Here is a 72,089-nt window from a genome sequence, read left to right as displayed (position 1 = left end):
TTCCATTGCTAGCATTTGCTTCGATGGGACCCCCAACACTAAGATGGGGACTAATTATCTGGGAAGGCTTCTGTCCTTCCTGTTAAAATTCAACAACACGAAATTTCAGAAGGTGTTAGCACATTGACGAAACAACAAGAACCAACAAAACAAATTTAAGTAAACAATATTCACCTTTCCCCAAAGACCAGAAACTTTATCATACCAATAGTTCCCTGGTTTTAATTTCTTCGGCGGATTTGGGCAGGTTTGTAATAGAACCAGCTCCTCCGGACAAAGAGGCTGTCCATTCACACAAATATAGTCCGAAGGCAGCTGATTCGCCTCACAAAACTTTTCGGTTTTCATCACCTGTCTAACCTCCAAATCATTCAACAGCCGCTTGAGCATTCTAGAGCACTTCCCCAAGCTCCCTCTTTTCGACTCGTCAATAGGAAACCCAATGCAACTCACACATTTTCGACCTTCGGGCATCGACCCCATTGCTCTAAGCACACAACTACTACAATACTTAGCATCACAGACAATGCAAACCTCCTTCTCAGTAAACCTCGTCCCCTTCAAACATCTATAGCACGCCTTCTTCTTCCCTTTGCTCTGAGGCTCCCGCTTTGCCTGCACAACTTCAGCCTCGTCTTCATCAGCTCCATCGTCCGATTCAATGTCCCGAAAAGTCACCACCGGCGGCCGCAGTGCGTCATAATCCAAAGCCTTACTGGATGAAACCCGAGACGATGGATAGTCCAAGCTCAAAACGGACTCCGTGAACGCCCAATCCTGTTCCGGTTCGGGCCGGTTCGAATCGCTGTTGAAGTCCACACTCTCCTTCCCGCCACCAATCACATCGGAAAACTCACCCGACCTGTAATTCAACCCGTTCGAAAACTCCGATGCGCCGGAGCTACTCAATTCACCGGACAACGCACACCCAACCACACTCTCCTCACCCCTCTCCTCAAATCCAATCACCGACGTCGGCGAAACCGTCGATTCAGAACCTTCCAACTCCTTCGTGTAATCCTCGCTGCCCCGATCGAAAACGGAAGTCGGAGAGACCGTCGATTTAGACGCCTTGAGCTCTTTCGAGAAAGTTGCGGGCGCCATCACCGGCTGGACCACCGGCAGGGTCAGCTTCTCGGGCAGCGCAACCCCTCCGACCACAGCCGCCACCGGAATCCTATCGATGTTAATCGGAACCGCCCGCGGGAGATCGTAACTGATGGGAGGACCGTTGTACTCTATCGCGAACGAGTACTGGACCCCACTGTCGGCGTCGGAAGGCATTTCGTCGGCCGAATCGAGCTCGGAAATCTTAATTTGAGCGAGAGCAGCACAGAATCATCTGCAAATTCAGCACGGGATTATGAGATTGCAAGTTCAGAAGGCAATGGCTCGCTGAGGGGTTGATTGGAGGGGAGGCGAGTGGAAATAGTGGAACTGGATTGGGGAAAAGAATGGAGGAGGAGTGGAAATAGTGGAAATTGGAGGGTCAGTGGGTAGCGTTTGGGGAGAAGGAAAATGTAATGGGAAAGTGACTGGGTGGAGAAGCGAAGAAAAGTACAGCGAGCTGGTATTTTGGAATGGAATCTTTGTTGTTTTTTATTTATATTTTTTAGCTTTTCTATTTAAACGCCGTACTTTAAGGATTATTTTTTTAGGAAAACTAATGAAAAGAGCTTGAAAACTTTGAGTTTTAATGATAAGGACAAAATAAAGGGTGAAGTGAATAGTACCAGGATTGACTTTTTAGTGTAAAAATGTGATTTTTCGTTAAAGTGAACAGTACTGGGTGCTTTTTGTTAAAGTTCCCTATTTTTTTGTTATGTCCCTAAAACTTCATTTTGATTCACTCCATCTCTCCCTCACTTCCCTCCCCTAACCCGCTTGCCGGTATCCCTCGACGCCAAGTATTCTCTGGTTCAAGGTCTAAAATATCGATATTATTCCGATATTTTCATTGAAATTTTCATGTTTTTGAACTACCGATATTTTAGACCTTGATAGGAACTCTATGTGGTACTAAGTCACTCATGTATCTTACCATGCAATATATAAAGCGTAAAATATTATACTAATTCATTATATATAAATGATTATGGTGTGTTTAAACTTCTTTCATTAATTACTACATATTTTTTACACTCACAATGTTTGCCAACTCGCTATATAATCAACTTAAATCAGTTAAATCCATCATACAATGCATTTCCTTCCAATTTTTTTGTGATAAACTAATAGATAATTGACTAAATAAACATCCTACACAGTTTTAATAAAAATTTACAAGTTTTTTTTTACAATTTTCGTGGTTTTTATTCAATTTTTATCGATATCGATAATATCCCGATATTTCCATCTAAATTTCCGTATTTTTTTATTACCGATATTTCCAATATTATCGATATTTTAAACCTTGAGATCTAGCTAAGTAAGAGCATGTTACATACCTTTTAGTCTCACCTTCTATTTATGTGTCGCTGTGTTTCTATATATTTGCAGAGGTTGGTAAAGAAGATTGAAATTCGATGGCTATTTCTTGTTCAGCGGTTTCAATGACGAAATCTGGTTATGGAGTGCTTTTGGTTGCGGTTTGTTTTTTGTGCTGCGAAGTTTTGGTCGAATTGATGAATCTGCCATGCTGGTTGCTGGCAATACTTTCATCGTGGTGGCTACGGTGACGGGTGCTGCTTTGTCCACGTGGAGAATAGGAATTAGGGTTTTAGTTCATGTTCATTTACTTATTGGGCTGGAATTTTGTGTATTTTCTAATGTGTTTTGAGTTATTTTGTCTTCCTTTGAGTTGGCTTGTAATCTCTTTTCGAATGAATGAATGTTACTTTTTGACCAAAAACAATAATAAGAGATCTCTTGTCCCTAATCAAAACCTTAAGATAAGTTCATCTATCATTAGATTAATCCAAAGGCTCATGTTAAAAAGGACCTCATAGGTCTTCAAAATAAGGACCGTAGGTGAGCATATCGATTTTCATCAAAGTTGGTCCACTTTCCTTAGTGTCATCAACCTTGATCAAAATCAAGGTAGTGCTCCTAGAGGTATAAAGTTTTTATCTCAATAAGTGAATACATCAACCCTAGGATTAAAGATCTTCAAAGAAGTTTGTAAAATTTTTGTTTTTCACCCCCACACAATCCATGGCGGAACCACTCTTTAGATTATAACCCTAAAAATTTGCTCTTACGTCAAAAGGAAAGTGTGTGGCGGAGCAATTTTATGGTATACCTTGAATACCATCATCATCACGTGGTGTTACAATTCTATACAATATAACACATGTATTTGTTTTTTATTTAAAAAAAAATTAACATACTCCATATAAATATGACATATCAATCATGTTACTCATTCATATTATAATACGTGACAAATGTTCCAGTTGCACAAAAGATTATTGTGTGTAAGTAAATTTATCAATTTGTTTGGCCGCATAACAATACTCGTATTAGCGATGTAATCATTATTGTTAAAATGTAGAGAAAGTTTCAAAATATTACAATAATTTAAAAGATGAGGAGTTTCAAACCACTACGCATGTGTAGAAATTCAATCCTAACCACTAAAATATTGAAACACATGCAAGTAAGCAGTCGTTGTTGATTAATGTTCTTTCCTTGGATATCATAGGACTGCATATCCAATAACTAATGTTTAAAGTCTCTAATTAGTCAAATTTTACGGAATATATTGTCAAAATTTTGAAAACAACATGCTAAAAAGTCTGAAATTTGGCAACCATAAAGCCACTAAATTATTTTTTACATATAATTAACAACTTTTGTATCATGTTCAACTTCAACCTTTGTAGTTCAACCAACCAATCCTACCCCCACCTCTTCACCTAAACATATGCATAATCTCCCGTTACACCAATTAAAAAGTCGAATTAAGTATGTTTGATTAGATATATGTTTGCTAGATTCGTGGTTAAATGCGATGGTTCTATAGCAGTGCGGCTTCAATTCGTGACTGTAATGATTATGGATTTATTTCGGGTTTTAGTTGTTTTGTGTTATGTTGGCTCGAATATTGTTTATGCTAGGTTTTGTTGTTGTAGGTTTTTTAGCTGTTTGTGTAAGTCTTGGCTCCTTTAGGTGAGCTTTTTGAGGTTGTTACATTTGCAGTTATGTTAAAATTCGTCTCATTTACCCGTCTTGACTTACAGTTAAAACTATTTTTAATGATTTTGCTTTGAATTAAAAAAAAAAATTGTAATGACAACAGCTCTTTTGGTGAAAATATTTTTAAAACCAATCATTAATAAAAATTCAAGTGGATCATAAAGTAAAACACAAGAACGGTTACAAAGTCATCCTGCCCATCATGCAGAAATTACTATATGTTTTCATCCACTTGTATTCATCTTTGACTCTCTTATAAATCCGATAGTCCCCAAAACGACCAAAAATTAAGTTCAAAAGAGAGAATTCTTAATTGCATTCAAGAGTCAGGACACAGAGGTTCCTCACACCTAAAATATGCATCTTTACATTATTGAATACTACTAAATACAACAACAAAACCTTATTCTATTAAATGGGATTGGTTGTATGAATTCTAAGTCAAATTGTATATGGGCAAAATTATATATTATTCCTCTCTGAATGGAGTATATATAGGTTTACAAGGAGTCCTATACAAGTAAATCAATTATACAAGGAAACAAATAAAATCCCTAATATAGTGCTAATTAAATACAATTGCTATAATCAACACAAATCGCTACACTCCCCCTCAAGTTGGAGTGAAGATATCTCGCATGCCCAACTTGTGGAGCGAGTTGGAGAAAGCACTAACAGAGACAACCTTAGTGAGGACGTCGGCTAATTGTTCTTCAGACGATACAAAGGGAAAAGCAATAACTCCAGCATCTAACTTTTCCTTAATAAAATGGCGATCAACCTCCACATGTTTTGTACGGTCATGTTGCACAGGATTGCGAGCAATTTCAATTGCAGATTTATTGTCACAATGTAAAACCATGGCCTTCTTGGACTTGAATCCAATCCCATTCAATAATTTTCTCAACCAAAGTAACTCACATACCCCATGCGCCATTCCATGAAATTCAGCCTCTGCACTCGATTGAGCAACAACCTTCTATTTCTTACTTTTCCAGGTGACGAGATTACCACCAACAAAAGTAAAATAGCCGGAAGTAAAGTGTCGGTTCGTAATTAAACTAGCCCAATCTGCATCTGTGTATCTTTCAATATTCAAATTACCATTCTTGGAAAATAGTAACCCTTTACCAGGAGCTGATTTAAGATACCTGAGAATACGGACGACAGCATTCATATGAGTCTCACTAGGTAGATGCATAAACTGACTCACAACGCTTACACATAGGCTATATCTGGACGTGTATGAGACAAATAAATTAATTTTCCCACAAGTTGCTGATAACGCTCCTTATTAGTAAGAACCTGATCAGGATATAATCCCAATTTATGATTTTGTTCCATATGGGTGTCAATAGGTTTACAGTCTACCATACCGATTTCAGCTAATAGGTCCAAAACATACTTTCGTTGTAAGAGACATATACCGTGCTTGGATCGAGCGACTTTAATCCCAAGAAAATACTTCAACTCTCCCAACTCTTTCATTTCAAACTCAGAAGCAAGATATTGTTGTAAAGAACTAATCTCTTCATGATCATCACCTGTCACTATCATATCATCAACATATATGATCAATGTCGTCACTTTACCTTTCTTCCATTTCAAAAATAAGGTATGATCCGAGTGACTTTGCATGTAACCAAACCGTCTCATGGACGCAGTAAACCTCCCAAACCATACTCTAGGAGATTGCTTCAAGCCATATAAAGCTTTTCGCAACTTGCACACAACACCCTTATGAGAAGCAATAGAAGTGTCAGGGGGTAAATCCATATACACTTCTTCTTTGAGATCACCATGCAAAAAAGCATTGTTAACATCAAATTGCAACAAGGGCCAGTCCAAGTTAGCAGCAAGAGATATAAGGACACGAACCGTATTAAGCTTAGCAACTGGAGCAAAGGTCTCTTGGTAGTCCACTCCTTATGTTTGTGTATAACCCTTCGCTACTAATCGGGCTTTGTAGCGATCAATTGAACCATCTGCTTTATGCTTCAAAGTAAACACCCATCGACAACCAACCATCTTCTTTCCACTTGGCAAAGGCACCAAATCCCATGTGGAATTCTTGTTCAAAGCCTTCATCTCAATGTCCATGGCTTCCACCCATTTAGGGTCAGATAAGGCATCCTGCAACTTAGTCGGTACACATACGATAGATAATTGACATATATATGACTCATGTGACTTAGAAAGGCGATGAATTGACACATGATTATTAATGGGATATTTGGATTTTGTATGTATGTCAAGAGAATATTGGATTTTAGGTATGCCACAATTAACTCGTAGGGGCATCTCATAAGTAGATATGGGCACATTAGTATAAACTACCTCATTTGCATCACTTTCATCTTCACAAGTGGATTGAGACAATGGTAGGGCGGATGGGGGGTGGAATACTACTGCTTGGCACATCTTTATCAACATTTCCATGCACATCTTCACTATCAAGGCATATCACTTCTTCACTAGTGCATAACGACTGCCCATTAACATTTCCATGCACAATTTCACTATCAAGGCATATCACTTCTTCATTAGTGCATGGCAACTGCTCGATGGAAGAAGAGCAACGAGTCGGCTCGAGCAGACTCACAATATCACTATTTTCTATACTTGCTTATTCTCCTTGACTTAACACTTCACAAACCTTCTCCTCTAGAAGTGGAGAGATAGGAGAAGAGGAGGTAAAATACGGGACCTCTTCATGGAAGGTGACATCCATGGAAACATAAGTCTTTTGAGTAGGAGGATGATAACACTTGTAACCTTTTTGAGTATTCGAATACCCAATGAACACACATGGAGGAGCACATGGATCTAGCTTACTCTGTTGATGGGAATAAATATATACGTACACAACACATCCAAACACCTTGGGAGGAAGTTTGGAGATAGCAATAGGTGAGACATGTTCTTGTAAAACTTCAAAAGGAGTGCGGAAATCATGGACTTGGCTAGGAGTCCGATTGATCAAATAACACGTAGCTAAAACTGCATGTCCCCAAAGACAATTAAGAACTGACATTCCCAAGAGCAAAACATGAGCAACTTCAAGTAAATGACGATTCTTCCGCTCAGACACATCATTTTGTTGGGGTGTAAACGGAATAGTCGTCTGATGAATAATACATTGTTCACGAAAGAAACAACTCAAGGTAGTATTCACATATTCTCATCCATTATCAGACCGGAGCACTTTGACTTTTGTCTGAAACTGAGTAGATACCATTGTAATAAATTTGTGTACAATAGATGTCACATCACTTTTATTCTTCATCAGGAAAACCCAAGTTAAACGTGTGCAATCATCAATAAATGTGATAAACCAACGAAACCCATTTGAAGTAATCTTAGCAGGACCCTATACATCGGAATGTACTAAATCAAATGGTTGAATAACTTTATTATCACTTAAGGGAAAAACAATACGATGATTTTTGGCCAAAACACATGTTTCACACTTAAAACGAGTCTCATCATATGAACAACATAGTGAAGGAAATAAATGTCTAAGATATCCAAAAGAAGGGTGTCCCAAGCGACGATGCCATAACCACAACTGATTCTTGTCTTTGTCACTGCCCCTCTGAACTTTATTAGCAATACAACCACGAACTGTTTCTGTTGGTACAGTCAAGTAGTATAACCCCCTATTCGTTTACCACGTCCAATCGTCTCGTGAGTGTTGAGACCTTGAAAAATACACCATGTGGGATAGAAAGTAGCATAAGCATTAAGTGAGTCAAGTAATCGTCCCATAGATAATAAATTACAATTAATATTGGGTACCAATAATGCATGTGCCAAGGACAAGGTAGGAGTAAGTGTTATTGTGCCTTCTCCAGTAATTGGAGAAGCCATACCATTGACAGATGTGATAAATGGGTCATGAGTTTGACTAGACAACTCATCAAAAACCTTAGAATTATAAGTCACATGATCAGTAGCACCAATGCTAATTATCCATGTATTGGAATTGTTACCTGGTACAGAATTTGTCACACTCAAATTCATGGAAGGAGAAGACAGCTCAATCTCGCCCGAAGCCACAGTATGAGCAGCCTTAGGTCCGTACTTACGAGCTTTGTATTCAGGAAACCAGTCTGGAACACCATGGAGCTGAAAACACTTCTCTAACAGGTGGTCACCTCCACAATGATCACACTCACGAGAACCAGAAGGAACCTTCACTGCAGGAGAGCAGGAGACAACATATTTGGAGTTCGAAGACCTTCCAGAATGTGAACTCACAGTAGACGGTGGACGACCGCTAGTCGGGGAGGAGCCACTTGATTGATGTTGGGTCTTAACAGTCTTCAAAGTAGCAGCACCCCCGAGCATAGAGACTTGGCGGGTGCTTTCTTCCACGACCATAACATATGCCTCCAAGACAGAAGGCACCGGAGTCATAGCCAAGATACGGCTACGAACACCATCAAATTGAGGATCAAGCCCTCCAAGAAAATCATAAACCCTTTCAGATTCAATTTCTTTTTGTCGAAGAGCCACATCCTTAGGATTGGTATGTGGATTAGGGCGAAAATTGTCAATCTCCTCACAAATAACATGAAGTTTCTCATAAAACATAGCAACAGATTCACCACTTTGGATTGTAGTAACCGATTGTCTTCGAAGTTGAAACAAATGAGAACTATTTTGGGTGACTGTAAAAGTCTTTCTTGCAACCTCCCACACATCATACGCTGAAGTACAACGCTCAAAGAGACTTCTCACACTCTGAGTCATAGAGTTGAGAAGCCATATTTGCATCAAACAATTATCCTTCTCCCATTCGGAGAATTCCACATAATCAACATCCTTAGGAGTAGGTTTTTTTCCACTGATGAATCTCACCATATGTCATCCAGTTATCGTAAGAAAAGCATTACGAGACCAGAAGACATAGTTGGAGCCATCCAAATTTTCTTGTGCAATAGGAGCAGAGTAATCAAGGTAGGGTCGTTCATCCTTGGTACCGGATGAACCGGAGTTGAGTTTGACATCTTCATCACTAGCCATGGTTGTAGAACACACACAACAAATTACAGCGGAAACAAAAACTTTCACAGCAAGGTTAGGGTTTCTCACGGGTAAGGGTATTTTGGTTTTGGTGGGCACTCAAGGTCACCAGAATTTTAATTCTCTAATGCCAAGTCAAATTGTATATGGGCAAAATTATATATTATTCCTCTCTGAATGGAGTATATATACGTTTACAATGAGTCCTATACAAGTAAATCAATTATATAAGGAAACAAATAAAATCCCTAATATAGTGCCAATTAAACACAATTGATATAATCAACACAAATCGCTACATTCTAGAACGTTATTGTGCTCCGTTTTACGCCACGTCTTCTGTTAACTCCAAGTACCCCAGGTCTTTTCTTAGAGTCTTTTTCCAAGTCTTCCTAGGTCTTCCTTTATCTCTTTTTCCATGAGCCTTGGTCTCATAATCGCATCTTCTAATGAAAGCATTTGTAGGTTTTCGGTTTATATGTCCAAACCACTTTAACCGATTTTCTCTAATCTTATCTTTGATTGCAGCCACTCTTACCTTGGGTATTCTCATTCTTAATTATGTCCATTTTCGTGTGCTCACACATCCAGCGAAGCATTCTCATCTCCGCTACACTGATTTTTTCTACGTGTTGCTACTTCACTGCATAACATTTTGTGCCATAAAACATTGTTGGCCTTATTGTCGTCCTATAAAAATTTCACTAGAGCTTCAGTGGCCTACAACGGTCGCACAACATACTCAATGCACTCTTCCACTTCATCCATCGAGCTTGTATTCTATGGTTAAGATCTCTGTTCAATTCTCCATTCTTTTGCAAGATGCATCGAAGATAACCAAAGCGCTCCCTCTTTGGTACTTCCTAATTTTCAATCATCACTCCTATCTCATTTGGATCCCCATTCCTATAAACTTGCACACTATATACTTTGTCTTTGACTTACTTAGATGAGAACCTATATATTCCAACACTTCCCGCCAAAGATACATATGCTTATATGTATTTTTACAATTAACTTTTGGTGATGATGCACAGTTTAACACATTTAATTCGTTTTCTTTTTACCAAGGGGAAGCATATCCCAGAATTAAAGGTGCGAAGTCTCAATCATCATTATAAAGTAGACAGAAAAAAATTAAGTTGGTTACGTTTCTTCAAGCCATCTCTAAATACTCTGCTTGGTGCGTCCATGTTTTCCATGTACATAATATTTAGCGCAAAAAAGGTTCCTTCTTAATTTGTTAACATTTTCCCTAATTCTATCTCCTAATTCGTTGGCTTTCAAAGGTAGTCAGTAAAATACGAAAGTTGAGTCGTTTATGAAAACATGTTAATAACTCTAATTTGACTAGTACACCCCCTAAACAGAGTACAAGGTTGTTGAAGCTTGACTTGAATACATTTACTGTGCTCAACCTTGTTTGCAAAAACTTGACTGGCTAGGCTCACATGTGGGACAAGTAAAATTCGAGCTTTAAACTCAATATAGTATTATAATTTATTCATTTGAATGGAGGAAAGTTCGAGCTTAAAACTCAATGGAGCTTAATATTTCTAGCTACTTCTCATAAGTTGTCACACTACGATCCTGAGATATGTTTGGAATCGACTCGCGACGGAGGGACATTAGCGGTACAATATAAAATATGTAGAGTCACTGAGACTTATACATATAATATACATCAGAGCTTCAGCGGAATAACTTACAACAAAGGGTGGCATTCCTACTCTCGAGTGCACTGCCCACACAGCTACACCATCTGCAAACCTCTTCCCTAACCGCTACCCATTACTCTGCAAAATAACCCTACGTCGTGGGAATGGGTCACCGGGCAAAGAAAAACCTATGAAGCTCGTGTGAGTGACAATAATACAACATATGTGAAAATAAATAGCATCAAATAATTAAATGTCAAAATAATGCTACGTCCACACATGACACTTCTTTTATATACCGTATCAACCGTCAATGTGATCACCATCAATATTATTCCGTCATTCTCTTCGGATTGTGACTCACCACTCGCCTTTCTCATTTTCCGAATAATCTTAAGGGTCCAACCACCACATATATTATAATTTAACCACCATACGCCTCATTATACGTATATGAATGGTTAATCAATTTCGAATATCACCACAAGTCTGATAACATTCTTAGTTATCACACAACCTGATGTTGTGTAGGAATGACACAACATCAATAATACTATCACGTGTGAGATTGGTACCTTTTTCATTATTGCAATTCTTCGTTACGAGTAGGAATGAGTCACATCCGAATCCATTATCTTTTAGGCAACACCATCATGTAAACTATTTGATTCAATCATTTTCTAGATTGAGCCACACATGCTGTCAATCTCAACTTTCATATATGTAATAAACAATAATCTAGGGCTATAGAGAGACACAGTTCGTTTGAGGCCTACAATATGTAACAGATCAGGATGTGGTTCCCCATTACGGATTAACCAAGCAGAACCACTCATGAGAACATCATGTACCCCCAATTGCGGATTAACCAAGCAGAGTCACTCCTACGAATAATATAGGTAGTGACCACCCATCGCAGATTAACCAAGCATGATCACCCCTAAATATGTATGTATGGCCATACTAAAGTAATAAGGATCACCCATTGCGGATTAACCAAGCACGATCCCAAAGTATGGTCCCCCATTGCGAATTGACCAAGCAGGACCATCCATGTACCACTGCTACATGGTGTAGATTCCAATTTAATCCCACATTATCCTATGGACTGGGTTAGCGGTCCTCTACTAGCCCTCACATATCACAATCATATCAAGCATATATATATATATATATATATATATATTTTTTTTTTTTTTAATAGCATCATCAAGTAAACATAGCATAGTAACACACATTTCCATATAATCATTTGGAAATCCATGTCATATCCACAAAGTATATAATAAGGAATTTCATGGGTAATAACCATATCACATAATATTAATGTCACTCACCTGGATTATTTGCACTCCTAGATTCACCAACTCCACTTCCAAGGAACGTAATACAACACACAAATCCCACTTAGGAAACTTAATAAGACTGACACGTAAAATGAGGCCAAGTGCCACTTGCACGTAAATCGAGAAGCACATCAACTGGGAACGATACGTCATCGTGATGAGCCAACTAAGCTCCATCAAGACTCAACAACATTCTAAAAATAACAGGAAAACTAACGAAAAATCCAAAAAAAACTTCCCTTTTAATGAAAAGCCATTTTTAAAGGTATAGTGAATAGTACCAGGGGAAAGGTATAAATGTGGTATTTCGTTAAAAGTGAACAGTATCGGGAGTGTTTTGTTAAAACTCCCAAAAATAACGATACGCTAGAATAGGGTACATTGACTAAAAATCCAAACATCAATCAAAGGTCCTCTAAGGTCAACAACCTAGGTTATTCAATTCGGATGATCTGCCCATCGGATTTCTGATTCGTAAGTTCTTAAAGGTCCAACAACTAATAACTAGGGTGCCCACAAAATTGCATGACAATCCAACTATCGAACTGTCATCAATTACAAAAATCGTACGATGGTACAATTATTCGAAAAATTGAATAATCGAACCATCATATCGAATTTCAACGAACGAACTTTAGATATGGGCTCAGGACATCAAGAACATCTTGCTGACCAAAATCCATGAAACCAGATTCTCCCCCACGCATCGCCGCGCGTGGTTCTTTCCAGTGACCGGAAACCCATTTTTTTTATTAACTCCAAATTCTCCCAAAATTTACAGGAAGATAGAGCTCAACAAGAGGAACAAGTTTTATACCTTCCACGAAGTCCAAAAGTTGACGGGAGAGGGTCAATTTTGCCGATAACGTCGGCGGGTACCTAAAGCTTCCCGGCGTCGATTCGCCGCCTACAGTGGTCCAACGGGGTCAAGTCTGGTTAGGATTTACTCTTGGGATGATGGGCTACAAGTTCCAAGTGGTGGAATCGGCCATCGCTTTGCCGATTCATCGAAAAAAATGAAAAGGGTGGCCGGAGCAATATTGATTTTCGTCGGTTTTCATGGCGTGGCACCGCCACATGTGGTGGTTAATCAAGGTGGTTCTTGGGTGAGTTTTGTAGAGGGAATTAAAAGCTTCAAAATGGTGGTGGTGACTTTGAAAAATTCCACCGGAGTTGGCCGGAATCAGCATCGGAAAATAGGAGGTCTCGGGGGTCAATTGGGTTGCGACTTGGGTTTCTGGGTTTTGTATTTTTTGGCCTCTGAACCAGGTTTGCTGAAATGGAAACCTGCTAATTTAAGCAGTTAGGCTTTGGAAACTTACTACTCATAGTAAGTACATATGTCTAAAAGGTCTCATTACTTCCGAGACTCGTAACTTTTCCGTTCTAACTCGTACTTAAGATCCGTTTACGCCTACACGTTCATGGAATCAAACTCTACCTAAACAACTCAAAAGTTAACCGAAAAGATTGAGAAAACGAAAAATGACTAAAGTACCCCTCACTTCGTTTTTCTCAAAATTGGAGAATTAACATACTAGTTTCAATTAAAACTTTGAAATACGTAAAAAATAAAATAAATACTATTTTGGGGATAGGATATCACATAAATGCTTATCCTCACCCAGATAAAAGAATTTACTTTTATTCAGGTCTTAAGTTTGATTTCTTTTCTCTCAAAGTTGTAAAAAAAATGATAGAAGTTAAACAACAAATACACTAAATTAATTAACTACGCAAAGAAACTTTTCCCAAGCATATGTATCTAATTTGTGGTGAATATTGGCATTCCACATGCCTAAAAGCTTTAGCTTTACAAATTACATGATTCAAAATCCACCGAAACTTAGGCATGAATAATATTTGGATCAAGAAAATGGGAGAAGCATGCATGCATGCATAAAATCCCATCTATTAATCACACAACAAAATCAGATATTATATCAATCAAACCCTAAAATCTTCTTGAACCCATTTCCCCTCCACGAGAAGCAAAGCTAGGCGCCGAGCTCAACATCGGCACACAATACCCATCGGACGTGTAGTGCTTGTGCTTCTGGTTCGGCACCATAGGCAGCGCTTGTTCCGAAACCCTCCACATCTTCACCGACTTATCCAAGCTCCCACTATACACGATCCACCTCTTCTCATCGGATGTCAACTGATCGTGATTTCTCTCCACAGCCAAGCACTTCACTGGCCCCGTATGCCCTGACAGTACTGACAGGCAAATGTGGTCCTCGTCGGGGCCTAATCTCCACACGCAAATCCCCATGTCAGCGGAGCCACTGAATACTAAGCACCCGGCCGTGGCCAAGCACAGAACCGCAAGTTTGTGGCCTCTCAAAACACCACCGTGTTGGAGGTTCTTCTCCCGTTCCCAAAAGTTGACTAGCCCGTTGGATGAGCCACAATATATGATCGAGGCGTCTGTGTTCACAGCTATGGATGTGATTGCGTATTTCTGCTTTAAGAGCGTTTGTGAGAAGAAGTGCTTAGTACCTTTTCCTTGTAGCTCTTTCCGCCAAATCTTAACCATTCCATCTGCGGAAGCGGTGAAAACCAACCCATCAAATCCAACAACCAATGCATTCACGGCGTCGTCATGAGCGTTGATTGACTCCAAGCACTTGAAATCAGAAACCCTCCATACCTTAAACGTTTTATCCCACGACGCAGAGTAAAGCAACGTTTGATCTTCGCTCAAGCTCAAGCATGAGATGGAGTCAAAATGTTTGATCCATAGGACTTTGCTCTTGCCTCCCACTTCAACGTAATTACTCGGCTTCATGGAACACTTTATGTAATTCTTCGACATCGGTAAAGTTCCTATGCGCTTGTGGTTTGCATTCTTGTAGGACACCTTCCAAACCTTAATTTTCCCGTCTTGATGACCGGTGAAGATCTTCTCCCTTGCTATGATTATCGTTTTAACCAATCCACTGTTCGATTTGAACCCCGAATACTCTTTGTGCTGCTTCCAAATCCGAATGTTCTTACTATCCGAACCTGTGTACAACAAGTCTCCAGAGGTGGCCAGTGAGTATATGTGACCTTCCTCGGGCACCAACGTGCCTATGAGGACGTTGGGGGAGAAGTTTTCGTCAGCCGTATCTGAAGCATTATTATTATTGTCGTTGTTGATATTGTTGTTCGTATGAGAAGACCATGGCGACTTATTCAGAGGAGACAAAGCGGCCTTCTCCACCACCATCGAGTCTGGCTCGTAGCTTGGGGGTTCGAAAAACCCCGAGTTGTCGTGGTTCTCTTCGGAGAATGTGCGGTTGCCCCTGGACGAGCTTTTGATGGATTACATATAATCGTGAACAAATAAATGGAATAAAAGAGGGAAAACCAGGTGTTAAGGAAGCCGCAAGCTTTGAAAAGCAGCAACTGCAGGCTGGGAATTTTCCTGTTTTTATTTATTTTATTTACTTTTTAGTAAAAAATACAATAAAATTAGATTTTCCCTTGGCAGCCATTGTGGATGATGGGCTGGCCAATCATGTGGCGCCACGTCGAATATACACCAACAGAACGGAGAAAAAGGTAAAGCTGCAGGTTGGATTGTGACTTGGTCAATGGACCAAAATTGGTCGGCATGCTTCCTGCTTGGATGATGATTGTGGTAAAGAGATGGATAAAAATAGGAAGCACAAGAGACTTCATCAAATTATTACCCAAATTTTCTTTATATCTCTTATCTTATGTTATTATGTATGTATTAATTACTATTATCTTGTGTTACCATGTGTGTTTCTGGCTTCAATTAGCTAAGTGTCCAATAAAATCATGAGAGGGGAAAAACAAGAGACTTAATCAAATAAAATGAAGAATCTCATCGATCAGAAATACCATTGTATGATTACATGTACAAAACTTATGCTCGGGGGACAAAATTTTTCATCACCTTCCGATGAACTTGCAAAAGATAACGCTTCTTCGGCAAAGAAGCCTTACCATGAGACATCACGAAAAATGTTCTCATAGTCATTTTCCAAGTGAACAGACAACGAAACCACAACCAAAGCAAAAAAAGAACAACACAACACAAAACAAAACAAAACAAACTCTCTAGAGGTACAATTCCTCAACCGCAGCACACCTAACCAACATGAAAGATAAACTCACAAGGCAACTCTATTGGTCAAACTCAACACTGTCAAGACACACAAAATAGACATCATACCATCACTTGAAGACCTCGTAATGACAAACGACAAAATAAAAATGGCAATGAATCCCTCAAACCATTGCTACGACCCCATGAGAGAAATACCACACCACCATCTGATGATCTTGCATTGTTGAAAAAAAATCTTGTTATGAGTCACCTTCAACAAATGTCGAGTTCCCACATAATCCTTCCCAAAAGCACAAATGACAAAATGACAAACTCATATTTCAACAACAATTGTCGCTTTAAAATTCGAGTTGAGCAGTTTGTCATAACTGCTTAAAAAAGCTCTCTTCCTGAACAGGAGAGAGTGACCACAACCTCAACCATAAAGGCACTCCTTTATGTATAAAGATAAAACTTGCATTCTCCTCTTGGGGATGAGCTCATTTCCCACTTGCAAATCACGTGTATTCACACTAAATTTTGTACAATCGTAACTCTCAATTTCTTAATCTTCATTTGAAGATCATTTGATGTATTGGACGACTAAACGATTTCCTATTCGAGTGATTTTTTTTGTAAGGATTATCTTCAAATGAAGATTACGAGATTTAAAGTTCCGATTATAAAGATTTTACGAGTGGATGAATAAGATAAACGCTTTAGTATATTGATGCATGAAAGTTGATTGGCGGGACAAGGCCTTCATGACATGGATGGTGAAGAAATTTGGAGACTGGTTAAGGTGAATTGAAGTACTTAATACAATCACTTATTGACAATCAGAGAAATTGTTACTTTATTCAAAATAAAAAAATCAAATCAAATCAAATCGAAGAGAACAAATGCTTGTTTATTCTTTTATTCTATAAAACAAACAAAATAAATCATGAGCTTTAGATTGATTAAAAAAAAACTTAAGTATCTGAAGAATCCCCAAAAGGCAAAAGCCCAACCGACTATAAGAAAGCAGCTGTCCGATTTTAGTTTCCCGCCGATACGCTCGCACCCTTCGTCTACAATCTTCACTTCACCTTATCGCTCCAATACTTTTCCGTTTGTTTCTCGAGAAAATTCCCAACGGAAAATTCCGATTTCTCTAAACAGAAAAACAACGATTACCCCAATCTCCCACCGTTAGATAACCCAATCACAATGTTCCCGAGCACCGCAGCGCGACGGAGACTGGCTTCTGTGCTGCGGCCATGGCTCCGGGAGGAGCCCGACCTCGATCTCAAATTAGGGGTTATCAATTCCCACGCGGTCGCCAGGAACCTCCGGTTCGACACTGGGGCTCTCAACGAGCTCTTCGACGAATCGGCCGAGTTTTCCTTCTCAGAGGTCACTGTCGAACACTTGAGCGTTCGGTTCTCGAACTGGCTCGTCCCTGCCTTCTCAATCGAATTTCATGGCGTCAATGTGGAACTAGCAGCTCGGTAAGTCACTGCTTCTGCTTTTTCTGTGTTCAATTTTCCTCTTTGTTTAATTTCTTTGCATTATTTGGTTTTTGCAAGCTTGATTTTTTATTTATTTTTGGGTTTTTCTTTGATAGGGAGGAGAAAAATTTAAAGCGAAAACCGAGGGAGGAATATGCAGAAGATGTGAAGAAGAAGAAGCTTTCGGAGATAGATCCCGAGGTAGGCATTGTTGTTGCTAAATGCTAATGTTGAATTTCAAGTTTTTCGTTTGTTAATGTTCTCTCTTTTAGTTGGGTGAAAAGTACTTGTTTTGCTTACTTGATTGGTGATTCCCAAATGTCAAACCCCGGGAGTTTTTGCTTGATTTTCAGGGTAGTGCTTTACATGGTGTTTTTGAAAAGCTTGTGGCCACTTCTACTCCAACAAAAAGTTTTAAAGACACCCTTTGGAATCTCTTACTGAAACACTGTCAGCTTCGAGTGCACGATATCAATGTACAAGTTAAGGTTCCCATCTTAAATGATTCACTTGTTTGTGTGTTCGACGTAAGAGATATCAATGCAGATCCTCAGTATCTTGATCACAGGTGTCTTCTTCGAGGTCTATTTGGTGCACTCTTTCTACCTTTGAAAGAGAGCTCTTTTGTTATAGCAGGCAGTAGTTTTGAGGTGGGGTTCAAGAGAGAAAATCAGCTCAAAAACGTGTTGTTATTGACTGATTTGTGCACTTGCATTAGATTAAATAATTTTCAGCTCGTGGATGTAAATCTTCAATTTCCAGAATTACATTGTACATTTTCTCCGGATGACATTTATTGGTATTCAGCATTGGGTAAATTGTCATCCCAAGAATCTCGATCTGCTAGAAATGGTGTCCAACTATGGAAACTAGCTGCAAGAAGTATGGACAACTTGACTTCAGGTTCTAGGTGGTCGTTGCAAAAATTAGTTGGTCTTGTTTGTTTATGGCTACGTTATGCTAATGCTTACGAGCAGTTATTGTTAGCAATTGGATATTCTGATGATCACTCATTGAAGAGATCAGCTACTAGAATTTCTCAGGACAAGATGTTTTTGGCTTCTGTAAAGAACCAATGCAAGGTGATTTTTGATATAGAGAAACAGTTGCCGGCTGAAGCCATTGTACAGGCATGGAGAATCGCCCGTCATAGAGCAGCATCAAATGCTCAATCTACCAAAGATAGTTTAAAAAAATCCTCCATGATTACTCACTTCAACTTCCCTCTCAAGATCCTTCTGGTACTAGCCTGTACCTGGAGAGTTCTGTGCAAGATATTCCACTTTATCATACACTTGTTAACTTTTAGGAAAGTATTGGACAAAGAGCCAGACAATGCAAATTTGGATATTGTTTCTGGAGGTCTGTGTAAAGATTTTTGCTTCATCGTGATCTTTGGAAATGTTCTAATCACTATTTCTCATATAAATGAAGTTCAAATCTCAGTAAATAAACAATTAGAATCACATATTGGAATCTCTTGTTCAGATTTCCTATCATTTCGTCTTTCAGTTGATTCGCTGTTCTTAAAATATGTAGAAGACATGTGTGAACAGGCTGTACTTATATCATGTGGGCAGTTGAAGGTTAGATCCTCATCTCTTTCGAAAGCTTCTGTTAGAGAAATCATTTCAAATGTGGAAGAACATTGGAAGGAGAGAAATGATGATTTCAAGAATATTTTGTGGGGTGAGCCAGCACAAACTTTTCCCCTTTCAGAAACTTACGAAACTGCTTATGCTGATCATGCGGAAGGTGCTTGTGCCTCATTTTTGAAAACATTTCTTGGAGACATGTGGTTGAACTGGAAAAGATCCAGCAAAAAATTTGAAAAAAGTGAGATTCGGTACTTTGAAAACCCATTCCTTCTCTGTGAAATTAAAAACTGGACATATCCAGACCTCAAAAACTCGGAGTCTGGGTTTTCGAAGTTGTTTTTGACCATGGGAAAGTTGAATCTAGTTTTGGGATGTCCCTCCATACTATCAGTATCTCTGCTCTTAAAGCAAATGCAACATGCTCTATGCTGGACGGAGGACAATGGTCAGTCAGGGGTTCTGCCACATTCTCCAAGAGCTAGTAATGATAGCATTTGCACGCACTATGCTAATAGATTGGAAATGGCATTGCTTAAGACGCTTCCAGAGAAACATGTTCAACTAGGTATATTTGCAGCTGGTCCTCACATCCGTATGTCATTGGGAAAGAGTTTTGATGGTGGCAGCAAAGACATAAATCATCAAGTGAGTCAGGAGGATTTTCACCTTGCATTTGATGTGCACAGCATAGAGGCTGCAGTATGGCCAACCTCACAATTTGATCTGGCATCATTTGTTGCACCCTTAGGAGCTGATGATGTAGAAACAAAGTGCCTCAGGTTGGAGAAGCCTCTTGGAGTTGATAAATTTAAATCAGATAATGGAAAGTATCAATCTCAGGGGTCAGTTTCTCTTGGTTTTTATTTACACGTTGATGGTTTAGATGCTTACCTGATCGACTCAGCAGGAAAAAAACAAAGTGACATTTTAGTTCTGAAGCCAATGACCGTGTGGATGTCATCCTTAAGGTAGGATTTTCTTGCTATGTTTCACTCTATATCTGTTCTCCTGGAGGTTTGATAGCTTAATCTCATGTGCTTTTTTCTCCAATATTTCAGAGAGGTTAAAACGATGGTTGCCTTATAGAAATTTTCAACTTAGTTTTCATTCGATCTATGTTTTCTAAACCCTTCACCCTTCACAGAGAGAGTAAATTCCTATGGTCTTCGTGAACTTCATTTAGGCTTAATATTTTGCTCATTGTTTTTTAAGTGTATTCTTGTCACATTCTTTATTAGGATGACTTCATATTTTCAAGTGCATTGAGAATTTTATTGACTGAGTAAATCTTCATTTGAGTCTGTCCTCTTTTAGTATTCTTTTCACGTTTCCAATTTTTTTGGGAAATGAAAATGCTTTTTTTCTTCTTCTCCTTGTTCCTTTTCTTAGCATGTGATTCTAAAGATCATAAGAAATGAGATGCAAAACAGAACCTTCTCTTCCCCCCATTTACTCCCACCCTTCAAACCCAGAACAGAATACAAGTGCATTGCATATTGACAAAATTATCTGTCTCGTCCTGATAGTAAGAATTATTTTATTGTGCAGGGAGTATGCTCATTCATTTAGCACAAATTTTGTTGCTCTCTCAGCAGCTTTCTATGGGACAGCTGAAGGATTCACTATTTTGTCATATACAGATGAGATTTATGTTTTCCTTCAGGTGATTGTGTTTGTCTTCTGCCTATCCAAAATCAATAACTTTTGTTTCGTTTTTTAGGCATGATGTTATTGTTTATTAATACTTTTAATAAATCATTATGATACAGTTTACCCCTGTTGGTGATCTTAATGCATGGCAATTTGATTTGATACCATTTTTGACTGAGAATATTCTCTCTGACAGGTGCTTGCCAATTTATCTTCTGCAATGTCATATTCATTTAGCAGATTTGCAGCTCTAAGTTACTCGCCTTTCAAGTTTGCAATACAAGAATTTGCTTTTCCTGAATCTGAGAATGTGGAGACAACTGTACATGGAGCTCCCTTCAATTATAGCAGTTTCCTAGTTTCATTTAATGGGTCCTTCAAACTCAAGTCTATCGATATCATTCTTCACAAGTCAAGGATCAGTGGTAATCTGAAGAGTTGTATAGGAACCTCTGATGTTTCAAGTAGCAAAAAGTTAGCTGATCATGACTTGCCTGACTGTGGCATTTGGATATCAATTCACCAAACAACTGCTGATATATCTTCAACAGAAGGAAAAGGGAAAATTATTTCTTATTTATCAGAAATCCAGTCAATAATTTTTAGATATAAGAATCAAAAAGGAGAAAGTATGGATCATTCTGCACGTGGTGATCTACTGCAATCTCTTGATTGCTTATATGAACTCTCACTTTCTAGTTGTGTATTTCATTTATTGCTGCCTCTCTCTCAGAATAACCCATCTTCAGGTGGTGTTAGCAATGCACTTGGTACCTCAACTTCTGTTGGTGAAATAGTGCACGTGGAAAATCTTCCATTCACCACTGATTCTGAAAGCCCAAATGGTCAGAACTGTATCTTTCTTCAGGAGACAGAATTTGCTTCAAATATTCCACCACCTGATGCAAGTCATTGGTTACTGATAAATGTAACATTGGGTTATATTTATATGGGAAGGTACTCGACAAAGAATGTTATGAATGGAGATCAATTACACAAGTTTGTGTCTTCAGTTTATGTTGGTGGTGAATTTCAGACAATCTGTTGCGGAATTCAGGTGATAATTTATTTTCATTTTGTGTGAATTAGAGAGGGATCAATGGTCTTCGTTATACATTTTAGGTTTAAGAATCTTTAATTACAATTTACTTTTTAACTTTGAAGTAAGTTTCAGTTAAGTCCTTGGATGTCTAATTAAAGCAATCAATTTCTCTAATTTTCCAGTAATGGCAATCAGGTAAATAACATTAGAATTGAAATGATGAAGTTTGTTTCCAGTTGTTAATTGAATTATATTGTCATCATTAAAAATGTGAAAGCAACAACATCAGATTATTGTTGGGGACTTTTTTTTGGGTCCCAATACAGATAAAAGCAATTTTGTTCTTGACGGTCTTTGATAAAAGCAATTGTGCTATTTTAATTTTTTTTTTCACGTCTGCATAGCTAGAGATCTTAGAACTTTGTATTGTAATGGTGATCTTTTCTTTGTGGTGGTTATAGATGGTACATATTTACATGCCTTCCATGCATTCAGTTTCTCAATTTAAGTAAGCTTTTCATGTAAGTAACTCATGATGCTACTGGGCAGGGTGGTTTTCTGTTCCTTGAAATAAAAGCTTTGGCTACCTTCATCAACTGTTTTGCTTCATATCGTCTTTGTTTCGCAAATCTTGTATCTGGTTTACGATTGTCTGATGAACACATTGAAGAAGCTGCAGTTTCTGTGGATATGACCAGACAAAATAATCATTGTATCGACGAATATATGCAAGAGGCTCACTGTACATCTCCACATGCCAAGAACACACAAATGGAAGCTTTCATCTTAAATCTATCTCAGTTTTCTTGTGCTCTTGTGATTGAAGATGAAAATGGTATATGCGCTGTTCACCACTGTGTGTCAGATGCACACTTACTACGTATGTAATTTACAAAATGGTTTTATGTTTGCAGGTGGTATGCAGGAAATTGTTCTTGAGGTTGATGTCCAGTTTAAGTTTCAACTGGAAAACATGAGAAGAAAACTTATATTTGATCTTTCTCGCTTGTCAATACTTTCTAGGGTCTTTCAAGAAATTGTGGAAAATGAAATCCAAATTTCTCAATTTTCTGTTAATGGTGCATGTTCTTCAAGAGATCCTGGTCCAGAGGATGAGTATTCTGTACCTAATTCCCTGCCTGAGACCTTCCGTCTAAGTCATATCGTGAAGCATGCAGGTGCTCTCATGTCAGTTGAGATGCCTTTAAGTGATCCTTTGTGCTTGAATGAGGTTTGGGTTGGAAGTGGATCTATTTCAGGTTTCGATATCACAATATCCCTATCTCAAATACAGGTGAGCAAGTCTATACTACTCTGGCTCTTTCTACACGTTTTGAACAAGAGGTTCATGCTACTGTTTCTTTGTTTAGTATTGTTAAACTTGTGATTACCATTAATGTCTTATTTCCAGGTCATGTGCCACTGGGTCTAATCTGCTTTATTTCATTAGGTGCTTTTGTCTATGATGTCATCCTTCTCTGAGGTAACCAAAAAAGAGATGGTTGGTGAATCGGATAGAAGGCACATGTCCAGTGGCGAGGAATTCAAAAACAGTATGGAGACATTGGTTCCGAACGGTATACATCTTCCCCAAATTTATAAGTCCTCTTGCTTGCAGATTTGAAGGCACTTGATCTAACAAATATTCTGTTCTATAGGTGCAATAGTGGTAATTCAAGATGTCCATCAGCACATGTATTTTACCGTTGAGGGGGAGGAGAATAAGTACAGTGTGGCGGGTGCAGTTCATTATTCTCTTGTTGGGGAAAGGGCTCTTTTCAGGGTATGGTACATTTGGTACTACACGGTTCTAGTGGCTAGACCAAAGATTCAAGATGAATACTAGTGTTCCAAATATAAGAAAATGGGTATTTAAATAAATAGTTCTAAGTAGCTTTCTGAGTAGTGATATCATTTTGAAGCTGTTTGTTATTAAAATATTTTGTTTTAAATACTGATATCAAATCACACAAATATTTGGTTGTTCCCGTAAAATAGCACTTTGAGGGGCTAACTTGATATCAAATCACATTTTCGGTTGTTCTCTTAAAATGGTACTTTGAGGAGATAACCTGATAATTTATGTGCATTGACTATCAGAATGGATGTTCTGCTGCATGGCTTTTTGGCCTTTATTTGATTTGAATATTTTGGTTCTTTGTTTGAGTTATGTTGTCAAGATACTCTAATATATACTTTCAGAGGTTGAGGTAGCCATTGTGCTATGTTGGAACAAACAAACCATGTGAATATGAACAACAGAAAATGTATAAGCCTGATAAAGCCATTAAGCTATTGTGTTATGTTTCAGTAATTATGACTTTATTTCGTTTTGTAATCAGTCTGTATGACTCTTTGGTTGTATTAATTGATTTCTCTTCTTACCTTCATTGTGTGCCGTCTCTACGGAAACTCATGTAGGTCAAGTATCAAAATCAAGGGAGATGGAAGTCATCAGTTTCATGGTTCTCCTTGATATCATTGTACGCTAAGAATGGCACAGGGGAGCCATTGCGCTTGAATTACCGTCCAGGATCTGGTTTTGTTGACTTATCTCGCGCTAATGATAATAGGTGGGCACTTTGGAGAGCACTTTCTTGTGAGCCTGAAAATACTGATGGTGACATTGACTGGGAGCCCAACAATCAATTGGTTCAAAAGACATTTTACCTCTTGAACAAGAAGAATGACTCTGCTGTTGCTTTCGTAGATGGGATTCCAGAGTTTGTTCCGAAGCCTGGAAATCCATTCAAGTTGAAAGTGTTCCATAATGTTTCTGTAGCTTGTGACGTAAAGATGGATGGTTACCTTGGGGAGGCATCTGTAACTGGTCCGCAACATGATGCACTCAGGGATGACGGAAAAACTTCTGCAAGAAGTGGAAAGCTTCCTTGCATTGATATTACCTTTGACAATATTTCTTTGACCGTTTTCCATGAACTTGTAGATACAAAAAACATGTTTCCTCTCCTTCGTGGTTGCATTGACAGAACCAAACTTACTGTCCAAATTCTCCCTTCTAAAACCAGGGTGATAAGCACGTCAACTGCACTTCTAGATTACTTTGATGCACAAAGAAACTTATGGTGAGTTTTTATTCTGAATAAAGTTGAACAGATTCTATTAATTTCTAATGGTTGCTTTTACTCTGAAATACATTTTCCTTTGGTTATGTTTCGATACATGTCTCTATTCTTATGTAAATGCAGGAGAGAGCTTCTCCACCCAGTTGAAATATGCATCTTCTATCGTTCTAGCGTCCAGCTTCAGGGATCTGAAGCTGTTTCACGAGTACCTGTTCATATTCACTGCAGAACTAAAGAGGTTAGGTTCTAGTTTTTTGAATGATCTTGTGATATTATCATTTAAGGACCCATCAAATGTAATTAAAACCAGATGAGAAGAAGAAAGCACTCTTTTTCTCATATATATCCTCTATCTTAACGAAGTTTTGTTATTTCCTATTCACAGTTGAATGTATCCCTATCCGAGCTTTCAATGGACATACTTCTCTTTGTAATCGGGAAATTACATTTAGCTGGTCCTTATTCAGTGAAAAGTACTAAGATTTGGGCCAATTGCTGCAAGGTTTGCTACCCTGTTAAGTAATCAATCTATGAAGCATCAAATATTGTACTTACATGGAAAATATTGTGTATGTAGCAAATATTCTCTTGACGTCAATATATTTCCCAGGGATTTTGATATCACAACCTTAATTAACCATGAATCTTTGCATGCATATGCAACCATGCATAGCCAAGTTTCTTTGCCTATCATTTGTCTTGTGAGAGTGAAATTCTAGTTTATCAATATGTTAAAGTAGCCTGTATATTCATTTGTCTAATATTTTTACTACATTCCATGAATTTCCACCTGCCTTTATGGCTGTACCACCAATGAGTTCTAGTGGACCCCAATGGATACTCTTCTGGTGAATTGCTATTAAAGCTCTTCTGCTTTTGTGGATAATCGATCAACCTTATTGTTCATGAGTTTATATAAAATTCTAATTACTAGTGATAAGAAATAGGGTGGGACTGAAATGAATTTAAATATTGATATTGTATTCTCCTACTCAGTATATATAATTTTAGATGTCTAAATAAATCTTTGTTTTACAATTTTTTTTCCGGAACTAGACTTCATAAGTTCATGCAACCTTTGGGGGGGCACCTTTTGAAAACTTATTAATGGAATATGTGCTGCTATTGGTGCCTGGTGCCACATCTAGCTGGTCCTTTATATGTATTTTTGGTTTACATTTCATAGTATAATGTTACCCCCCCCCCCCCCAAAAAAAAAATTTGTGGCTTTTATAATAAATTCTCTACAATGACAGGTGGTGAACCAGTCAGGATTGAACCTTCTATGTCACTTCTTTGACAAGCAAAGTGTAACAGTTTCCAAAAGGCAGTCTGCATCCATTATTTTAAGGTAGCTCATCGTAATACTGAATTTTACAAATCCACATTGTCAAGACAGGGTCAGATGAAATATCTTAACATAACTTTCCATTTTTCGTAATAAAAGTGTACCTTGTTTTGAGCTCTACACGTTATGATGGTATATGTGAAACTTGGCAGTTATGTTAATTAATGTTGCTTTAGCATTCTTAAGGCATGTGAAACTGAACATGCGAATCCTTTTGAACTTGTGAAGTTTGCTTTCAGTATGCTAGACATCAATGTTAAGTTTGCCCTGAAGTCTTGAATGGAGGCAAAGTCAAGTAATAGGCATGCATGCTAAGTAGGTTATCATATGAGCTTGATTACCTTTTAATTAGCACTAAGAAACCGTGTACTTAGGAATTGATTTGAATTGACTCAAGAAATCATTTATTTGACTAGGATATTTCATGGGTTAAGAAATTTTGAACTTTTTCGTTCTGCATTTTCAGAGTAACAGGTTCATTTATCAAAACTTCTATCTCTAGTTGGTAAGTCTTAAAGTTAGCATTGTAGGATCTTTATATGTATTCTCTCTCTTGGTTGGCGGGGAAGGGTTCTATGTGTTTTGGGTTGACGTTATTGAACTGGTTTTCATGCTTTCTCATGCATTTGCTTGAATTTTCTTCAATTTTTATTAATCAAGTTTGCTTTTCTTGTCAAAACGAAAAATGACTGCTCTTAATTATTGCTTAAACAGAAGGTGCTCTGATTTGGAAAACAAACCTTCAGAAATTGCGTCAGTTGCATCAATCCAACTCACTGATCCTAGTAGATCTTTTATGACTAAATCAATTGAGGTCTCTCTTTTAGATGCTCGAGTACTTGCTTCGAGAACACGCATAACATCACTTCAGGGTATGCTCTATTTTCTCTAATAAGTATTGTGACTTTTCCCCTGTTCTTTGAATACAAAGAGCTTTGATTATTATAATCAGCCTATGGGCACAAGTACAACCTCATTCTTTCTGTTTTCTTAGTAAAAGGAATCAAAAATCAAATTCTCTTTTTTCTTTCACTTGTCCAAATGGTTATAGAGTTGGATCCTAAAGTCGAATGAATTGTAAAGGTGGAATTATTCATAGTGGATTGAGGGTGAAGTCAAGTATGCTTTCAAAGTGATCGAAATGTAGGAATGTGAATTTTAAAACAGACAGTTATTTGTCAATGTCATACATGTAGTTGACAAAAAAAAAATGTCATACATGTAGGATATTGATATGCACTCTTGTGCATGCTTTTATTTGACCTGTATGCATTGTATACAGAAATTAGTATGGCTAAGTTTTTAATAGCCAATTCAGCCGAGAAGTACTTTAATAGGCGATTCAGCCGAGAAGTTAGCCAAGGTCAAACTAACTGAACGAGCTAGGAGCATAACTGACCTCCTTTTACTTCTGTTCCAACTAACTAATTTTTCAATGCTACTTTGCTAGTTTCTTTTTTAAATTCAAGTAAGTGTTGAAAAGGATAGAAACAGTTCAATTGAACCGAATAACAAATTATTCAGTTTTAAAGGTCGTCGAGTTTGGATTAATATTTCCATTTTTTTTTTGTTCTTTGACAGATTCAAGAACTTACCCTGGGCCATTTGTTGTTGTTGATGTTTCAAGGAAGTCCGAGGTATTAATATCCATTGCTCTGTTCTGTATATACATAATAGAGGTGCTCTACCATTCAGATTACTTTCATTGTTATTAATTTTCTGTTTGTTTGTAGGATGGGTTGTCAATTGTTATTTCTCCTCTGACAAGAATACATAATGAAACCGGACTGCCTATAAAGCTACGATTTCGACGAGCTCAGCAGAAGGAAGATGAGTTTGCTTCTGAGGTGCTAAATGCGGGTGATACAGTTGATGACTCCATGGCCATGTTTGATGGTATAAATCTGTCTGGTGGAGAAAAAAAGGCACTGATGTCTTTAGCTGTTGGTATGCGTTCTCAACACCATTTTTTTCAATTAAATCATAATCTCAATTTCTATTGACTTCAGTCCATGCGTAATATATCTCTTAACGTGATCAATCAGTTCGGACAACTCATTATTTGTGCATCACTTTAAGGTCATAGGTAGTGTTTTTTTACTGTATGCATCTGTATTGATTTTCATCTCATCTATGGGCATTTGCACAATTCTGTCTACTGTATATATCCTGTAAAGCCTCCCACTAAACTCAGGAAAGTAAAGGATAACCCTGGTAATCGGAATGTGAATTTATCTGGAAACTTAGGCATCTGCGAGGGTGATCACAGCGTTGTTCTGTTATTGCTGTAGAGACGTGTCAAGCCTGATGTCAAGAGAGAGATTTAGTCTGTTTCTAGTTGTTAAAAGTATATATAGACATGTTCACCTACCAAGGGCATAACAATGTTGTCTTGCTTATAAAGAAAAACTAGGACATGCTATCCTTTGTTTCATTTTTCTCATTATCCTGTTTGCTGTTTGCTTATCTTCTGAAACCTTAATGGTGACTGTTATGCAGGTGACTTCTTGTTGTCTTTTAGACCTGAAATTTCAGATGGGTTAATGAATTCCAAGAATCCACTCATAGTGGAATGGTCAGATGATCTTAAAGGTGGAAAGGCAGTCCGTCTCTCTGGAATTTTTGATAGATTAGGTTACAGAGTGCGGAATGCTTTGTTTACTGAATCGGTGAAATGTTCCTTCAGCACTGCATATTGTATCCTTAAATCTGACGGAGCCAGTATTTCCAACATGCATTTTCTAGTTCAGAGTATTGGGAGAAGTGTTCCTGTTGTAGAACCTAATAGGTCTACGGATGGTCTTGAAAATAGCAAATTACCAGTTGCACTGCAAGAGCAAAAGGATATTTATCTTCTTCCTACTGTACGTGTATCCAATTTGTTGCACACCGAGATACATGTTTTCTTAAGTGAATCAGGTAAGCAAAAGGAGTCTGCTAGTATCATCATCAGTTTTGTTTTTGTTTTTTTTATTTGACAGCTTCTAAGTCAAATTGTTTGTCCCATTGCAGATCGATGTTCCACTACTGGGTCTGACAACAACAGAAATCAGTCAACTGTGTCATGTGGTTCGATGGTTGAATTTTATGCGAATCCATCCATAATTTACTTTACCGTTACTTTGACTGCTTATAATACAAGCTGCAAACCAGTGAACAGTAGTGATTGGGTAAAAAAGTTGCTGAAGCAGAAGAGTGATGTCCCTTGTTTAGACATTGATCTGGAATTTGGTGGGGGAAAACATTTTGCTTCCTTAAGATTGTCTCGAGGGAACAGGGGCACGCTAGAGGTTAGTTCTGCTACGGCTTCCAGTTTCTACCATATTCTTCATGTATATCTAGAGTCTAGACAAAAGATGCATAAAGCACATTTTGGATTTTTTTCAAGTTTTGCCAACACATGGCTAATTATTTTAGTTCTATATCTTGTTGGATTTAGTCTCTTTATCCATTTGCAGGCTGCTATTTTCACGTCATATTCCCTGAGAAATGATACAGAGTTTACCCTTTATTTCTTTGCCCCTAATAAGAAGCCTCTTTCTAGGTATTCCTTCTGTCCATTAATATTGAAAAGTATTAAGCACCGCGCCTACTGCCATATCTTGCCTATTTGATAGCCATAAACTATGTACAGGGATGAAGTTGAGAACTATGGTTCTGGCATTCCTCCAGAGGTGGGATTATATTTGCCTCCAAAGTCAATTGGATCATGGTTTTTACGGTGAGAAAAATTATCCTAGGAATTTTTCTTTAGTTGCATGATTTTTACAGGTCTTCATGTTATTGACCCACGGGCATCATATATACCCTCTGTTTCCAGACCCAACAAAGTGTCTCTCAAATTTCTGGAAGATAATGCATCAGAGACACTGATCGACTTGGATGCTTTATCGGGCCTTGCGGAAGTAAGCTTGGAAATGGAGGACGGATCTGGAGTCAAATATATTACAAAGCTTGGGGTTTCCACGGGACCACCTTTGAGTAAAGTGGTTGTTCCATCACAAATAGTAACGATGGTCCCAAGACATGTTGTAGTTAATGAATCAGAAGAAAGTATCCAAGTTCGTCAATGTTATTTACAGGTTTGCTCTCAATGTTATATTTTGGAGGTTCCTTTTCGTTTATTTTAACACATCTTTATTTATTGATTTGTTTTTTATTCTTGCATTTTAGTGTTTATTTTTTTCATTGTGTTCTGACGTTCTTCATTTCTAATTGGAAAAGGATGACTCAGTAGCCATGATCCTCATAAGCAGTAAGGAGAGGGCAGCTCTCCAGCTTCGGGATGGATTGAGCAAGAAGAGAGAATTCGGTTTATTTGAGCATATTATGAGGAAGCACAGAAAAGTTAATGAAGATTCACTAATATATCTCCAGTTTCGGTTGCATGAGTCTGAATTAGGTTGGTCAGGGCCAATATGCATTGCTTCTCTGGGAAGATTTTTCCTCAAATTCAAAAAGCCTTGTATGGACCAAGTGACAGCAGTAGAAAGCAATGTAACAGAATTTGCTGCTGTTCATGTTGTGGAAGAGGGTTCTTCTCTTGTGTTACGCTTCCATAAACCTCCAAACGTCAGTCTACCATATCGAATAGAGAATCGCTTGTGTGATGTATCTGTAACTTACTACCAGAAGGTTCTGCTGTGCTACTTTTCTTTATTTCTCAACTGCTGATTTTTTAGATACGGATTGTGACCATGACTTGTGCGCTAATTTGCACTTTCTGTTACTTGACTTTTTTCAGGATTCATTGGAGCCGGAGATTCTTGGATCTGAAAGTGGTACAGATTATGTCTGGGATGATTCGACTCTCCCTCATAAGTTGGTTGTCAGAATCAATGGTATCCCTTGATCTCTTATTTTGCTGTATAAGTACTTCGAAGTAAATTCCTTCGATTAAAGTAATAATTTTATTCTAAAAATAAATAAAAATAATAATAATAACTTTGATTGGTAGTTTATGTCAACATGGAGATGATAAAGCTTGCAACTTACTTATTAGCACATCTTTGTTACAGTAAAGAGTCCAAAGATCTATCTTCTCATTCATTTCAAGATCTCACATGTTTCTTATATGCTTTGGGTGCTGAATTATGGCATGGAAGTAAGGTTTTTAATAAATCAACACCCATGTGCAATGTGTGCGCAATACTGATAGTACCATTGTAGGGTATCCATAATATATGATCATTTTTCGTCCCTGTCAAGGTTATTGGTAGTTGAATGAGTAGCTTAATGGGCTACTGATTTTTCTTGTAGATAGTCTTCTGCTACGTGAAATTAACTTGGATAAGGTGAGGGCATGGAAGCCTTTCTACAAACCAAGGCAACATAGTGGGTTGGCATCTCATTTACCATTGGGCAAGAGATCTGGAGGCCAGGGAATTGATTTTGGTGAGTTAAATGCCAGGGAGATGGTGAAGGTGGGGTATGAAGTATATGCAGACGGTCCAACTAGAGTTTTAAGATTTTGTGAGATTTCCAGGAGCCACAAGGGCGATAAACCATTTCATTCATGTCAGAAAATTCAACTAAGAGTTCCTCAATTTACAATCCACCTACTTGAACAGGAAAAAAAGGTAAGTGAAAGAGTTATCTTGAACACTTAGGTCACCATACTGTTATCCTGCTTTGTTTTTTGTTATTTTATGCAACCTCCTGCCCAGATCCTTTTATTTTGTCTGCATTTGCACTAAGTTTGGAGAGTTGCTAATTCTCTTTATCACAGGATATTAGATCTCAGGGGTAGGATTCCTGAAGGTTATAGTTTTTATTCGTTGCAGTTGTGTTATAATGAAAATCTGTATTTTGTAATGGGATTCAGACCTCCGTTGTTGTTTGTTGCTCCGTTCATGGTTGGGCTCAACCATTCAACATATAATTTTAATATTTAAATTTCTATTTCACTTGAAACATAAGCTTCTGTGACTGACTTTGTGCTTCAGTTCTTAGTTCTTGTACTTGAACCCATTAACCATTGAAAAATTTAAACCTCACTTACACCTGGAGGAAAAAAAATTGAATGCCTTGATATTGATTTCTTGTGCATGTATGTGTCTAGAGGCTAGGATGCAGTAAGTGTGATTTTATTATTTTTATTTTACTTGACAATGTTCAAGTTGCTTTTATTATTAAGAATTTACTTCAATCATGAGCTTTCATATGAATGACAGTGAATAGCCATTATGAAAATTATTTTTATTTTATTTGACAATTTTCAAGTTGCCTGGGGTCTTGCCGTTTGAGTTTACATCATCGTTTTACGGAGAGGGTATTTATTAATGCTGGCATGGTGTCAGATTTCTATACAATGTTATTCTACTAGGTCGTAACCAGTGCACAAGGCTCCCGTTTTACGCAGGGTCTGGGAGAGGTGAATGTCGGCTAGCCTTACCCCCATTTATGGAGAGGCTGCTCCCAAGTCTCGAACCTGAGACCTACCGCTCATGGGCGAAGGCACTTGCCATCGCACCAAGTGCGACCTCTATACAATGTTATTCTACTGAATACTTTATTTTGTTATTTGATTCTGAAGGATGGAGATGAAACGGGACCTTCAGCTTATACACCAATCGTAGCTGCAAGAATTGGGAATATTAACTTTGATTCTCTCTTTACTTATGAGCAAAAGTTCTGCCAGATCTGTGTACAGGTATTATTATTATATATATGCTTGTTGCCTTACTGAGAGTCAGTGAACTTTACATGTCAGTCGTCTTCTGTTCTTTTCTTGTCGAGGAGTGTCTTAGTACAATGCTTGTTCATTTTCTTTTAAATAGCCTTTTGGTGCATTCTTGAATTTGATGCAGTCACTTAATCTGGAGCACAAGTGGGTGGGAGCTCCTTTTGCGGCAATGCTTCGTAGACATGAGTTAGACTACAATGATTCAAATGACTGTGTACTCAAAATTGTTGTTGTCTTCCTTTCAACTAGCTCCAATGTCGTACAAGTTAAATACTCATCTATTGCTCTGCAGGTAAATCACCACTTAGACCTAATACTTTATGTTAATATGTTTTTCTCCCCTTCTTGTGCCTTTGTATATGTCTTTTCTTTCTTTCCTTTTGTGCTGTTTGCTTATATAAATGTTGGCTTGTGGCCTATAGATTTCATAGTATTGTGTCCACTACTGCATAGGCTGTTGCAGCTTTGAATTTACGACTTGGTCTTGTCTTCCACAGCCAATGGATTTAAATCTTGACGAGGAGACATTGATGAAACTCGTACCATTTTGGAGAACATCTCTTAGTGACTCGAAGAGTGGGCAATATTATTTTGACCATCTTGAGATCCACCCAATAAAGGTTAGATGCCTTTCATTATATTTCCCTATAAATTGTCTTAATTATACTTATAATTGGTCATCTGGGAACTGCGTTTGTATGCCCTTTTTAGATTTATGCAAACTTTCTTCCTGGGGACTCGTATTCAAGTTATAGCTCAGCTGAAGAGACTCTCAGGTCCTTACTGCACAGTGTAGTAAAGGTGACACAAGATGGACCCCTTCTTTTGTTGGACTTTCAATGCTTAGTTCACTCTTTATTTATTTATTTATTTTTTATACAGAATTTCACCATTTATTACCTTATTCTTGTAAATCATTAGGTCCCTGCAATAAAGAATAAGGTTGTAGAGCTCAACGGCGTTATGATCACTCATGCTTTGATAACGATGCGTGAATTAGTTATCAAATGTGCACAACATTATTCATGGTAAGCTTGTCATATAGACTGTCTTATTTGTGATTCTTGTATGTTCATTTCTGAGCACTTATTTGATTATCTAGGTATGGCATGAGGGCTGTCTATATTGCAAAAGGAAGTCCATTGCTTCCACCAGATTTTGTGTCGATTTTTGATGATCTGGCGTCATCCTCTCTTGATGTGTTTTTTGATCCTTCTCGTGGGTTAAAGAATCTCCCAGGTTTGACGTTAGGTATGCTTTTCATACTTTCTTTTTTTCATTCTTCCTCTTTTCCTTCTATTTAACTTTTCCTCATTTCATTGATAATATTTTTTTTTTACAAAAAACTAAAATTTTTCACAAGCAAAATGAAAGAAAAACTGTGGACAAGTACTCCTAAAAAATATACAAACCATGACAATAACCCAGCTTAGTAATTCCAAGTCGTTACCATCTTTTTTATCTTTTCTTTTCCCGTCTGTGTTATCTTGTAATTCCCTATTCATATGGTCAGATCTTTCAGATACCGATGTATGGTCCTGACTGTGAAGTGTCATTCTGTTTTATCTCTCTGACTTGAAATGTGTTTTTTGCTTCTTTGGCTGTATGTGTCAGGCACGTTCAAATTAATCAGTAAATGTATTGACGGCAAAGGGTTCTCGGGGACAAAACGCTATTTTGGTGATCTAGGAAAATCTGTAAGTGATGTTTACTTTTAGTTAAAAATATGTTTGTGAGTTTCGGGACATACCTAACCCATAACTATCAATTTTGTGGTGGCTTTGCAGTTGAGAACAGCTGGGACGAATGTACTCTTTGCTGCAGTCACAGAGATATCAGACTCTGTTTTGAAGGGTGCAGAAGCAAGTGGTTTTAACGGAGTGGTAGGATTATTCTTATAACATTACTAGCTGAATATGTACTGTTGGAACCTTTTACATTTTGACTGTCATGTATTTCAAGGTGACTGGCTTTCACCAAGGAATACTGAAATTGGCTATGGAGCCATCACTACTGGGGACTGCGTTGATGGAAGGTGGCCCAGATAGAAAGATTAAGCTTGACCGGAGTCCTGCGGCTGATGAGGTAATATGCTTTTCATGCTCTTCTGGTAAGACCGTAAGAGTTCTAACAGTATATTTGGGGCACCTTTGTATTTCATTAGAGTTGATAGTGGAAAATTTCTTGCGTGGCAAGCTTTCAGGCTGCATAGCTTCTGTGTTTTAGGGCACAAATTATGACTTGAGCTCACTAACGGACGCTAGGGTGGCAATGCCTATGGCTTAAGTACCTAGTTTGTCATTAAAAATGAGGTTAAGACACAAGCCCTATTTCAATAGAGAGAAGTAGAACAAGTTCAGTTGATTACAATAGAATCACTTTATCAAAATAATATTGTACCTCAAAGTTTGATCAGACTCAATCTGGTAAAGCAGTGAATGGAAAGCGTCCTCCGGTAATGGTAATGATTGATTGCTATTACTTAATGTAAATTGTAATTTAGTGAAATTGCACAAGACTATTCCTTCCCTTGCCCTTGTTTCCGCCTCTTAACAGTGTGGTCTGAAATTAGTAACTTAGTGAAATTGCACAAGACTATGACAAAATATACCACGAACCATTCTTAGAATGAAACATTGAGGCACGTCTTTATTGACTGAATGCCCATGTTGGGGAGTCTTTATTTGTTTGGTCCTTCGAAGATTACTCACTTGTTGATTTTTTTGGATTACTGCAGTTATATATTGAAGGATACTTACAAGCCATGTTGGACACTGTGTATCGACAGGAGTATCTGAGAGTCAGGGTCATTGACAATCAGGTAGTCTTAAAAGAAATTAGAAAGTTTGTCATAGATAAGACTCATTTCGTTTATGTTTTCATTCTTGATTGGAACTTATCGCTCTGGATAGTGACTGAGTTCATACGTTGTATGGAAGAGTTGCATGAAATCTTCATCTGTTAATGATGTCAGTCTGTACGCTTGAAGTCTAACAACAGAAAGCACGTCTAATGGGAAATCTTACATGAATTTTCTTAAATTTAGGCGATGTTTCATTGCCAGAAAATGTTCTGATTGAGATTCTAATAGTTTTTGTGTGTGTGTTTAGGTTTACCTCAAAAACCTACCCCCAAACAGTTCCCTCATAGAGGAGATTATGGATCGGGTGAAGGGGTTTCTTGTGAGCAAGGCATTGCTAAAAGGAGATCCTTCAGCAGCATCTCGCCCGCTGAGTCGTCTTCGAGGTGAAAATGTAAGTGGACCCCCCTTCCTCCACAACCTTTATTTCTTTGATATGATTTTTGCAATTAGTCAGAAAATAAGTGCTTTTGATATGAAACGTACTAACATTGTACTCACACCTTAACCATGTTGTCTTGTTTCTGTAACACAAATGGCTCATGATCCTTATAATTTTTCGACTTTTTATCGTTCCACATGCATTAACTTGAACTAGATAAGTTACATATCTCAGTATCCGGGGATTTAACAGAAGATGTTCCGAGTCTGTAAATTGCATTATTATTTCTTCCCACTTCGATTTTTTTAGTCCATGAAAGAACAATGTGGATATCCTGATATGAACTAAAACCGGTTTTGCTCGTTTCTGTTCTGCATTAGTTTTTCCTTGGCTGTCAATAGTTTTTTGGAAGATAAATATCATGCAGTAACTTCACTTTCTGCATTTCACCCATCAAGCATTACAAGTAACTAAAAGAGAAACTTTACAACAGGAATGGAGGCTCGGACCAACGGTGCTTACGTTGTGCGAGCACCTGTTCGTAAGCTTCGCCATCCGGTTGCTAAGGAAGCAAGCAAACAAGTTCATCTCCAACATCAAGTGGAAATCCGAAGACACCAATCCTAATGCAGTTGTCCCAGCAAGCCAACCACCCAAGTTTGTTGCCGGCCTCAAATGGGGCGTCGGCAAGTTTGTTCTGTCAGGGATTGTAGCATATGTAGACGGTCGGTTGTGTCGCTGTATCCCTAACCCTGTGGCTCGCCGCATCGTCAGCGGCTTTCTGTTGACTTTCCTTGACAACAGTAACAATAACAATCCATGAAAATATCCACGTGGGTTTAAATATAGTTTTTTTTTTACCGAATGGACCATTTATCCGATCTGGTCTTTGTTTTCTTTACGCATAGTTACTATTTTTTTCAAGTATAATCTAAATTAAAGTTGGTCAGAGTGAAACTGCCCTCGGATTATAATCCGAAACAACATTAAAGTTAGTCAGAGTGAAATGGCCCTCGGATTATAATCCGAAACAACCGAAGTCACCCATTGTTTTGTTTCTTTGAGTCGCTTTCGTGTTGCCCGCCATCGTAGGGACATCTTTGAGGAAGCTCCAAATCAGCGTGCAGATATTTGTTTTGAGATGTGGATGAGATAGAAAATTAAAAGAGAAATGCTAAAGGTATTATTCTAAAAGTGGAACTCTCGATGGACTCTATAGATTATCTTAACACTTTATATTTTTGAATGCATTTTTATTCACCATCATTTAATGTGGTGTAGACTCACTACTTTATTTATCACCGTTACATGAGTTTGAATTTTGAGATTTGTGCATATCTACTACACGAATCTCGAAATTCAAACTTATATAATGGTGATAAATAAGATGGTGAGCATACATCACAATAAATGATGATGTGCAAAAATACTCCCTATATTTTTAGCATAATACTTTATAATATTGATACGATAATTAACGTTAAATTATAAAGTGACAAAGTACCAATGAAGAGAATCTCTTTTATTATTTCTTAAGTTAAAAAGGATAATGCAACCCTTTTACAAAACCCTATATTTACAATCACGATATACTCAACGCAATAATTAACTCTGCAATTATAGGGACAGATTTCTGCACATTCATTGTACTCCTGTAGCGTCAACACTTTTATTTTATTTTATTTTTTTTCTTGTGTTTAGATTGAAATTTCTTGATTTAGAACCTATAGGTTTTTTTTTTTTTGAGATAACGTATTGTGAGTTAAGCTAGTTAATTCTGACAGTGTTGTTCATTATCTTAAACTTGAGTCCACATTTTCTTCTAGTAAATTAAAATAATTAAGGATTTTTTTTAATTTGTAAATAAATGTAAAAAATAAATGACAAAAAAGAAGGATAACGCTGTGGGGCCGGCCAACCTGATTAGAAATCAGTCGTCAGGTGTCTGACAAAATCAGCCGACATGGCTGATGGCTGATGGCTGCAGAAACAAACTCCGTGTTATTTTTACAACAAGAAACAGATAAAGGAAAATAAATTACTTTTAATAGTAATTAGGTCATATAACTTTCGCCCACATAATGTCAATTTATAGATAAAGGCCAAAACATAAACATCTTTCCTAAAATTCGTACTCATTTCCCAAACTTTAATCATTGACAATAATTGAAGTCTTAGATAATTGTTTTTCAGACTTCAAAAATCTTATTTATGTACTTTTTTTTTAGTAAAAAAATAGAGTTATTAGATTAAAGAGCCAACTAGATGATTCGGACTTCAAAAATCTTATTTATGTATTTTTTTTGGTAAAAAAAAATTAAGTTATTAGATTAGAAAGTTAAAAAGATTCGAGCTCTCATCGTGGTTTAAAAGCAAAACACTCACCTTTACTAATGTGGAAAGTGCAGTTTTTTTTTAGACGTCGTCTTTTGACGTGACGGAAACAAAATGGTCTAATCTACTACCATCACTCCATCAGTGTTCAAAATTAATGAGATACCACTATTGCATCAATTCACTTTAAACAATAACACTCCACCTTTTGTAAAATAATGCAAAAAATGAAGAAAATAAAAACAATAAAGCAACTGAAATTACACCAAGCAATCACACAATCGTCGACCATTGGGTCAAATGTCCATGGCATTAAAAAAAGGGGTAAATTACAGTTTGACTTTCTGAATTATTAGTTCAGTTGAAACTGATATCCTAAATTATTTTTTTTAGTAAATTAACCCTCTGAATTATTTGAAATAAGCTAATTAACCCTTTGTCATTAGATTTAGTCCACAATTCTGTCAAATTCAAGGGAAAATTAGTCTTTTCATCATCAATTTTTATATGTCACTTATAACTACCAATAAATTATAACATGTGGGCACATAATAATGTATAATAATGTGTAATGACAATATGAAATGGTTTGTTATTCAAACGTTTGGTTTCTTTATGTTTCTTATTATGTTATAAGTATTTTAATTATTCCGTATCCACGTATCATTATTTTATTGGCAATTATAACTGACAAGTAAAAATTGTTGATAAAAAGATTAATTTGCCGTTGAATTTGACGTAATAGTAGATGAAATCTAATGACAAAGGGTTAATTGGCTTATTTTAAATAGTTCAAGAGATTAATTTATCAAAAAAATAATTCAGAGTCATTTTCAACTAGGATAATAATTTAGGGGATTAAACCGTAGTTTATCCTTTTAAAACAAAGGAAACCACAGGCAGCAAAGAACCTTGAAACCCGAAAAACCACTTCCTAGCTAGAACAAAACAACAAAACTGCACTAATACAGTAACTCCAAAAACCACCGATACCACTGTCCTATAAAACAAAGCCCCATAAGCCAGAAGCTAGAAGCCTTCAATTCCTACATCTTTCACAAAACCCTTTTTTTCTCTCCTCTCATGGCTTTCATGATTTCCAAGGCTCAACAGCAACAGCCATCAACTTTCGCAGAAGCTGCTTCTGGTAAGATCAAAGATGGCCATGAAGTTTCTCCTGAGTCACAGAGCTCCATCACAAGCCACGTCTACTTGAAATCACCCACTGCAGCTTCCTTGGACAGAGATGTTGTTCTCAGACGCATTCGCCACCATAAGCACGTGAGCAAGGTTAAAAGTGCTTTTCAAGCTTTCATGGGAAGCAGCAGGAGCTCTCCAGAACCTGGTACTAGTCCTAGGACTCCTACTTCTAACATCCACCATGAGACATGGCTGCACCAGGAGGACTCTTTCTCCTCCCCTTAGGCTTAGTAACATTAAATCTATTGATTTTGTACTTCTATTATTATGTAGTAGATGAGAAGCACTTCTGTATTAAGCAGCTTTTATCATAATCTATTGCATGTAGCTTTTCTAATGCTTTCAACCCATCTCAAAATTTCAATTCTATGATCAAAGGTTTACACATGTTTTGATATGATGTCGAGAAAGGAAACAGATCACTGAGTGACTCCATGGGGACTTGAATGGTGTTTTTACTTTGTGCAAAAATCCAGGGCATAAAAACAAATGATAACTAATGAGAAGGTTTGAAATTTTTGAGCTTAAACGATAAGGACAAAATAAAGAGTAAAGTGAATAGTACTAAATTTGATTTTTTAGTGTAAAAATATAATTTTTCGTTAAAATAAACAGTACTGAAAATTTTTCATTAAAACACTCTAAAAACAAATTGTCTAATCTGATGAGCGAAAAGTGGGGCAAAAAGATTTTACTTTTTATTTTGTTTTTGGTAAATAGGACAAAAGCTTTTTGCTTCCACTTTGCAACCAGTTATATGGACACGATAATTAGATAACGGGGATACGTTTTTAGCAAAATAAAAATTGGTTAGATTAGTGTGCTCGTCTTTTCTATTCAAGTTCGAATTTTTATATGTGAATTTAGCAAAGTTAGTTAGAGCTACTCCTATTAATTTAGAGTAATTTAGCATTTTGAAAAGTAGGTAAGATATAATAATGCCTCCAATAGTATTTCCCAACATTTAATCATATACTCTTCGGATGCTGTTGTTGGCACTCCAAAACAATTATCGTGCGCTCAAATTTTTTGCATTTAAAAAAAAAATGCACTTACAAAAAATGAAAGAGTACAATAATTTTTTAAAATGCTAGTAACATCTCTCTATTCTAAAAAGAGAACCAAACTGGTTCATAGGATCATAAAGTATTAAAACACTGCTCATACCATGGCTATTTTTACCTTTTTTATTTTTATTTTTTAAGTAGGGTGATGAGATTCGAACTTTAGATTTCTTTTAAAATTATTAAATTAATGGACAAATTTTTCAAAAGATAAAAGAAGGTCCGGGCCACGAAGAGAAAAAAAAAACGCATTCTTTTATCAATGAAACAAAAATGAAAGAAAATATATGTTAAATATGATGAAGAACAATGTGTAATACAACACAACTGCAGAATCTATAAGTTCGACGGTTAAATCCCGTGGGAATGGATCCCTCCCCATTTGTTCATAATTCGTAGGCATGTCCTCGCCGGGGGGCCAGTTACGATGCATAGCAGCTTAACACATACAATATAATGGCATACATCATGGGGAAAAAATGCTGACATTTTAGTTTGTCACTTTTTACTTAACAAGCCCGAAGAAGAGAGGAGGCGTAATGCTTGGTTGGAGTTGTTCAACACTGCAGATGATCTAGGTACCTGCATTCTCCTTTTCTCCAAGAACGCTAAGGAATTCTGTAAGCATTGAGGGGCAGGTGTCTCCTTCAATATGATAGTATCCACCCTGCAATTCACATTTTCGCTTATAAGAAAGATCGCATTTCATTCATAATGGAGTGGCATTAAACGTAATCTTTCGCTGTCGTTATAGAAGAGGTCACTCACCCTGAGCTTTTTAGCTTTTTCTTCTTCTTAGCGGACTTTGAGTCGGTCTTCTCATCCTCAGAGTCCGAGAGGAACTTTTGCCTGCACATGGAATGTGGTCATTTGGTTACAATCTCGTAACTAAAGATCAGCATCTACATACAAAGAGAAGAGAGAAAGCGAGGCAGAGAGAGAGAGGGGTCATACTTCTCACGAGCTGCAAGCAGCTCAACGATGTTGCTTGGAAGCATCCCTCCATTACCCAAAGATTCTTGGTTTGCTTCAGGTTCAGAGGCATCTTGAACACTTACAGACGGCTTTGGTGTTTTCTTGGGTGTTTTCTTTTGGGCCCATTGTCTACGACGTTCTTTTGCTTCACGAACCACCCTATATACAGTAATATCATTTTCTGTTAAAATTTATTTTTTAGGCAAGTAATGCAAAATGTGGATACCGTAATCTACACCAAGTTTTTATCTACAAATGTTTCACAAATGGGTGCTTCGACCCAAAAAACAGAGAAAAAGAAAGAAAATCAACGACCAGTAACACTTATTGACTAAACTTTTTATTACTCATCACAGGTATAAAACTTGTCTACATAACATATGTGATAGAACATTTTCAGGGTTGCACCAACATTCGAAAAACTCCTCAATTACTCCACGAGGTTACTGCAGTTGGTCGCAGTTGATCACATATAAATACATTCATCATTCGATATTGCAGAAAGCATTTTTTTCAGTACATTGCCAGGTAATATATCAGACAACACAAAGCATCAAACTTCTTCCACCCTTAGAAACATATAAACACGGGAAAAAAAACTATCAGATAGGAATTCAACCACAGAACTTCGATGTGATCCCGCGGATTCATTTATCTATTCCATTTAATAACACGATTTCAAGCCTATCACTTTGTCAAGAAGCATAAGAAAAAGAAACATAATTTCGTATGTGCTCTGACTAGTGCGAATTGAGAGAACACTACAAAGAACCCCAAACAGAATTCTGAATTTCCGAGTTTCCTGAATTTTTCGGGCTTTTCGTCTCTTCAAATCAAGCCACGCAGCACAAGTTTATCATTTTCATAAGAACACAGTCCAGCTCAATCCAATGAATTTAATTTCCAACAATTATAAAGCAACAAACCGAAACCTTAAAAAATCAAAACATTGTTTAGCAAATAGAGCAAGGTGAACCCACCTGGCTTTGTGCTCTTTCTGGAGCTTGTTAAGTTCTTGGTCTTGTTGTACTCCCTGTAACCATTAACAACGTACGAACAAAGTTCAGAACTTTATGGTCGGAAATAAAAACATAAACTTTCAATTTTCCCCAAACATTTAGATTACCTGCTCGGCCGTGAGCTCCTCCGGCGCGTCCGAGTCGTAATCTTCTCCGTTCGACATCGGATTCCAACCCCTTTTTGTGTCGGGAGAATTTCAGGCGCGTCTAGGGTTTATGGTTTAAGGCTTTAAACCTAATCGAAGAAGACGATGCTGGTTGTGCAACTTTCGGGTCATGGAAGAGTAGGTAATCGAATTCGAGTTAGTATTGGGCTGGGCCTTGGGCTTGACTCTTATGGGCTAAACAACACTGGCCCAAAATTATTGTGATAATAAAGGGGGGGTCATTTTTTGATTGAACCGATATAGTTTCATTACCACAAACAACCAATTACGAGGGTGCCAGATGAGTATATATGTTCTAGTAACCAATTTCTTGATATGAAGGTAATTAGCACAAAACACAAATAATTTTTGAACCTCTATACGGCTATCACATAAACCACACCACTAAAACGAGGAGGGGGTCTTAAATGCTGTTTAAATTCAATTTTAGAAGTCAGTAAATGTGAGATCAACACAATTGTCAAATTCTCTAAATTCTACAGGTTTTGACCAACTAGCTACCCATCTAGTTGTATTTTCACTTGAAATGTTGAAAGAGGTCTCAAGTTAAATTGTCCTCTTTGAATCGAATTTTATTTCCTCTTAGGGATTAGGATAGGTTTACTATCCTTACGAGCTTTGTATAGTTTTATGATCCTTTTTTGTAGTTTGTGTCACCGAGTTTTGTTCTACAATGGGGAAGAAGAATCTTAGAATAAACGTCGAAAATAATTTGGGATGTATTTAGAAAAATATTTTTCTTTAAAAAAAAAAATCTTATGTACCTAAATGGTAATTTCATATTAGGGTATATAATTATTGAATAATTAATTTTTATGTGGAGTATTCTAATTATATGTGGGCTGCTAACTAAAAAACTCACCCCATCATATAAGTGGATTAGCTTGAACTTGTATCAAGCTGGACTCGTTAAATAAATAAACCAAGCTAAGTCAAAGCTCGATAAAATTCAAATAAACAACTTAAACATTATGATATTCGGCTTTGCTTAGCTCTGTCTATTCTTTTTGGCCATATCAATTGAACACCGAAAAAGAGTGGAGTGTCTTTAATTAAATGTGAAGTGCTAATAAAAAACTCATCCTTATATAAGTGGATTAGCTTCAACTTGTGTCAAGCTGGACTCGTTAAAGAAATAAACCAAGCCCAAGCTAAATCAAAGCACGATAAAATTCAAATAAACAAAACTTTAACACTACGATATTCGGCTTTGCTCAGCTCGTCTATTATTTTTGGCCATATCAATTGAAACACCGAAAAAGAGTGGAGTGTACGTATTTAATTATATGTATAAAAAATCTCATCCCATTATATAAGTAGATTAGCTCGAACTTGTATCAAGTTGGAGTCGTTAAAGAAATAAACCAAGCTAAAGTCAAAGCTCGATAAAATTCAAATAAACAAAACTTAAAGCACTATGATATTCGGCTTTGCTCAGCTCGCCTCCATACTTTCTGGCCATATCAACTGAAACACCGAAAAAAGAAACATTATCCCTCATGTTTTGTAGTGTTTAACAAGCAATATGATTAAAATTGGTTGAATCAGATTATAATTTCCACTTGTATTTCCTAAACAGTATGCGCCCACAATTGTCAACCAAGTTAAATCTGATCATACAAATTGCATAAGCCCGTCTGTTTTACACGTACGGCGATGTCGATACTCGTCATGCAAATTACACCATTCCCATCCATACCTGATATAAATATTATCTTACCTCAGTGAAACAGTTTCTTAATTTTGTATTAGCGATGATTAATTAATGTGTAGTTTTCTGGCATGCACTAGTGCTTTGGCACCGACTTCACTCCAACGGTCAAAGAATACAGCTTTGTCCATTAAGCAGATTATCTGTCTTTGAACCATATTTTTATTTGTAATTTGACAACTGATTGAAAACAACGTTAAGTCCCAGCCAAGAGAGGTACACACAAAGTTGTAGTACGTAAACAAAGGAACATGAAGTTGTTGAACCAGCTCCAACGGCTGTTTGGTAATATTTACTACATTATTATTGCTAATGGATTTGGCACCCAAGACCCCCATATATAGATGCTGTTAACTAGCTGGTATTTGGATTAGGGAGTGGGTATACAGATGTTGCTGTAATTGTTTACATTAAGTTTTATTTATTTATTTATTTTGGATAGTACTTACATTCCTTACTTGAAGGAATGAGCTTATTCCCTCCATGCAAATAATGTATACCCATGCTACAGATTTTATAATCGGAACCGTTTAATTTTTTATCTTCATTTGAAGTTCAAATCTACAAAATATCATTTGATCGGATATCATTTAGTCATTGAAATGTATAGGACAAATTAACGGTGTAGGTACCAAGTAACACATTCATGATGAACCATTCATTTATTTGGTACGTTTGGATGTGTCAATGATTTTTCGATTTGAATGATATTTGGTTGGAGTGATCTTCAAATGATGATGTTGGAAGACTATAAATAAATTTGAAATGACGTGTGCACCTTTTATGCGGAAGCTTGAATCTCAACACGCTCCTACAAACACAAACAACTACTCTAACCCTCCGTGCACGTCTAGAACCTCGCAGATTGTCGAGTTGGCTACGGTATGTCGAGTTGCCCCTTGGTTTTCGCCTCCTAAGACCTAGAGCCGAAAGTGATAGCTCTAAAGACCTAACTAGAATATTTGAACTGTGGAAAAACTTGTGTTTCTTGTGTTTTCTCTCTTCCCCAAAGCCTCATAATATAGTGGTTGGGAAGAGTGTACAAAGACTGAAAAGCCCATGAAAATCCCAAGTATATTCTAATATGAATATCTCTTGATTTTCATCTAATTATCACATAGATAATTAGTAGATTAATATCCTCATGTGGGTGGAATATCCTTTGATATGTATTTATCCCATAAGATAAATCCTACATTTCCCACTCACACACATAGGGTGTGGCATAGTCTCAATCAACACACTTAGTTCACATCCATTCTAGTCTATCTCCTCATACAGGAAACGGGACGTGTGACCTCACGAGAAAGAACATACATAACCAGGAGCACTGCCATTAAGCTATCACTAAACTAACAACAGTGCATCATTCGGAAGTTCATCACTTTATGCCCTAGACTGTTCGTCGCACACCAGACTTGACATTCTTTATCCCTCATTATGAAATAAAAAAAAATTGTTATGTCTCACAAGTATCATGTATCCATGTCTTATGTTTGATAACAAATATCAAAAGATGCCGTGCAGATAATGAATCACATGACATGGTGTTTTCTTCTAACTGTCTTCCTTAAGCTCTCATGTCAGTCTAATTAGATTTAACTGCTTGCCTAGACACGCCTTTTGGGACAATAGCTATAACTTGATCGTCTTAGATAAACGTGCTAAAGTAGCGATCATTAAACCTCATATTTCTAACATAGACTTTAGTTCAAAGGGTATAAGGGTGGAATCGTATAGATTCCTTGTGGTTCACACAGTGATTGAAGCAAGGATCAATTCATCACTCCCACTATCAGTCGGTTATAACACATATAATATGATTTGTATGCTATGGTGTATCCTCATTTCAATGAATGTGTCACATGTCCATTGGACATACACCATACGGATCTTAGTCTAGTTGCTACACAAGCGCCTAACCTGAGTCTTCTAGCCTAGTCGCCTCTGAGTCTTCTAGCCTAGTCGCCTTCTAGGCACCCACCTAGATACTCATATCCGGCTTTACAAGCTTCAACATGAAACAAATCTCATGTTCGACTTCTGTTAAGTTTCATCTTAGACATTTCTAAGGCGATGTTTACCTTGTGCATATTGGTACTTCAACATACACGTCACTACTACAAATCACAATTTAACGGTTATTTTAGCTCTGATTTTGATGATTTTTTATAGCTACACTCCTCGACCCTATAAGAATGTAATGAATAAATTCGATCTTTAATTTAAAATATTTACACTAGTTATACTTAATAGAAGTATAATATTAATTCTAAGTGTTTGTTTAATCTACCATTTTGACACAATATGCATTCTACGAAACTTTTTTCAACGATCCAATCGTCAAACTTATTTGTACACACTCCGAGATTACATACGTAAAAAATTGTAAAAAACAAGCATTCAGAGATTAGGTAACGGAGCATAATTTTTCGATGGTTATAAACGAAAAATCAAAATTTGATGGCTATTTTAGCTCTGTTTTGATGATTTTTTACAGCTACACTTCTCGACCCTATAAGAATGTAATGAATAAATTTGATCTTTAATTTAAAATATTTAAACTAGTGGATACCACAAAATCTTATTTTATACTTGATGGGGAAGTATAACATTAACTCTAAGTGTTTGTTTAATTTACCGTTTTGATGTGATACGCATGCTACGAAACGTTTTTCAACGATCCAACCGTCAAACTTGTATGTAAACACTCCGAGATCACATTCGTAAAAAATTGCAAAAAACAAACATTCAGATATTAGGTAATGGAACAAAAGTTTTCGATGGTTATAAACGAAAAATCACAATTTAACGGTTATTTTAGCTTCGATTTTGATGATTTTTTACAGCTACACTCCTCGACCCTATAAGAATGCAATGAATGAATTCGATCTTCAATTTAAAATATTTACACTAGTGGATAAATCTTATTTTATACTTATAACATTAACTCTTAAATGTTTGTTAAATCTATCAATTTGACAGGATATGCATTCTACGAAACTAGTTTCAATGATCCAACCATCAAATATGTTTGTATATACTCCGAGATAGCATGTGTAAAAAATCGCAAAAAAAAAAAAACATTCAGAGAACCGTCCAAAATTTTGCTTTGTTCGTGTCGGTTATATCCGATAGGGCCATGAGTGAAAAAAAAATATTTAAAAAATGTGTTTATTTATTTATTTTAAATCAACATAACATTTTAAAATAATAAAATCAGACATGATAGAGTACACTAGATGTTCATGTATGTTTATGTGCCAGACAATGTGCTTTGTGACGCATTGAAAAAAATTGTTTGAATTTCTTTGTATCTTATTGCTTGCCTATGAGGGAGCATAATCCTTATTACAAAAATGAAAGAGCTTCAGATTGTAGTATGTTGTTATTATTCTCTCAGAAAATTTATGGCTCGTGGGAATTGGGTTCATTAGACTTTAAAGTCATGAGTGAAAAAAAGAAAATTTAAAAAATGTGTTTATTTATTATTTTTAATCAATGTAACATTTTAAAATAATAAATTTTTTATTTCTGTCGGTTATAACCGCTAGAATACTAAAATAATAACCGCCAGAAAGTAAAATAATAAAATAGTCAATTTCTGTCGGTTATAACCGCCACAATTAACTTAAAAACTGCCAGAATCTGTCAAAAATATTTTTAAAAAATGATTAAAAATTACTATCGGTTATAACCGACAGGATATTTTTTATATCTGCCAGTAAATATCCGCCAGTACTTTATGTCGGATATAACCGACAAGATTTTTCTAATATCCGCCACTAATTAAATGATGTGTTGGATATAATTGATCCGACATGATGTTTTTAATATCCGCCACCATCTTCCGCCACCTAAAGCTAATATTGTAGTAGTACGTGTTTGGTCTCCCAGTCCAATGCGTTGAGGACACAAATGTCTCATCCTACTCGCTATCTCAGCGCTAGAGCGAATCGTTCGAGTGAAAAACCGATTCTAGCTTGGTGACACTCGTAAAGATGTGTAAACAATCATTTCAAAAATAAATAAATATGAAATGAAAAACTTCAATGCATTTTTATTCAATAGTAATGTCAAATACAAAGAAAAACACATCAAACCCTACATAAACCCATATTCTTTACATGAGTTAGAAACGAGTTTCTAATTATGGGTTTAGTCATGGGATCAGCGAGCATATTGCTAGTTGATATATGTTTCAACGCTACTTCACCCTTGGTAACCTTGTTCCTAAAGAAATGATATCGTGTATCTATGTGCTTAAATTTACCATGATACTTAGGATCTTTAGTGTATGCTAAGGCCGAAGTACTATCACAGTAGACAAGTATAGCTTCTTGAGCATAAGCCGTAACTCCCATTTATCGTGGAAACCTCCTAAGCTAAATAGCTTCTTAAACAGCTGATCTAAGGGCAATATATGCTGACTCCATTGTGAATAGAACAATACAAGTTTGCTTCTTACTACATTAAGAAACAATTCCATTTCCAATGACAAAAGCATAACCTGAGGTGGACTTGCGTTCATCTCTGTCGCTTGCCTAATCTGCATCATTATATCCTCTCAACTTCAGATCCCCTCCCTGGTAACATAGGGCTAAATCTTTTGTTCCTTGCAAGTATCTCATAATCCTCTTGACGGCTTGCTAGTGAGCTTATCCAAGATTACTTTGATAGTGGCTTACGATGCCCAAGGCATGGCAAATGTCCGGACGCATGCAAAGCATTGCGTACATCAGACTTCCTACTACAGAGGCATAGAGGACGTTTGCCATTTGTTCTTTCTCTTTCTTAGTCTTTAGACACTGTTCTAAGGACAATATCACACCTCTTTCCATATGAGTGTTTATGGGTTTGGAGTTCTCCATCTTAAATAGTTTAAGTACCTTCTTAATGTAAATCTCTTGAGCCAAACTTAGAAGTTTCCTTGAGTGATCTCTCTTGATCTTAACTCCAAGCACATAATGTGCTTTACCCATATCTGTCATCTCATAATAGGATGACAACCACGCTTTTGTGGTTTCTATGGAGGTTTTGTCATTTCCCGCTATTAGAATGTTGTCAATATACAGAGAAAGTATGAGAATACTTTTCCCAGATTTCTTAAGATACACACATTGGTATTCCTCAATCATCTCAAAACCAAATGAAGTGATTACATTATGGAATCTAATGTTCCACTGTCTAGACGATTGCTTGAGGCCATATATGGAATGTTTTAGGCGGCAAACTTTGCGCTCTTGTCCCTTGGTCTCGAAGCCTAGAGGTTGATCCATGTATATCTCCTCATCTAGTTCTCCATTGAGAAATGTTGTCTTAACATCCATTTGGTAAAGTTCCAAATCTGGAGCAACAATAGCTAAAATGAGGCGAATAGAGGCAAACCTCACCACAGGGGAAAATGTCTCTTCATAGTCTACACCCAATTGCTGAGTGTATCATTTCGCCACAAAACGTGCCTTATATTTGTTAATTGAACCATTCGCCTTGCGTTTGATTTTTAAAATCCACTCGTTTCCAATGGTTTTACGCCCAAGCGGAAGGTCAACTAACTCCCAAACAATATTTTTGTCCATGGAGCTCATCTCTTCCTCCATTGCAGTTATCCACTTTTCTTTGGCCGTTGAAGACAACGCTTCTTTGTAAGAAGAAGGTTCGTCTTCCTCTGAAGGTATGCAAATGTAGGCTTCCCCATCAACCTCAAAATGACGTTTGGGAATGTGGCCTCTCTTGCTTCTTCGAACTGTATGACCTTGAATTTGAGAGGCTACGCTCCCATTATTAGGCATATTCTCTTGAGTGCTTATGGATACATTACTCCCACTGGGTTGTGTACTCCTACTTGGATCAAGTCCTCCTACATCATATTCAGCGACCATCAGATTGGAAAATAATTCCCCTCATTCGCTTAAAGATGTTACGAGTTCTTCATCTTTCTTCAACTTATGAAGATCAAGGTTTTTGACAGTATTGCCAAGTTTTGGGAAGTCATTCTCTATGAATTCCACATCACGCGAGTCAATCTCGGTTCTCCCTCCATCTGGATGTTCACCATACATCACATAACCTTTCGAGTTTTCACAATATCTTATAAAGATATGTTTATTTGCTCTAGGACCCAAGTTTCCAAACTTATGTGATTGATTATGAACAAATCCAGCACAACCCCAAGGACGCAAATTAACCAGATTGGGTTTTACATCATTCCAAAGTTTGTATGGGGTTGAGGGAACCGTCTTTGAAGGCACACTGTTAAGTATATACGTCGCAGTCAATAATGCATCACCCTATAAAAATATGGGGAGATTTTCCTACGCCATCATAGACCTGACCATGTATAATAAAGTTATGTTTCTCTATTCAGCAACACTATTTTGTTGTAGCGTGTAAGGAGCAGAAAGTTGTTTGCGTATCCCTTTACTTTCACAAAAAACCTTGAATTGGTCAGACAAATACTCGCGTCCACGATCAGTGCGAAGAACTTTTATAGTCGTCCATTTTTTATTCTCAACCTCAGCTATGAAGCATCTCAAACAATCTAAAGCTTCACAACATTGAGCGATCAAGTACACATAACCATATCGCGTGTAATCGTCAATCAAAGTCAGGAAATAAGAGGCGCCATGACGAGCCTTCATACTCATTGGTCCACAGATGTCATAGTGGATTAACTTTAACGGTTGAGTAGCTTGAACAACCTTTCCAAAAGGCTTTCTAACTACTTTGCCAACTAAACAACACTCACATATAGGCAGATTGTCATTAGTGAGTGATCCCAACAGGCCATCTCTAACTAACCTTGTCATTTTATCTTGCCCTATATGCCCTAGTCTAGTATGCCATGTTTCAGAATTAACATGTTTAATAACAGTTACTAAAGAAGTAAAAGAACAAGAATCAATCAAATCCAAGCAAACAAAATCTTTCCTTATTGAACCATATCCAATTACTTGATCCAAATAGGTCATAAGTCTAGACGGGCTTAAGTAAAAACAATATCTTTCATATAAAAGTGCAGTAACTGAAAGTAAATTAAATTGCATTCCAAGGGCGTGCAAGACATCATGTAAAAGTAGTTGACACCTAGTGCTTAGTTAAAGTCGATACGAACCAACTCCCAAAACTTCTGCACAACTTCCTTCACCCACGTACACCAGTGTGACTTTGCTGGAAAGTGTTGATAATTTTTGAACCCTCTTTTATCTCGCATCATATGCTTGGTTACTTCTGTGTCTACAATCCAATTGTCGGATGTGTAAGCAACAAGTATATTCAAACATACACAAACAATGATAGATTTAGGGTTAGGGATTACCTTTCTATTTGACCCAGTGCAATTACGAGCGAAGTGTCCCAAATTTTTACAGTTAAAGCACGTTGACTTGGATTCGTCTTTCTTGCCACATTTACCTCTGTGGGCCTTGATCTTATTAGAATTAGGAGCAAGCTTTGCTTCCTTTTTCTCAGACTTGGTATTACCCTTTCCTTTGAATTGGTTACCCTTTTTGGATCTATCTTGAGTCAAAAGGGCAGTACCCTGGGTCGCCATTTGGCGCACACCTTCCAATTTAACATGAAGCGAGATGTCATGAAAGTTCTTAATATGATCATTGTGTGTCATGATCTGTTTAAGGGCATCCCACGAGTCTAGAAGGGACCTAATCACAGCTTGGACTTACTATTCATCGGTGAGGATACTCCTAGCAGCTTTCAAATCTCGTATCATGCTGGACATCTTCCTAAGATGTTCAGATGCAGAGTGCTTAGGATCCATCTTGTAAACCTCAAACTTCAACACTAGACTTCTCAGCCTAGTAGTTGAGGTTCCACCAAAAGCAAATTTCAGCTGGTCCCACATCTCCTTGGCGATTGAGTACCCTTCATACTCACCAATAAGATCATCATGCATGTTGCTTAACATAGTAAAGCGCGCACTTCGATCTTTCTTGAACCAAGATTTATAAGACCTTACTCTAGCCATATGTTGAGCCGTAGTGGTTCCATCTCTCTCAAGATCAGGCTCATCCACCAAAGCCTCTAAAGGCTTCAAGAGCTCTTGTCCATTAAGAAGATATTGGATCTTCCTATGCCAAATATCATAGTTGGTTCCAACCAGCTTTCTCCTTTGGTCAAATCAACAATAACATTTTTGGCAACCATTTCTTTCTACAAGGGTGAAATAATTTTAACATTATTAATTACACATCTTACATTTATTTATTTCAAATACTCATTAGAAAATATTTCACTTTTTCTCTTAGGTTGAAATTGAAAAATCCGCTAAGTCGCTCGTAATTACCATTCAATTCTAAGAGTCAAGATCATATTTTCTAATTATTTTCGATATAAATCTAATTTAAACATTATTATGTTTTAAGCTTATCCATTTTTCATGCAACATCCAATTGAGTGCACAACGATTAGGGTTTTTAGACAATGGGCTCGACATATGGGCCTCCGTAAGTGCGACCAAGTCAAATCTGGGAGGGGTGGCAGTGCGAAGCTTTTAAAAACCGAACCTCTTTGACACCCAAAGTGTCTCCTTAAAGATTTTTTGTAGACACCACATCAAATAAGAGGTGACCATTAGTGAACCCCAACCTAATTTCATTATTTTTTATTAATTAGGTAATCTTTTTTTTTTTTTTAAATATTCTCCTAAAGAATATTCCTTTCTAATTTAAAATGCTCAATCAACATGAGCAAATTTGATCAACATTATCTCTTTTTGATTTTCCTAAAATCTTGGCATGTGTTGGACATTTTTTAAAGGTTAATGAAGAACGTTTCCTTAATTTTAGTAAATTAAAAATGTCTATAATACCAAACCTAAATATACACTTACGTAGGTCAGTAAACCACAATGATTCACTTGCCAGCTGTGTCCTAAAAACAAGGCCCACGCGCCGCCATGCACCGCCTTCTGGCGGTCCGATGTCGTTCTTTTGACCTCCGTTGGATTGAACTCCCTGAGATGAATCCAACAATGTAGCTAACATCCATGAAAACCTAGGGATGTACTCGTACTTGCTTAGGCTGAGAGTGGAAGAGATGAACCACTATTTATCATCTTCTTCCAAAAAAATCTGGAATTTCCAGATTTTTCACCCTCGCAAGGCCTGTTTACAAAGGCCATAACTTAGCGAATATGTATCTGTTTTATGCGTATTTTATGTCGTTAGAAAGATACGATTACCATCAACAATTAAGTCTTATTTGACAAAATCCAAAAACAATTCTAACCTCACGAAAAAAGGGTCGTAAAAACCTTGAAAAAATTCGTTTTTCATGCTATTACGAAACTAGGGTTTCAATTATCTCTCTAACCACTTGCTTTTTCTTTACCAAATTTTAAATATAGTCTCATATGAATGTAAAGAACATAACCCAAGCGTTAAAACCCAGAAAAAATAAGCATGGCAAAAACGAAAATTTTAAAGACAAACATTCATGGCATATTCATATATATCTCATGCTTTCAAGGTTTTCATACATGGCATATTCATTTATATCTCATGCTTTCATGTGAGGAGTGTGTGAGTGGATTTGATACCATTATTGGAAGACTATAAATAAATTCAAAAGGACGTGTGTACCTTTTATGCGGAAGCTTGAATCTCAACACGCTCCTACAAACACAAACAATTGCTCTGACCCTCCGTGCACATCTAGAACCTCGCAGGTCGTCGTGTTGGCTACGGTATGTCGAGTTGCCCATTGATTTTCACCTCCCAAGACCTAGAGCCGAAAGTGATAGCTCTAAAGACCTAACTAGAATATTTGAACCGTGGAAAAGCTTGTGTTTCTTGTGTTTTCTCTCTTCCCCAAAGCCTCCTTATATAGTGGCTGGGAAGAGTGTACAAAGACTGAAAAGCCTATGAAAATCCCAAGTATATTCTAATATGAATATCTCTTGATTTTCATCTAATTATCACATAGATAATTCGGAGGTTAATATCCTCATGTAGGTGGTATATCCTTTGATATTAATTTATCCCATAAGATAAATCTAGTAGATGATTAGTAAATTGAACGGTTCCGATCGTTGAGTTTGTATGCTCAAGATATGTTATTCACAATTGTAAAGATATGTGTATCCCCCTCATGGGGGAGATACAAGTATTATTCTTATAATTTTTTCTTAGAAAAGTTGATATACACCCAGATGTATCAATGTATTTTAGGAAAAATCCAAATTTTTTATTTTGTTTATAAATTAAACCTTTTGATCAAAATTACAACTATGCAAACTTTCCTTCTTTGATTAGGTCATGATTTCTCATTTCTTTTTATACCATGTTTACCCTCCATATATGTCTAATTTATTGTAGAGATAGACTCTCTCAGAGTGAGACTCTCCATAGACTTTCCCACTCTAACATCTTTGTCACCTCATGTTTTTGGCACAATGATTTATAATAGGGGCATTTTGATATAGGTGCCTCGTTTTTTAATTTTTTAGACTAAACATACACTCCTTTTGAAAATTTGATCAAACATTTTCCTCAAATTTTGGTTATTAATTTCAGTTCCTATTATCCCTATTATCCCTATATTTATGCATTTATTATCCATCTCCTGGGCATTTCGTTTTTTTTTCTTTTCCTATTATCCCTATATTTATGCATTTATTATCCATCTATATGCATTTTTTTATTGTTTGTTATAATATTTACTTTTTTTTGTGTGAATATAGTAGAATATTTATATAAAAAATTGTCAAATTTTATTATTTAGAAGACCCAACACATAGTAAAGATTTGTTTGATTATATAGCTACGTCTAGTTACCTATAATATGGACACATTTAGTTTTATAGTGGATTTGATTTTTTGTATTTCTTGGTACATTTGGAATGTAAATGTACCAAAAGGGTTATCTGATAGAGACATTTGGTTTTGTGGTACATTTTGAGATTTTTTGTTCATTTGGTCTTTTGGTACAATAGGAATCCAAACGTACCAACATGATTACCTGACAATGGGCACATTTGGTTTTATGGTACATTTGAAATTTTGGTACATTTGGTTTCTCTGTATATTTGAAATCTAAACGTACCAAAAAGGTTACATAACAATAGGTACATTTGGTTTTGTGGTACATTTGAATTTTTGGTACATTTGGTTTCTCGGTACATTTGAAATCTAAACGTACCAAAAGTCAATACTTTTGTTCTCAAATGTACCATAAGTTTTACGTATATTTTTTATATATCTATACATGAAAAAAATATGTATTGAAGACTTTTTATTGATACAATTTTAATAGAAAGAGTATTTTTTTTAAATACTGATAATAAGGAAATGAGGAATTAGTTAATTAATTTTTTATTTTATTTTATTAAAAAATGTCATTTAATGCGCAGAAGGGGATTGAGGAAATTAAATTCCTATATTATAGGCAATTAGTTGCTAAGCTACCTTATGCTTCTACATAAATGCATTTAAATTAATGACATGGAAATTAAATAAATAGAAAATTATTGAGGTGACAATTGATTGAAGCACCTTAATCAAATCTTTAAAAGGGATGAATGTTTAATCTAACAACTATAGAAAATATGTAGGCATTCTAATTTTTCCTTTATAATATTGGCACGGAAATTGTGCAAAAAACATATGGTGGTAGAGAGTTTATGGAGAGTCTCATTTTTGAGAAAATCTCCTTAGCATATATTTCTCTTCATTGTATTAACTATTATTTAGTTTTTGGATGAGTTTAATGCTATGTTTTGTAAAAAGAAATTAACGTTCAAGTAAAAAAAAATTACGAATTGCAATTAATTAAGTTCTAATTTTCTTTACCATTTAATTTTATATTTATTATTAAGGGCAAAATAGTCATACAAATAAGAAATAAATACAAAGTTAGGATTGAAATCGAATCACATAAATGTTAGGTTAAAATAAAAGTTGCTATTTTGATTAGGCCTAAATTAATTAAGAGACTATTTTTAACTGAATCGAGTGAGTGTGGTATGCCGATGTTGAATGAGGATTCTGTTCGGATTCTCTTTGTGAGGATCTTGGGGATCATCTAATCACATCCGTTCATCGTATATCGTATGATCATAAATTATTGTAAATTTTTTATTTAAAATTAAATATAAACAATACTTGACGAAACTGACTATACAATGTACGATGAATGAATATGATTGGAGGATCATCAGAATCCTCACAAAGAGAATCCAAAGAGGATCCTCATTTGCCGATGTGATTGATGCTTCGCTGGTGTATGATACACTATAGTAAAGGGATTACGAATAGTCACCCTTAAAGGGTTCTAATCAAGGGCGAATCTATTAAGGGACCAAGGTGGTCCCGGAACCACCCGAAGCTCGGAAAAATGGCTGTGAGGATCTTCAAGGACCACCCAAATCTGGCAGTGATGGAGAAGAACAGCAGCCATGGCTGCTCTGGTCGCTGTGCATTTCAGAATGAGGAAGAAGAAAGCCAAATGTTTTTTTTAAAATGACTTGGCCAAAACGACGTCGTTTTGAGCCAAGTCATTAAAAAAAATTTAAAACCTCACTGCTCACTCACGTGAGAACCCTCAGACTCAGCTCCTTCACACAGCAATCAGAACTTCACTTTACCAAATCGTTCAACTCTCTTCGTTCTCGTTACCAAATCCTTCACACAACAAGGTCCGCTCGCTCTCGTTCCTTACGGCATCAACATCAATCAACTCTCTTCTGCACTGCACTAGTTTCTGAATCTGAATCTGATTGCTTGCACTGCACAGCAACCAGAACTTCACTCTCTTCTCGCTCTCGTTCCTTCAGGTTTGTACCCTACTACTCTGCTCTCTTTAACTCTGTCCATTAAATGATTTTGCCATCCACTATCTGAATCTACCGTGTCTGATAGTAACCAAGATAATTTCACTCAGTCCATGATTTATTGCTGTCCGTTTATACGAAATAGTTTCACATAACTCAAACTTCATTCAAAACCTTTCTGCATCCCCTCCCAAAAAAGAAGAAATAAGCCTAGCATAAATTTTTCCAAGCAACTCATAAGTCAATCAACTGAAATTGAACCATGATTTGGTTCCAGAACAAGTCGAAATTTTTTTGGGGCATGGAGTTCATGCATAAATAAGAACAGTTGTGGTGCATTATGCATCTTGCAATGATGAGTTGACGGGGAGAAGTGGGTTGTGAATAGGTGAATTGTAAGTCTATCATGCACTGTTTTTATTGTATGTGGTCACTACTTACTATAATTGTGAGGATTGCTAATATATGCAAAGAGACAATTGGTTTGTGTAGGTATTCTCTCTATCAGTGACAGAAATTGGAAGCCTAGTTAGCCTTGGCTCAAAGGAGTCCCTTGAATTTTTCCATGATCCTTTTAAGGGGAAAAGGTAACTCCTTCACTCTCTCCCTTTCTTTGTGGTATCATGGATATCTGTAACAGTAATGATGTTGCCTGTGTTGGATTATTTGTGTATGGATCTCCTAATTAGCATGTTGTTGAATCTGAGTGACTGCAATAATCGGGGTTGTCATGTGTTGCGTTCAATACACATCTTCATTTTCTCTTTGAAATTATTAACTTATCCAGACAAGCGATTAGGGACAAGTATTTGTTCATTGTGACTGCAATAAGTTTGATATTGTATCCTTCATGATATGAACATCTGATGTCCAGAAGTACACATGATTATACTTCATTGCATCTCCTACTTGTTGATGTTTCGTAATGTAAGTGAAATATGTACTAAATTGTTTTGTTGTGCAGTGATGAGGGCAAGGTCAGGAAGGTGTTGAAGGTGGAGCCTCTTCCAGACGGATCTGGCCATTTCTTTAACCTGAGTAATCATCTTTTCCTTGAAATCTTGGTGGACATTTATCTTCACCTTATTATACCATAATATGTGATTTGATGCTGCAATTTCTTAATTTTCAGTCAACATTTTGAGTATAGTCAATTGTTCGTACATCAATGCTTTAGGCAAACTTTTCTCATTTATTCATCAGCCTATAGACTTTGCAGTTGTAAAGTTCATAACTAAACACCATTATGTTGCATGGTTAAGCAATGGATAAGCAATACGTATGATGCATGTATGGTTGTGCTTTTATGGTGTTCTCTTTTTAGAGGAAAAAAAAAATTGAAAAAGAAGCTTGCAGTTAGATGGAGAAACAGATGATGCATGTAGGTTGTGTTAGTTGGAACATATTGATGTGTTCAATGGATTATGATTGGAAGGGTCGTGACATGTGGATGTGAAGTCGGGGGTCTAGTAATTTGATATTAAATTATTTGTGTTTGTGGTGTTAGATATTTAAATAATTTTACTCCACCATTTACAGTCGGAGATTGCCTTATTATATTTCTAATTGCCTTATTATTATCTGTTAGTTGTCTCTCTCTCTAGAAATTTGTAATTTTGGTTGCTTTTGTGAAATGGGTATTGGATGAAAACTATGAAATGCAAATTATTTAATCACATTCTTAAAGTTTCAGGTATGTGAAGAAGGATTGGTCTTCTTATGTAATTTTGGCAAACACTAAGTTTCTTCTAGTGAAGAAGGATTGGTCTTCTGAAATTCAGGTATGTGATTGATCACAAGGAGTGTTCTTTATACATATTTCTAGCATTGCCTTTGTGTCTGCATTTTTGCTATATGCATCTCTAGCATTGCCATAGTGTTCATATAATATTTGTTTAGTTTCATCAATTGATATAGTTTTTTTTATTAATTGATATGTGTAGAAATTAGAAGTATGGAACGATATTACAAGCGAAAATCATCATCGATTAGTTCGGACAATCATATTCCAAATAGTTTATCTCCAAACTTGGATAGTTCCAATCCTATTCCGAACAGTTCCCCTCCAATTCCAAGTAGTTCTAATCGAATTGGTGGTAATTCCACTCCACAACAAAATGAGTTAAAAGTTGATTTGGATAATCTTGAGAGAGACCCCGGAAAGAGAATTCCAATGAAGGATTATCCTCCAGATATTCGAGATGAGGTCTGAAGAACATATATATTAATGGAGCCTTTTAGAGCTAAAGATCATGATTTTCCATTCACTTTGCATTCGAATAAAAAGCGACGGTTCGTTGATAATTGGTTGGAATATAGTATATCTAAAGATGCTGCATTTTGCTTTTATTGCTATCTATTCAAAGTCAACTTTGAACAATCAGGCAGTGACGTCTTTACTGAGGTAGGCTTTCAAAATTGGAAGCATGCAAGAGCCTGTTTTGAAAAACATGTGGGAATGGTTGGTAGCTTTCACAATAAAGCTGTTGAAGCTGCTGGTAATCTAATGAATCAAAAGACACATATTGAAACAGTTTTGGTCAAACAGTTAGAAGAAGCTCGTATGGCTTATCGCACTTGCTTGAATGCGTCAATTGATTGCACTAAGTTTTTGTTGCGACAAGGTCTTTCATTTCGTGGTCATGATGAAAGTGACACTTCAAACAATAGAGGTAATTATTTGGAGCTCTTGCAATTCCTTGCGGATCATGATGAGAAAATAAAGGCCGTTGTGTTAGATAAAGCTCCAGGAAATCTCAAGCTAATAGCTCATTCAATTCAAAAAGATCTTGTTCATTCATGTTCTATTGAAACCATTAAAACTATCATAAGTGATATGAAGAATGCTAGGTTCTTTTCTCTATTGGTTGATGAGGCACGTGATGTTTCTATAAAGGAGCAAATGGCGGTGGTTTTGCGTTATGTGGACAAAACTGGGAAAGTCATTGAAAGGTTTGTAGGAGTTCAACATGTTCCCGACACCACTTCAAACACATTAAAGGAGTCTATTGATGCCTTCTTTCATTTCAATGAGTTGAGCTTCTCCAATTTACGAGGGCAAGGTTACGATGGTGCTAGTAATATGAAAGGTGAGTTCAATGAACTCAAGACAAAGACTTTGAATGATCAACCTTGTGCATTCTATGTTCATTGCTTTGCTCATCAACTCCAATTAGCTCTTGTTGCCGTAACAAAGAATAATGTTGATGTTAACACATTCTTTCTATTGGCTAATAATGTGGTAAATAATATTGGAGCTTCATGTAAGCGTCGTGATGCACTTAGAGAGATGCAACAAAAAGAACTTATGAAAGCTCTTGAAAATGATTCTCTTATGACGGGACGAGGCTTAAATCAAGAAACTAGTCTCAAACGTGCCGGAGCTACAAGATGGAATTCACATTATGGTACTTTGATTAGTTTGATTATATGTTCTCATCCGTGGTCAATGTGCTTGAAATGATTGTTGATGATAATACCAATGATAGTGTGGCCGAAGCAAATAGGTTATTGAAAGACATACAATCTTTTGAGTTTGTGTTTCTCTTATTTTTGATGAAATCTATATTGGGAATCACGAATGATTTATCACAAGCATTACAAAGGGATGATCAAGAGATTGTGAATGCAATGGCTTTAGTCAACACATGTAAAGAACAACTACTCTACATGAGGAATGATGAGGGGTTTGACCTTTTGGTTGACAAAGTATTGTCATTTTGTGTTCAACATCATATTGAGGTTATTAACATGGATGAGACATATGTAGCTCATGGGAGGTCGCGCCGTAATACCCACAAAAAGACCAACCGTCATCGTTACAAAGTGGAGCTCTTTTTTGTTGTCATTGATTCCCAACTTACAGAGTTAAATGATCGCTTCAATGAAACAAGTACCGAATTGCTCATTTGTTTGGCTAGTTTGAGTCCAAATGATTCTTTTGCAGCTTTTGACAAAGAAAAGCTACTTCACCTTGCTCAATTGTACCCTCAAGATTTTACAAAGCAAGACCTATTGGCACTTGAAGATCAACTCGATATTTATATTCATTCTATGCGTTCAAGAAGTGACTTTTCTTAGTTGCAAAGCATTAGTGATCTTGCTAAGAAAATGGTGGAAAAAAGGTTGCATCGAGTATTTCAATATGTGTATTCACTTATTGAATTGGCTTTGGTTTTACCTGTTGCAACTGCTTCAGTGGAGAGAACATTTTCTGCTATGAATATCATTAAGAGTCCATTCCGCAACAGAATGGGGGATCAATGGTTAAATGATAGCTTAGTTGTTTATATTGAGAAAGATGTTTTTTCTTGTATTGACAATGAAACTATCATGACACGTTTTCAAAGTATGAGATCCCGTCGTGGACAAATTTAGTATTTCTAGCTTGTTTAGCACAAAGATTATGAATGAAATTTGTAATTTGCCATTTATTTGTTCAATGATATTTTCGTCTTGGTTTTTTTTTTTTTTGGAACTTTTATATTAAGACCACCCTAAGTTAAAATCCTGGAACTGCCACTGGTTCTAATGCTCCAAAAGTTTAAGAGAAACTCTCGATTTTCTATTAACCCTAAAAGTGTTTAAATAGTCTATATGTGAAAGGTAAATAAAATGAGAAATTACAAAATTTCCAAAACTATCCATAGAACTTAAAATTCATCTTGACCTACTAAATGTCGATAAAATGCCAAAAATCTTTAGTCGTGGCAAAAGCGCCATTCAGGATCACCTCATCATTTATTTTTGTTTTCGAGCCAAATCTGGAGAGATTTTTCATGTACACGAGGTAGTACATCACTTGTCACTAAACAAATGGTGAGATATATGTGCTAAAAAGTTAGTAACTTAAAAAATAAAATTTCTTTCCATTCATATTAAAACATGTGTTGTATTCATATTACAACTAAAAATTTCTCCTAAATCTGACACCAAAAAGTATTTTCCGGAAAGGTATTCACCGTGAAAACACTATTTATGCGAGAAGTTGCTTTCGACCCTTCATCCCTATATTAGTGGGATAGAGTGCCCTACGCACGTTTGAAATAGACATCCCACATTCATACACAATACTATGTGCTGGTTAAACCAATTACAAGCGGTTTGTTCATTGTGATTCCTAAGGACTTCCTCCTAATTTTTCTAGTAAACGATATTATTTACGCTAATGAACGGAGGAATGTGCTAAGCTTCACACTGAGCTAGCTATAATTATGTGGTTCAAATTCATGTTTGGAGAGAATCAAACCTAAGATATTTCATTTACAAGTAAAGAAAAGCATCACTAGACCGTAGTACTAAGTGACGATTTTCTCCTAATTAAATTGCCACTTTTTTGAAATGGACAGAGACAAAACAATGTTTACAAACTAGATGATCAGATATCAGTCTGCAGGATCACTCTCAGTCCCAGAACAAATTTCTGAAGTCATACTTTCTCCAATCACGCCTCACGATTGCCACTATTGCCATGCAGATTAACATTTTTTTGCATCAGATTCTCACAAGCAATAATATTATTTCTATAACTTGCAATGCATATATGATATATAAGGAATATAGTTAATGACGTAGTAAACATTTGACATGTAAAATATTTTTGTGACGTGTTTACTAGATGGAAATTAAAATAAGAAGTTGATATTCATGTGTTTACTGCTCATTAAGGAAACTAAAATAGGGTCCACACGAAATAAGAAACATTATTTCTCAAGTTGGAGGTATTGGATTCTGACGAGGAGTTGGTATTCCAATTATGGGAGGGGTAGGTGAATCTGTTCTGGTAAGAAGGCAACCGCTGAGATGTAGAGGATGGTGCAGTGAACATGGAGGGTGAGTTCTGGTGGTGAATTGGTCAGAAAGTATGATAAAGTCCAGGAATGTAAATCAGAGCCAAAAATCCATAAATCAATGAAAACCTTGAGAAATAGGAATGTCCATACTCCAGTGTTGCATCTAGCTCCAACACGAACTTTGTAGACAAAGGTTTCAGGGCGGATCGAGAGGTTGGCGACACTCTAGAAAGGAGGTTAGGGTTTTTCTTTTATCTGTACTAGTAGTGGAGTGGCTTGCTACTTTCAATAAGAAAAGGAAAATTGAGCAAGACCGTAATTTCTATCCGGTTACAATCATCATTCATTCGTTGAACCTTGGTGCGGAAAAAAAAGGGCCGCGGTCGAAACTCTAATTTTGTAAAAAAGTCGAGGCCGTCCAGACCCCGGGGGGAGGAGCTGTAGAGAAGGCAACTGTCCTTGCCTGAATGGCTGGGAGGCTGACCCCTATCCAAGCTGTGACATCCTCTGTGCCAATCTACACTATACAAACCATTGGGAGAAGGTACGATATTAGAGAAAGAGTGTGTAGTATGTTCGTTACGTACATACATACTCTCTTTTCACTTCCACTTGTTATTTGAGGATAATGTACTGTTATTACACCTTGAATTTTCTCTAACAAACGCTACTTTTGTTGATATCCGCTTCGATAATTTGGGTAATGTGGTAAACTTGTCACATATGTGGTGGCCAATTTCTCACACTTGTGGTGGCAAATCATTGTGTACACTTTGCTGTGGCAAATCATTATGTTTAGTGATATAATGATTAAAACCAAACACGAGATCTCATGCACGATGTCAATTTGTGGTGGGAGTTAGAAATCTGTTTTATGGTGGCAAATGACTCCTATTCACAACTAGTGTAGTCCTTATCATAATCCTCCTCCAAAACCTAGACAAATCATCATCCATCCACTCAAAGATCCTAAATCATCTAGACGCCTCTCTAGTGATATTTTTGGAGTGTGGGACTCGATGTTCAACAATTTCGGCCATTATGGGTATTATCGTCAAACACTTGGACCTCCTTATCCTTCACGGCAGGCATTTGTGGAAAATGCAACACAAAAAACCAATCTTTTGACATTGTACGTATTTTGCATTATACTAGTTACCTTGTTTCTTTTTCGAGAACGACCATTTGACACAGTCAAACTCATCTACAGCAACATCAACGGGGAAGCATTTTGATCACACGTATTCAGCATGGGTTTTAAAGACATTGATCTAGAAGCTCTTCAAAACCTTGGATGAGATATGTTGTGATCAATTAGAATGAACTTGAGTTCAGTCCGATTGTTTGTTGTGCCAAAATGTAAGATGAATATGAATGAACAAGATAAGTTATAAATCCACTATAAAGTGAGTATAAGTTGAGCTTCCTTGTATCCCAGAAATCAATAATTTGCATTAAACCATTCACACACCCGTTTCATACAAAGTGCGATAAATGTTAAAAAACATGTTACTCGGGGTTGCATGATTGCTCAAATTTGTTTATTATAACTTCATTGCTCCCCTTAACACTCTCTACTTTCTTCAATATCTAAGGATATTTCATCTCTTCCATCGCCTATTCGTCTTTCGACGTAACAAAATACATCGAATATATATGCTTACAAGCATATCATCCATGTAAACCTTAGCGATCTTATTTTGTATGCTAGACAAACATGGGAAGACTAGTTTTTGGTAGGTTGGTATGTGTTTTTTGATGATGCATTCTCATGTGGCAGTATAAATCAACCAAACGCGTTATCCATATGATCCTACCAAACTAAAAATATGCACATGCCAAATGCATATGCATTTTTGTTTGATTGTTTTTCAAAGGAAAAAAGCATATGGAATAGGGATGTGATATCTACACACCCCATTTTACTTTTTACATACCTTTTTAATTTTCGATCGTCAGATCGAATGAATTAAAGAAGATCAATGAATAAAAATTATTAAAAAATGTGTCAGAAGTAAAATGAGATTCTATGGAATAATACAGTGGAAGATGAAGCTGTTGGAACACAAGACTGATACCCCCACCTCACCACCTTCATCAAATCAAACAATTTTTTAATTAAAAAATTTATAAAAAAATATGAGTGTGTTAATATGCTGTCCACACACAACCTCTGTGTCAGTCAAACCCTTTATAATTTGGCAACATGTCCCATATCAGTAATTTCCCATTCTCTTCAAGGGGATTTCTGTCATAAAACGTTTCTTATGGTTGCAGAAACACCAAGAGGCAGAAGGCATTGAAGAACCCAACCTGTATTTTATGTTTTAGGAGTTGCAGATAGCTGCAAATTCAGAAATTCAACATAGCTGAGTTAAGAAGAAGCAGAGTCCATTAAATTTCACGCAATTTTATTTATCAAATCAGTTAATTATACAGGAGAGGCAGAGCAATTAATCCAACCACCATTGAAGAAGAAGCTCTCAGAGAGGTAAAGATTTTGCATTTATTGAAGCAGATGGCTTCCCAACTGCCATATTTAAGTTTCAAGCTTTCTTCTTCTTTAATAAAACCCAGAATCTCAAAATTTCAATTTCTTTTATTCAACTTGTCACTCCAATTGATGTTTGAATTTGCAGAAAGTCGATGACTGATGAAAACCCAGTTTAATCTGAACTCAATTTGATATGATTTTCCACATTCTCCACCGAAAGTCTCTGACTTTGATCACTGTCGTCACCGTCCTTATCCTTTCAACCTCCACAGCCGCCATAGCCAAAGCTCAAAACTCAAGCTCCTGCATACACACATGCGGATCGGGAAAATCCGCCAAAACGGTTCGCTACCCATTTGGATTCTCACCCAGCTGCCAAATCCGATTGAACTGTTCTGAAAATAACGAGATCAGACTCGGCAAATTCAGAGTCCTAAACGTGACCCCAAACGCCGTCTTCGTGAACCTCCCTGCAATATGCAACCGTCGGTTCGAATCCGTGATCGAACTCTTCGGCCCGAACTTCGGCCCGACTTGGAACAACAGCCTCCTCCTCCAGAATTGCTCGGCGCCGCAAAACGGCTGCCTCATTCCCGCCGATTTCGTTCAGAAGCAGTTCAATTTAGAGAGCTGCAGGTCCAGCGCCGATAACATCAGCTGCCTGTCTCAGCCGCACAACCAGTCAGAAGTTATGCGATTCGAGGACTTGAGTCGGACCGGGTGCAAGAACTTGTTCGGGTCGATTTCGGTTCAGTCGGATGGGGAGTCGCCGCTCTCGCTGGAGTTCGAAACGGTGGAGTTGGGATGGTGGGTCGGGGGACTCTGCGACTGCGATCCGAATGCCACGTGTACTCGGGTAAAGCTCGGCGAGAGGACGGACGGGTACCAATGCAGATGCGTTGATGGGTTCGACGGCGACGGCTTCAATCATGGGTCGGGCTGCCGGAGAGGTTAGTCAACGCGCTATTTTTAGTCTTTGTAAACTTTTAGTCATGGTCTTTGACGAGCAGTGGAAAAGTAGACAATTCCGTTTCGGTGGGGATTTTGGACTTGGCCAATGATGTGCTGCCACGTCACTATTTATGTTTTTCCATGGATTTGTTTAGCGAGATAACCAAAAGGTGCATTAATTAGGGAAAAATGGGGTTAAATTAAATAAAATTGGCTTACATTACTAAATTAGGGTCTAATTTGCAATTAATTTTGGTAATGTGTAGAGACGGAAAGTCAATTAGTTTGATTTTGTTACACTCAATTATTCATAAGAGGACTTTGCAGGCAGCCACACTGGATTTGAATTGGTCGTAGCAATGTCGATAGGCCGAAAAGCTGGAGGCTTAAATTGTTTATGAATTTATCCGAGTATTTTGAGCATAATTTGAGCATTGTTGAAATGAATCTGCAGTATTCTAATGTGTTCGTATTGTTTTGAGTCGATGGTCGCTATCCCAACGAAGGAATTCACCGTAAGTCAAAGCCTTTGTGCAATTTTCCCTGTTTGTTTATAGAGGATATTAGGTGAAGCACATGCCTTTACTAGGTATATTTAGGACCTTGGATCAATACAGGTTAGGTTGGGGAGGGGGAGAGAAGACTTGTAAAGTTACAGCACAAGTTTTTCCGGTGCAACTGTTCGTGTAGTAAACTTTGCTATCCGATTGTTGTGGACCTGATAAGTTATAACATTAACTAACGTAAACCTTGATAGCACAAGTTGGTTAATTAGGCTGACAGTCTCTCAAACTTACAAGTTCTACTGAATTCCTATTTCGCATCTTAATTCCTCACGGGGGATGTAGCAAACTTGGATTTGTACCGAGTTCTTGTTGAATAAATAAAAGCTTGCAATGACCTGTACAAACTGTTATAGTTGGAATATACCATACATAGGAAGTGAGAACTCGCAGGTGATTTACTCTGTGATCTCGAGCCTTGAATTCTGCTTGCAGTCCATTTTTATCTATGTGAATTGAAATGCATCTGTAACTTTTACCAATTGCCTGACCTATTAATATTCTGAAACTGAAATGTACATAGCATCACAATCTCAAGCTGGCTCGTTTTGTTCTAATTGTTTTTATACTGGTTGCCGTGTCTCTAGTGTCCAAGTGCAATCCTTCAAAGTACATGTCTGGTCGCTGTGGGGGAACAACAAGAGTTGGTGTTCTTATTGGAGGTAAATTTTCTACTTTTTACACTTGTTTCAAAATTTATCATATGCTCAGCCATGTTACTTTTTTTTTTCCCCGCTTCAGTTGTTTTCGCTTCTTCTTTCTCCACATCTCATTTTTAGACATGGTAACTCCTAAAAACATAAGAGCGTGAACTGTAATTCCACTGGTGATGCAATGCCGTATGGCCTTGTTGCTTAGCTGATATATTGATCAAATATGACTGGGACCTTATAAAATTTCATATATTTGGTTATCTTGTGTTTTCTCTAAATACTTGCGTGGCATTGGTTTTTGTCTTAGGGGTTATTGCTGGAGCTTTCATAATGGCCGGTCTATTTTTTATCTGTCACTTTGTTCGACGTCGCTCAACTTGCTTGAGAAACCAAATGAGTGCAAGGCGCCTTCTAAGCGAAGCAGCAGGCAACTCTAGTGTTCCATTATATCCCTATAAAGAAATAGAGAGAGCCACTAATTGCTTTGCTGAAAAACAAAGGCTGGGAACGGGGGCTTTTGGTACAGTTTATGCAGGAAAACTCCACAACGATGAGTGGGTTGCCATAAAGAAGATCAACCGTCGAGACACCAATGGCATTGATCAAGTCATGAATGAGATCAAGCTCCTTTCCTCTGTGAGCCACCCGAATCTGGTGCGCCTCCTAGGTTGCTGCATAGAGGGAGGTGAACAGATCCTCGTCTATGAATATATGCCTAATGGAACATTATCTGAACATCTTCAACGAGAGAGGGGCCAAGGACTTCCGTGGACCATAAGGCTCACCATCGCCTCTGAAACTGCTAATGCTATAGCTTATCTCCATTCTGAAATGAATCCACCAATTTATCACAGAGATATCAAATCCAACAATATACTCCTGGATTACAACTACAAGTCAAAGGTAGCAGATTTTGGCCTTTCTAGACTTGGGATGACTGAATCGTCATACGTATCAACGGCTCCACAAGGGACTCCGGGCTACGTGGATCCTCAATACCATCAAAACTTCCACCTCTCCGATAGAAGTGATGTTTACAGCTTCGGGGTAGTATTAGTAGAGATTATAACCGCAATGAAGGTGGTTGATTTCGCTCGACCTCAGTCTGATGTCAACTTGGCTGCACTTGCAATCGATAGGATTGGGAAGGGAAGCTTGGACGAGATAGTTGATCCCTTTCTGGAGCCAAATAGGGACGCATGGACTCTATATTCTGTTAACAAGGTGGGTGAGCTTGCATTTCGATGCCTTGCTTTTCACAGTGACATGAGGCCTTCTATGAAAGAGGTGGCAGAAGAACTAGAGTACGTCCGGTGCAGCGGGTGGGCAACAATGGAGGAGAACATATGCATGGGATCATCAGTGGCGTCGTCATGTTCATCACCGTATAATGGAAGTGAGAAATCGTCAAGAGGCATGACGGCGAAGAAGGCCGGTATACGAAGCCAGAGATCAATAGTTTCACTGAGGGTAGATAGTTCTCTAGCTTCCATGGAAGAGGACAAGGATAGCTCCCCAGTGTCTGTACATGATCCTTGGTTGAGTGACCAGAGTTCACCTTCAACAAACAGCTTATTGGGCAATGTAGTTAAGTGACGTCATAAAACAATGATCAACGATCGAGAAAAAGAAGAAGAAACAAGTTGCAAACTCTGACTATTATATTTTACAATTTCTTCTACCTTTTTGCCGCCTCCCTACATATTGCTTACAAGGTGCTCTCTTTTGTATGCATCCCACTAAATTCAACCACAGCACCAGAGGAACTAATTAAATACAAAAATTAGATCAAATTAGTAATTAATCTAAAACTTAATTGAAATTGCAAGTGACCCTTTACCACAGTGGTGGAAAGGTTTTGAGCCTTTGCAAGACGGCGTGAGTTTAAATCCCGTCAGTGGCTAATCTAACATTTAATATAACAAAATTCATCGTTTGACAAAGTGACCCTTTACCACAGTGGTGGAAAGGTTTTGAGCCTTTGCACGATGGCGTGAGTTTAAATCCCATCAGTGGCTAATCTAACATTTAATCTAACAAAATTCATCGTTTGACAAACAAAAAAAAAAAAAAAAAAAACTTATTTGAAATTTAGTATATAATCTCACAGCTAGCTCCCTTGTGTTTTATGAGTATTTTTGGCTCCACATCTTAGGTTTTTAGTCTCGTGGTCGGTGAGTTCAAACCAATTTATCCCATTAGATCTTAGTGTAAGTATATCCGTGTATTAAAACAAACATGTGGTCAATACATTTATACTAAAAAATTTCATGCTTGACCTCTCTTTAAAACAAAAAAAATGTTGATCGACTCAATCTTAATATTTAAAATATTTTGAAACGGCAATAACAACCTATTATATCATACCAAGAAACCCAATATCTTATTCATTACTCGAAACTCAAAAGAGCAATACATCCACCAATATATAAGATTGAATTGCCACAACTCTTATTGTTGTGTACAAATTAGCATCAGGTGTTTGCATGTAAAAGTTAGAAGGTGATGGTCGGAAGAATCGGTGGTGAAGGAGGGTGGCAATTAGCCAAGCAGTCGTCTAAATTAAGCCAGCACTTTTTATCAATAGCGCAAACCGCACATACGCTCTGTCCGCAATATTTTGTGCACATTCCTCCAATAAATCCCTTGCATAAAGGACCAGGGATTTCATCGCCTGTTATTACAAGAAAAACAAACAATATATCAATTAAACAAAATTTGTTGCGAAACAAATCTACTTAAAAAAACTTCCTCGATTTCAACACAAATGAACCGAAATTCGGTCTTATTGTCACTGTGTTAAAAAGTGTCAAATTTTAAACAATATTGGTGTAACCAACATGGGATGGACCAGTGGTTGAAGACGAATTCTAGACCCGTACATGTCCTAGGTTTGATTCATGTCGCTGGTAAATCACATGATGGTGGACAAGAAAGGCTGAAATGCCTGTATGAGTCTTTCCAACCCCTGAAATGGTAGACTGACCAGCGAAGCCACCAGCTGGTCCATTTTTTTGTTTTTTGTTTTTAAACAATATTGGTGTGGCAAAAATAAGAGATACTCACCTTCAACTTGAGCAAAGAGAATTATAAAGACAATGCAAGAAAGTGCAAATGAGACTGCGCGAAAGGTGGTTGCTGCCATGACCACTATGTTTGAGAGAGAATATCTATGTTAATGTATGTGACAATCAAATTCTTAGACCTTTACTTTCTTATCAATGCTTCTTTGGGATGCATGCGTGGTATTTTGGGAAACTAAATAAATATTTTTTTTTCAAGTAAGAAACTAAATACGAATTTTCAACTTCTCTCCTAATCTTGCATGTTCTTTTAATCTCACACCTTCACAAGAATCCAATGGTTACAATTTAATGTTAGTTTTTTTTCCATAAAACATTGGATTTTTCTTTATTTCTTTCCAATTTTAAATAAACAATTTAATTGTTTACACTTTTTTCTCGTTAGTTTCCATTAAGTATTGGATTCTTCTGACAATGAAATTTGAAAAATAACAAAAATTCGGACAACATATTGAATTATAACCACTATTTTAATTTTATTATAAATATAAAAAAATTTGATGTAAAAATATTAGTATACCCTTTTAACTAAAACATAAAATAATTTGACTTGTATTTTGAGTGTGGCAATACGTATTTCCTCGGAACCTTAAGCTTGCTAAGAACTGATGGGATTGCTATGTGGCCTTCCAAATGAAATTGCAGATTGAGTTAAGGGAATTTTGGTGGTTAAAGGAATTTTGGCTGCCACCAATATTTGAAGATGCATTTCTATCTCGTTATTTCTCTCTTGTATTCGCTCTCCTCTTTTTTCTTTTTTTTTTCCCCAATACTTCTCTCTTTTTTCTCTCCTCTTTCTTCCTACCTCTCTCTTCATATTTCCCCTCCTCTTCTTCTTCGTGGTGTTTCCTAGATTTATAAGTATTTTTTCCTTTTATGAGAACCTTTGAGATTTTATTTTGGTTTTTTATTCTAGTATT

The 72,089-nt window shown here is 37.0% G+C and overlaps 5 protein-coding genes and 2 long non-coding RNA genes across 7 annotated transcripts in view; 4 read left to right on the top strand and 3 right to left on the bottom strand.

The window, feature by feature from the left end:
* The window catches only part of LOC126599893 (extra-large guanine nucleotide-binding protein 1-like), a 4,764-nt gene extending 3,183 nt beyond the window's left edge, over nt 1–1,581 (bottom strand). Inside the window, exons 1-2 of the mRNA XM_050266356.1 lie at nt 175–1,581; nt 1–79 (exon numbers count right to left, since the gene is read on the bottom strand). The exon at nt 1–79 is cut by the window's left edge and continues 59 nt beyond it. Of these exons, the coding sequence (XP_050122313.1) occupies nt 1–79; nt 175–1,284 (1,189 nt within the window). The 5' untranslated portion in view covers nt 1,285–1,581. The remainder of the gene's footprint in view (nt 80–174) is intronic.
* Nucleotides 1,582–13,914: 12,333 nt separating this feature from the next.
* On the bottom strand, nt 13,915–15,456 carry LOC126611392 (protein JINGUBANG-like). Its single transcript, XM_050279658.1, has one exon. It carries the CDS (start codon nt 15,381–15,383, stop codon nt 14,124–14,126), a length of 1,260 nt encoding a protein of 419 aa, XP_050135615.1. The 5' UTR covers nt 15,384–15,456; the 3' UTR covers nt 13,915–14,123.
* Nucleotides 15,457–17,196: 1,740 nt separating this feature from the next.
* Nucleotides 17,197–37,241, top strand: LOC126591427 (uncharacterized). Its single transcript, XM_050257108.1, has 36 exons — nt 17,197–17,725; nt 17,842–17,926; nt 18,079–20,291; nt 20,872–20,986; nt 21,170–22,030; nt 22,565–22,850; nt 22,930–23,309; nt 23,466–23,592; nt 23,674–23,798; nt 24,437–25,101; nt 25,225–25,339; nt 25,487–25,603; nt 26,358–26,452; nt 27,164–27,321; nt 28,031–28,086; nt 28,183–28,396; nt 28,949–29,368; nt 29,462–29,739; nt 29,908–29,993; nt 30,084–30,170; nt 30,270–30,531; nt 30,674–31,084; nt 31,194–31,290; nt 31,709–32,028; nt 32,985–33,101; nt 33,259–33,426; nt 33,632–33,754; nt 33,846–33,935; nt 34,056–34,162; nt 34,237–34,385; nt 34,749–34,831; nt 34,922–35,017; nt 35,097–35,219; nt 35,872–35,955; nt 36,245–36,388; nt 36,870–37,241. Exons 1-36 carry the CDS (start codon nt 17,445–17,447, stop codon nt 37,197–37,199), a joined length of 9,468 nt encoding a protein of 3,155 aa, XP_050113065.1. The 5' UTR covers nt 17,197–17,444; the 3' UTR covers nt 37,200–37,241.
* Nucleotides 37,242–41,248: 4,007 nt separating this feature from the next.
* LOC126583162 (uncharacterized) lies at nt 41,249–43,241 on the bottom strand. Its single transcript, XM_050247472.1, has 5 exons — nt 43,076–43,241; nt 42,930–42,982; nt 41,929–42,108; nt 41,743–41,823; nt 41,249–41,641 (listed from the first exon to the last, which is right to left on the bottom strand). Exons 1-5 carry the CDS (start codon nt 43,130–43,132, stop codon nt 41,473–41,475), a joined length of 540 nt encoding a protein of 179 aa, XP_050103429.1. The 5' UTR covers nt 43,133–43,241; the 3' UTR covers nt 41,249–41,472.
* A 14,822-nt stretch (nt 43,242–58,063) lies between these two features.
* Nucleotides 58,064–58,940, top strand: LOC126599507 (uncharacterized). The gene is made up of 2 exons (XR_007615175.1): nt 58,064–58,220; nt 58,598–58,940. It is a non-coding gene; the product is annotated as an uncharacterized LOC126599507 (long non-coding RNA).
* Nucleotides 58,941–59,362: 422 nt separating this feature from the next.
* On the top strand, nt 59,363–62,012 carry LOC126599519 (uncharacterized). Its single transcript, XR_007615177.1, has 2 exons — nt 59,363–59,526; nt 61,983–62,012. It is a non-coding gene; the product is annotated as an uncharacterized LOC126599519 (long non-coding RNA).
* Nucleotides 62,013–65,505: 3,493 nt separating this feature from the next.
* LOC126599499 (wall-associated receptor kinase-like 14) lies at nt 65,506–69,769 on the top strand. The gene is made up of 4 exons (XM_050265891.1): nt 65,506–65,916; nt 66,065–66,869; nt 68,021–68,095; nt 68,394–69,769. Exons 2-4 carry the CDS (start codon nt 66,113–66,115, stop codon nt 69,680–69,682), a joined length of 2,121 nt encoding a protein of 706 aa, XP_050121848.1. The 5' UTR covers nt 65,506–65,916; nt 66,065–66,112; the 3' UTR covers nt 69,683–69,769.
* The last annotated feature ends 2,320 nt before the right edge of the window (nt 69,770–72,089 follow it).

This window comes from Malus sylvestris, chromosome 2 (genome assembly GCF_916048215.2).
Source record: "Malus sylvestris chromosome 2, drMalSylv7.2, whole genome shotgun sequence".
Lineage (NCBI taxonomy): Eukaryota > Viridiplantae > Streptophyta > Magnoliopsida > Rosales > Rosaceae > Malus > Malus sylvestris.
Note: the sequence above shows the minus strand (reverse complement) of the source record. Positions and strands in the feature narration are given on the sequence as shown.

Bases quoted from the DNA above. Each gene is read 5' to 3' on its own strand.
- LOC126611392 (XM_050279658.1), bottom strand. From the start codon at position 15,383: ATGGTGGTGGAGAAGGCCGCTTTGTCTCCTCTGAATAAGTCGCCATGG.
- LOC126591427 (XM_050257108.1), top strand. From the start codon at position 17,445: ATGTTCCCGAGCACCGCAGCGCGACGGAGACTGGCTTCTGTGCTGCGG. The intron at 30,171-30,269 runs GTGAGAAAAATT...CTCTGTTTCCAG, and splicing joins ATTGGATCATGGTTTTTACG to ACCCAACAAAGTGTCTCTCA. The intron at 31,291-31,708 runs GTATCCCTTGAT...TTTTTCTTGTAG, and splicing joins GTTGGTTGTCAGAATCAATG to ATAGTCTTCTGCTACGTGAA.
- LOC126583162 (XM_050247472.1), bottom strand. From the start codon at position 43,132: ATGTCGAACGGAGAAGATTACGACTCGGACGCGCCGGAGGAGCTCACG. The intron at 42,983-43,075 runs GTAATCTAAATG...TAATGGTTACAG, and splicing joins AGGAGCTCACGGCCGAGCAG to GGAGTACAACAAGACCAAGA. The intron at 41,824-41,928 runs GTATGACCCCTC...TTCCATGTGCAG, and splicing joins CTGCTTGCAGCTCGTGAGAA to GCAAAAGTTCCTCTCGGACT.
- LOC126599499 (XM_050265891.1), top strand. From the start codon at position 66,113: ATGATTTTCCACATTCTCCACCGAAAGTCTCTGACTTTGATCACTGTC. The intron at 66,870-68,020 runs GTTAGTCAACGC...CCGTGTCTCTAG, and splicing joins TGGGTCGGGCTGCCGGAGAG to TGTCCAAGTGCAATCCTTCA. The intron at 68,096-68,393 runs GTAAATTTTCTA...TTTTTGTCTTAG, and splicing joins AGTTGGTGTTCTTATTGGAG to GGGTTATTGCTGGAGCTTTC.